The sequence below is a fragment of the Anarhichas minor genome, unplaced genomic scaffold, assembly GCF_050575085.1.
Source record: "Anarhichas minor isolate MPS153535 unplaced genomic scaffold, ASM5057508v1 ptg000042l, whole genome shotgun sequence".
NCBI classification, from domain to species: Eukaryota; Metazoa; Chordata; class Actinopteri; order Perciformes; family Anarhichadidae; genus Anarhichas; species Anarhichas minor.
The window spans coordinates 5,116,619-5,167,500 of NW_027466488.1; the positions used below are offsets into that span (position 1 = coordinate 5,116,619).

Sequence of the window (50,882 nt, forward strand, 5' to 3'; positions counted from 1 at the left end):
TTGACCACTTCTTGCATTTTAATGCTCTATGTAGAGGATTTAAAACATAATTGATGTTGATGCCTAATGTGAAGAAGCAGTTTTTAAACAAATTTGCAATAATCAATTAGCTTTTTGTGGTAAATGTCTACCTCAGCATGGCCAAACTTTGCACCTCACAAACTGGATGATTCCAGGGTGCATTAGTGCTCCACACTGTGTTCACACTGAACAATGACAAGTACTGTACTGTACAATGAGTCGACGCTTAGGCAGACATTCACAATGTTACACAATGGTTTGTGCACTTAAAACTTCTTAGAACAGGAGTACTGATGAAAGACCTCTCATTAGGTCAGTAGTTTACATGAACTTTGTCTTCATTCATGAAATGCACCCATTGAGACCATTAAGATGTCGTAAGGCCAGTAAACAAGCAATGCTAACCTTGTTTATAGTTTAACTTAACAAGAGCAAAGAGAATTGTTTTGTGACAAAGGTTTTGGAGTAGAATGTGCATTGAATCCTCTGTGCATCCTCACACCACTGGGCTACTTATAAAACTGCTACTCTGTGCAAATATGAAATAACTCAACTGTTTCATTTGGGTTTCTGAAAGTTCATGTTTTGAAGTATTCACGCCATGTCAATCAAGTCAGTGTACCTTGTGCACACCCAAACTAATATATGAGAGATAAAGATATATAAATGCAAAAATCTCCATCTTTTTATTACGTCATCACAGATGCAACTTAAGATTTCACGTTTCAATTGGGTTCAACTAAAAAGGCAGATCCACATATACTCAGTTGAATGCATTTGTTAATTAACAGGACTGTTATGGTGTTGGTATCTGATATGAAAATAAAGTGGAGGATTTGTGGTAGATTGATGTGGTACGGCTGCCAGTGATGAGGCCTTGTTGAGGCAGAACGGTCTATAAAAGGAGATAAGATAGATGATGTCCGAATACTGTACATGCTCATATATACTGTGGTTTGTACTTAAACCATCTGACAAGAAGTATTTGGTCTTCTCAGTACAGACAATAATGCTTTTTCCCTCTTTTCAATTGATTCTGATTCACAAAGAAATGTCTGAACCTGGAAATAATTATATTCTCCATATTAAGTGTATCCTATTGACATATCTACAAAGAAGAGATGCATGTAGTTACTTGGGACATCATCAATAGAGGATGGCATTTTTTTCGAAAAAGAAAAAAAAGAAATTCAGGAGCTGGAATACACCAAGGGTGTGTGGACAAAAATCAATCAGTGGTTCATTTTACAGTACAAACATCAAAAAACTGAAGGAGCACCGCCTTTGTGTACCTCTGTTGAAGACCAATGCACAGTTAACCATCTCCTGCATACAAGAGGGGAGAATTAAAACCAAAATTAAAACTCAAACACGTCGTTCTGCTTCTTCGCCAGCTTTGCCACCTCCAGCCGGATAGCCTGCACGAGTGCAGAGGTGGAGAGGCTGCTCAGGGGCATGCTGTCCATGTCCTTCACCACCTGAGTCAGCCTTTGCTGGGATACTGGGCTCGGGGAAGTGGGTGGCTGCTCCAGTGCCTGGTTGTACTGCAGGGGCAACCTGGTGGGGCTCCCCTGTGGGTAGCGAGGATGAGGAAAAGCCAAAGCCTCTACATACCCAGGCAGGGGAACCTGGAAGACAGGGAAGACGTGAAGTCAGTAATAAAGCCACTTCGTAACGTTACTACCCACCAAAATGAAGGCTTCCAAGTAGATAATTAGAAGGATACAGTATATGCGACCAATTTTTTATTTTGCTGAGTGAACTTTTTTTCTTGCACCACTATTTTAGAAAGATTTAAATGTGTGATAAATGAAAATATAAACAATTGTATCTGGGAAAAATCCTGATGAATGAGAAAAATTACAGGGAAGTAATGAGCGTGGAGATCTACTGTGTGAGTGTATAATGCTGAAATGGACTTTGGTTCAAACAGTGTTTGAACTCCAAAATGGACTACTTGTGAATGTTGATACAAAATCTTCAAGTGTCAGATTTAAATTAAAAACAAAAACAAAAATGCAAAAGAGGTTTATTTTTTAGGAAATGAGCTCAACTACCCCGGTATTTTGTTGTGTCCACTCAACGCCAGCCTTAAATTCAGCAAATGGTTTCTGAATGACACTGTGTGAAGGCATCTGGTTGAAACATGCAAAACCGACAAACAAGGAGACTCCTGTGCATGGGAGGGGAGGGAGGGACACATGGATGTATAACAGATCTGACCTGAACCCGTCTTATTTTAAAATAATGAAAAACAGAGGAGACGGTAGGACTGTTATTTAATGAGGGCCAGTCCTGTTCGAGGGTGGATAGGAACATGAGCACAAACAGACTTGTGTCAGTGCCATGGTGGGATGGTCTGCAACTACTGCAATGTTTAAATACAGAAAGGCAATCTCACCTACCCATGACAGATATATTTCCCTACTGATTTTTCAGAGTAATTATTCCTTTTTAGCCCTGGCTGTTGCAGTGATGTAGCACGCTTTTTGGCTCCATGGGGTGACCAGAACTTATGAGAAATATATCCTGACAACCAGGAGGTAAGGGTGTGGTATTTCAATAACACCCTACGAGACTTTCTGTGAGTCTACAATAATAATTCTCACTGATTGAGTCTAATCTTACGACACTAACACGCGAGGGAGAGAAACAGAGAACATCTTTTCTGTTAAGAGCACTTTTTTTAACCTGTACATGCTCTTCTACTTTCTATTTCTGCAAGACATTTCACAATAGTGAGTAGTTTATTTTCTGAGGTTTAATTATTAGGACAAAGAGTTTTTGGTCCACGGGGACAAATACGAACCGTGCTAGTTTAATCAAGACATCTGGTCATGTTACTCTACCTCTATACATTTCTCCTCTTTCAGTTATTATATCTATTTATGGTTTAGTAGGATTGGCTGCTTCCTAAGCAAACAAAATAGGCTTCCTTACAGAGTCTGCCCACTGTGGCGGCACATCCTCAGGCTCAGGTGGGTAGGACATCCAGGAGGGACTGTGGTAGGAGGTGGTTGGTGTGGAGACAAAGTATTCTGAGTAGCCGGGCCTGGTGGCTGGGATGGCATAGACGGCTGTTATTGGGTTTCCTACAGAGAAAAGAAGAGAGGCTGTCACGTTCTTCCACTGGTGATTGTACTTCAGGGGATGTATTTATTACTATTCTTGAAAAATGTATGCTGGCATGGAAGCAAAGTACACTGTGGGTTTCTTTTGAATTGCAAAGTCTAGACCTCTAGTGAGTCCGTCGGGAAAAGTCATTTTTTTTGTGTTTATTCATAACTTCAGGGGCCTAGGTGCCAAATGGTAGGGAGTGAAGTTGAGGTTAAATACTTTCTGAGTTTTGTCCCTACAAAATAAAATCACCACCACTGATGTAGGAAAAGTAGAAGAAAACAGACCCTTTGATGCTGCTGAAGCGTTTATTGATGTATGTGAATGCTGCACATATGGGTACTAGTCTTCATATTATTATAACTATTCAGTGGGTTTTATTTTCCATTCCAATTTTCCATTATGGCATTTTATCCCTTCTTTTATGTTCATTCTGTGTCTTTTTGCTTTATTGTAAAGCACTTTGTGCTGCAGTTCCTGTATGAAAGGTGTTATACAAATAAAGTAAATTACTATTATTTTTTACTCATATGCTTACCTGAGTAGTTGGACACAGGCTGCTCTGCAGTGATAGATGGAAGTGCTGCTCTAGTTGTTGGCCCATATGGGTTGTCGTTATGTTGACTCTGCATTTCAGTGACAGATGTCGCTGAGCTCCTTGCCTTAGGCCCCAAGTCAGAAGTGGAACTAAGTTGGACAAAGATTGGACATAAACGTAGAGTTACTGAAATACTTGGCCAGTACCACTAGATGGCAGACACTCTATGTGGAAAACACAGTACCTCATTAACATTCTTGCCATCTCTCAATGCACTAGTTCAATATTCAAATTTAAACAAGGCCTTAAATGACCCTGGCCACAGCACAGTACCTGGTGAATATCTAGTCCCTAAACATGAATTTGAATGTGAAAATGTGGACTGTTTGATGGGCTTCGAGATGCTACAGACAGTGTGTGTATGCTTGTGTCTGCCGGAATCTGTGTGTGTATGTATGTGTGTGTGAGACCGACTCAGACATACCGTCTTAAGGAGGTCCCAGGAGGGGGTCCATTACGAGGCGGTAAAGGGGGAGGAGAGCCCATGGCCATCTCAGGAAGCTGGGTGAAGCGAAAGGCCTTAAACAGATAGTGGAAGGCATTTAAGGTTACAAAGACTCTAACACAGTTGTTAAGAGAGGGGAAATAATCTCATCCCACTTACCGGTTTGGGCAGGCTGCATTGATACATTTCTGCACCGTAGGATGGTACCCACTGCAAGCCTCCCCTTCCACAGTTCATTGTACCCGGGGCGCTGGTCACCACGTCGGTGTAGGGGAGGGGAGGCGGTGCGGGACTGTAGTGGTCAGGAGGTGGGTGGTGGTGATGGGAGTGCCTTCCGGATGTGGACTGCCCCCCTGAAGCCAGGCTGAATGCCTCCTCCAGCAGCAGGTGCATCTGCTGTCGCACTTCATCAATGGACGGCTGTGAGCTCAGAGTGGACGTCTCCGAGTGGCCTTTCAAGCCCTGACCATACAGAAATCCTCGTGGCCCCATTAGACGGTCAACATTCGTCTCCTCAATCAACTCAGGCTCAGTCTAAAACATATGCAAAGACATTGAGACTCAACACACACAATACATAGAAACAGTATAAGCCATTTTTTAGTATACAAGAAAAAAGGACATGAAACTTGGACAAAATGTTTAAGTAAAGCGCCCAAAGTCACTGGTGATGGCTTGTGTGTGTAAATCTGTAGCAGCTGCCGCCTGGGACGGCATGTTGTGATTTACACCTGGACCAATATTAGAAAATCAATCCTCTCCTCACTGATTAACAAGATACGTATCAACAGATGCACCTTGAGAATCCTGGAAAGTAACAAGTTCTATTATGTCTCCTGTCATTCTCTCAGTGGGTTGTTGACAAGGTGCTGACTGAGCGAAGAAGAAGAGGCTGTTTCATGTTGTTTCTGAGACAAGTCAGCTGGAGGAGTTTAATCCAGCTTGGTCACAGTAGGTTCAGCCAGAACCAGGCAGTTTTTATTTCAGTGAGTGCTAACCTGTACTTTACTTATAAGCAATCCAAGTAGTTGCTGGAGGTATATAATATGTGTGCTAATGCTATTTTCCCTTTTTATTTCTCTTTTCTTATCTACACTACAGTATATACGGTATAAACGTCATTCTGTCTCCCATGTATATTCATTGAATTTCCCTCATTATTTGCCTGCTATCTCACTCCATTTTTCCATCCTCTTTCTCACATTTTGTGAAAGTCTCCATCTTTCCATAACCTGTACTCTTTCTCCATCTCCCGGCGTCTGTTTCCATCTATTCAGTCCTTATATTCAGTGATAAATGAATACAAGTTGAGGCTGCCCTACTTCCTGTGCGAATAGAGGGCATCCACAGGAGACCTAGTGTAGTGCACCTCATAAATCAGCCCGCCCTGCAACACGGAACGGCAGAGGCTTGCATCTGCAGTGATGGGGCCTGCAGCCACACTAGTCCCATTCTAATCAACAGGGCCAGGAGTTCTGAAAAAGGACTTTGTAGCTTGTATTGTGCCGTATTTCAAACTGAGCTGAACAGTTGGCTTAATAGAGTCTGACCACACAGCAAATACAAACGGACCAAGAATCATGACAATGGGTGGTCACAATCAAGGAGCTACTATTTGTCTGGATGATGTCAATTTGTAGTGCTTGTCAAGAGTCTGCTGAAGTTTGTTATGCTTAACTTAAACATGTGGCATTTTGCTCATGGCACCACCCTGGTGTCCCAATAGTCTGATACATCGGTATCAAATGCACAAGATTTTCTCAGCAGACATTTGACTTGCAATAGTAGGAAAAGCACAGGTGCATATAATAACTTATCTATTTACCATGTAAGTGTCCCAGGAAGCCATGCCAATGAGCAGGCACAATACCTGAGCCAGTTAGACCAATGTTTGTCCTGCTGTGACTGGTCAAAATGGCCGGCAGGTCAGTGGCAGTTCAGTGAAATATTTTTACCTCTGCTCATATATTTTTTACAAAAGTACAGCTCAGAATGAAAACACTTTTTAGGAACGGTCTGCTCGATTACCCTCAGGCGCTCACATTAGGTATTGTGGCTTCATGACAGAAAGAGCCATGCACAGAGCCCTAATGGAACAATGACAGTGTGGAGGCATAAACCAGCCATCCTGAGACGCATTACATATCAAAACGACAGGACTTCATAAATCTTAACTCTTAATTATGAATGAACCACTTCACTTCTTGCTGTGGCATACTTTTTACCACACCCCAGTAGAATATGTTTGATTTCCAGCTCAGTGTCTGCACAGTGACTTAAATTGGGCAATAAGGCACATATTTCAACTGACAAGCTCTGATTGATAATGATCCTTTCTATTTTTACATTGCATCATGCTAGATTTAAAACAGTGGCATTAGGTTCTTTTTTTACTTTCATCTGAATTTGGTACCAAGCATATAAATAGTTGTATTTGAATAGTAATAATACATTTTATTTGTATAGCGCTTTAAAAGCAATTACAATATAAACAAAATAGATGACAAAACAGTAACAACAACAACACACATAACTAACTTCCCAGTACAGAATAGCTCATCCCCAGCACATCATTAATACTTGATAATAAGTTCAAAACCAATCTGATAGTACCTGATATTATTTAAAAAGTAGCAACAAGGTGTTCTGTCAATCACTTTGCTAGAGTAGGTGTTATGTTTTTAAAATGGTAAACTATTTTGGCCAGTTTAACTGCATCTTGTTGGGAGACAGGGTCAGTTGGTGACAACATGTGACTCACATCATAGCCGCTGTTGCGGATGCCTCTTCTGGGTCTCTCCCTCATAACAAGCAGGTCCATCTCTGTTCCTCCAGGACTGGGACTGCTCAGACTCTGTCTGCTGCGATAGGCCGGCTGCCCTACTTGGGAGTGCCTGTCAATTGGAGTATAGGGTAAGATTTAACACAAATCAGACCTGGGGTATAGTTATTAAAAAATGAAATCATTTAAATTCAGCTTTCTTACTTTTCAGCCATAGTTTCAGGGTGCCTGCCAGTGAAGGGCAAGTGGGAGAGGAGGGGTAGAGAACAGAGTGGGGGAATGTACTGTATATTTGACCAAAAAAAGGTACATAAAATTGCTTTGCAGACCAAATACAATCAATATGTTAGGATATCTCATAAGGACATCAAGTAAGAGAGCTGAATCAACAGTTTAAATAATAATGATGTATCATATGCCAGGTATGAGGATATGCTTGAGGTGTTGCAAAGCACATTCAATACTGATAAAGCATCTAGTAAAACACAACTACAATGTACAATCAATGACAAAGGACAAGGTGCATTTCAGCAAACCTGCTTTGAAATGATCACTTAGTTAGGCAAAGCATGTTGGTGTAAGTGATCAGCCACACACTACTCAACAGCAAAAGAGTTGCTCAAATCTTTATCTTGCTCACTATGGTGGGATATAAGAATAACCACTCAACCCTTTGCTACTCTGAGTCAACACACGAGCCGAAATTCAAATGTTGATTTCCGCTCTGATGGCAGCTATTGCAGCTACATGTTAATCTCATGCGTGATCTGAGTCTGTAATAACCAAAGACTCCTTCCATTTTTTCATGTGCATCTGTGAAGCAGAAGCAGGACAGAACCAGCATTTAGGAACACCATGCCAATCCTCTTATCTCCATTATGGAAGCTCAGAACTTGGATCAAATTAATCAGGATGGCCTGATGGGTCTCTCACTGCCAACTAAGACAGGATAATGAAAACATTAGAGGAGACAGATTTACATATCTATAAGCTAATTAGGCACAGCAAGGGGGCAGCAGGGATGGATAACTGGCCATGGTTAGAAACCCAACCCCCCAATATGAACTGTCATGTCACTTGCATCTCTTTGTGATTGCTCAAATTGCCAAACCCAGGTTCCACTTGCTTTTTTCCCCTCTCCCCTCACCTCCTGTGAGACTTGACATAAGTGGAACCTCGCTCATCATCAGGCTCCAGTGGTCTGCCATGCTCACCGGCTGCCCTCTCATGGCCGTGCCGCTGTCTCTGCACCATAGCTCGACCGCTGCTGCTGCCGTCCGTGGAGGGGAAGTCATAATAGCCCTTCCTCTTAGCCTTCAGTCTCAGCTTGTTTCTGTAGTGCTCAATGTCTGACTTCTGCTTCAGAGCCAAGTTCACCTGGAGAGAGAAAAAGCGCAGGACGCATTGAAACATGAGGAGATCGGAACACAAACAGGCACATGCGGTATTATTCTGCTTTGTCTTAAAAGGGACGTGAAAGATCAGAGGGTTCACGTGAAAAATAAGCTCTGAAAATGAAGCTGTTCACAGTTATCACAGGCAGAACAAGTGATAACAGTCACTTTACTGTACAGATTGTTTTATATATTTTTCTGGAGAATAACACTTGGATGAGTTTATAATATATAGAAAAAATTATATTTTAAATATTGAAATGGAAGGAATATGTTTATAATTTCAGTACGGCAAGGAAATGCCCCTTTCGAGACTTAAACATTGTACTTTTTAAACACCTGATTGGATTCTTATGTGGTCGTTAGAGCGTCATCAGATGAAATCATACAATGCCACAAGCCATGTAACTAAATTAAAAGGGCGGAAAGAAAATTATATTTTATTTTATATGTTTGATGAAAGCCCTGGAAACCTCTTTAGTTATGAATATTAAGAGGTTCACATTCAAAGTGTCTGTGTGGTTGTGGTTTAATCTGATCTGATCTGATCATTACATTTTGATTCAAATGTTGCTTAAATGTGATTGGTGCACAGACATATCACCTTTTTCCAAAAGAGCGCTGTTCACTTCAAACCAGTGAGAAAAACAAAAAACACAAATGAAGAAGTTTTGCACGTGAAATGATCAAAACTACTCTAACTTTTGCAACAAAATAGTGATCTCATCTTTGTCGCTCATTATGAGAAGTTGGTACAGAACATTTAGGGTCTTTAACACAAATGAATGTTCAAGCAAGTCTGTGTATCTCGCTAAATGGATTTGTGCGTGTGCATCACCTCTCCATTGACGAGGGCTGAGTCCTGGCTGCGGTCAGAGGATGCGGGGTGTGTGTAGTGGGGCTGAGACGCCATGGGCTTTATGGAGATGAGCTGCAGGGAGCCAGAGGAGGTGTCATATGGATCTGAAGAACAGAGAGGGAGTTCACTCACAAAGAGACTACAAATACCTCTAATCACTGCACTGTCAGTCAAAAGGGGAACAAACTGTCACACTCCCTCTTTGTCTCTCTGTCTGACCCCCCCCCCCCCCCCCTACCCTCTCATCACCTTGTCTCTCTGTGGCTGACAATGTGGGGTTATGTCAAACATCCGTCGTCTGTGTCAGCAAATGAAGTAGTGGACGGAGAGGATAGATCACAAAGATAGAGTTGGCTTCAAAAGGTTGTGGCAATGCATCTCTGTGATAGATGAAAGGAACAGACTTTGCACTTTCATTTCTTATCTGACATCAGACAAACTCGATTCAATTCTAGTTTCCCTTAACTCAGCTGATGAATTATTCAAATCCATTAAGAAAATCATAATCTGGCAAGCTCAATCTAATTTACAAGCACGGTATATAAATTGGTAACTCACACCCAACACATGTGGGATATTTAGTGACAGTGAACAATAGAACAGTTAATTGTTCAACGTCCGAACGGCTTTTACTTAAACTGCTTTTGCATCTCAGAAGAGCACAAGATGTTTGACTTCATATGGTCTTTCTGCATTTTTGCATGAGTCAATGTGTGAATGAGTGTCACAGCATCAAATAATCTGACACACTGTATCATGCCAGCAGAGTGTCTCTCTCTCATGCATATTCATCGGGTCCATCTCCGCTTACTGCTGAGTGGCTACCTTTCTGGCTGTAAAAAAAAAGAAATAGCTGCAGTGCATCTCTCTTAGGGTACCTGTGTGCATGAGAGACAAAGACTGGAAAAGGGCTTCACACACAAAGAGAATGGGAGAAGATTTTTTTGGCATCTGTGACACGCCTGACCTTGTCTGTAAAGGAGCTCGTAGAATACATTATTTGTTATTTTTCATCAGTGTGCGACTCTTACCGTCCCTTTTGCGCGTCTCCTCCTTTGTCGGTTTCTGCTGTGCTGTGACTTTCAGCACTGTCAAGCTCCTGCTGGAATTCAGCTTCTCCGATTCGTTGCTGATGACGGAACCGTCCTCACTCGGCAACTTGCTGCAAGTAACCATAGCAACAAGAAAAGGCGGTGAGCTCTCCGGAAGCTGGGCTCTCAGCCAGGTTATGTCATCCCTCCCTTAAACAACGTCACCTTTCCCTCTCCCTCCCTTTTATGTGTGTATTTTGTACATTTACCTCCATGCTCTTTAATAAACCATTATGTCTTTATTACATTACTGTATTCTTACTTATGTGCCATGCATGTTTCAAAACCAGTGTGCGTTCATGTCTAGCGTGAAGCAAGACTAGTTCTTCCGTTAACTGGACAAACCATTGCTTTATCCAATTCTTGTTTCACTAGCTTCAAAGAGCTGTACCGTAGTTGGAATTGGAGCTGATCAAGCAGCGGCTCAGAGGACCACGAGGCTGACAGTGACATCAAAGCACCGTGGTCTATCCCCTAATTGTCTGGTAAAAATGATAACAGCAAAGAGAGACAGAGGAACAGCGGCTGCCCTCCCTGCTCTCGTCGAGGCAGTGCTGCAGAGCGCTAGCTCCGTGCTCCAGTCAAAGACGTGTTGTGTGTAATAATTAATTGAGGTGTGCAGAATGCTACATTGGCTATGTATGTTTGATCCAGTGACGGTGTTTCGAGTCTAACAGATGTGTGACCTGTGTGTAAAACTGAAGGGATTGATGAAGAAGCAAATTAGACAAGATTGTGTACAGCATGCATGTTTTTAAATGTGTTTGTATCCAACATACATAACAGCCCTGTTTCTAGCCCTGAATTCATAAGTCATCTTATCTAAATCTTTTTGAAGGTAAATAAAACAGTAACCTATGAAAATGTAACCTCACAGCATCATCTGGCAAGACTCAACAGGCATTTTGGGACAGATGTCACTTCAAACCGGCTGTACGTCAACAAGTACTGTGATTAAATGATTTGCTCGTCTGCCAATGGTCTTGGATTCAAGTAAAGTGCTACAGTAAAATCAAGTTGCACTTGTTCCAGATTTCATCATCTCATAATGAGATCTGAGGTTTTGGAGATGGAGGCTACTTTTGTGCAGCTAGTTAAAGTCAACCAGGCTCAAGCTAATTTTTGAATAATGTATTACATACTATGTCACAGAATAACTAACTTCTAACTTCATTTATGATGTTACTATCTCTGTGTGCCTGAAAAATCAGACCTGTCCTGGGATAATAGCACATGGCTGGTTGAAAACCGGATAAACTATTGAATGATTACTTGAGACTCGGTCTCATAACAAGGAGAGAAACTTTAGGACCACCAGTTTGATGAATAACAAATTAAAAACTTTTGCTGCCTCAGGAGTCTGCAAAATCATTACTGCAGGACCTCCAGTCTATATATTTCCTATTCTGTCACAAACATTTCATTTGATCTCATTATCCAACATGGCTGTGAAAAATTACGCCCTTTTTCGTTCCTCGATTAAATAATTTAGCATGATTTAACATGGCAATTAATTTCCGAAACAGCCCTTCTGACTGTCAGATAAGGTAAATGGTCCATTTCACCTGCCCACATAGAGAACTCTGTTAATTACCGCCTATCAGCATCAGGGTGGAATGAGGACAAACAATAGGGCTGGAGGGATCTTTGTGTTTTATCGCCCTGCCTCTCTCTATGCGACCCAGGAGCTTTCTGACAGAGCAGTGGTGCAATTGTTAAGAATAACACACATACATATACTCTATACTACCATTTGGGATGATGCTTGCCTGAAGGATAAACCTTGAAATATGTTTGAATGAATTGAGATCTTTCAGCCGATCGGAAGAAACATGTTTCCTTCAAACATGCTGACGTGTTAATAAGACAAATACAGCTCAGACTAATGAAAACTGAGCATGAAAATCTAAATCTTAGCTGAGCCTGGTAGACTGAGATTGAGATATCCTAACCGCTGCTGTACAGAGAATAAATACATTTGATTGAGGTAAAAACATGGCTTTTCCTTTGTGCAACCCTCACGTAAAAGCATTTAAGTTTTTTTTTTTTTTTTTTCATTCATGCTCAATTAAAATTCATGAATCTCCTTGTGTTTTGTGTCCTTGATAGCATTATCCGTAACCACTTAGCCTGTTTAGGGTCTCTGGGGGGCCAGAGACAATCTCAGCTGACATTGGGGGAAGGCAGGGTACACCATGTACAGGTCGCCAGACTATCGCAGGGCTGACATACAGAGACAGACCACCATTCACACTCACATCCACAAGCAATTTAGAGTCATCAACTGACCTGCCTTTGGAAAGAGAATCCTTGCTGACATGGTCAGAACATGCAAACTTCAGCCCCGGAATCAAACTCGGGTCCATGTTGACGTGAGGCGACAGTGCTAGCCACACCACACCACCATGCAGCACTGAGTTATATTCATGCACAGTGTTTAATCTTACCACCAAAATAAAATGAATCACATTCTCTGTTTGACTGAATATCAAGATGTTATTGCTTCACCTACAGTACATCCAGATGCTCATATTTAAACTTTATTCTGAGGCCAACATCATCTAAATAATGTTACGATATTGTTTTACTTATAATACCACTATTGTAGTATTAAAGGTTTGGTGATACAAATTACAACATGAGGAGGTCAATGTGTGTAGATATAACGATACCTCTTGTGTTTGTCAGAGGTGAGGCTTTTCTTATTGGCAGTTCCGTCTTGCTGCAGGGCCTTTTCTAGTGAAAGCGGTGTGTCCCGAATTTGTAGAGACATTACTAAGGTATCCTGACTGGCAGGCAGGGTCTCCTCATCCCCTCCCTGTTGGCCCAGGTGCTGCTTGGCATAGTCAAAACCCTGGACCGGCTGATGGACAAGTGTTGAGTGAAAATAAAAAAAGACAAAAGAGACAGATTTAAGTAAGATTCATTTCTATTCACATACCTGCAGTGACATAACGTTGAGAGGAGAAACAAAGAGAAATGCATTAGCCAACCACGTAAACAGACACCTCAAATTAGGAGATGTCCAGAGGACTTAAGGAACTGAACTGGGATTACTGCTCTACTCTGCCTTCAAACAGATAAGCACAGAATCAGCGAAGGCTGTTTTTCATTTTCATCCAAATTCCTGTCGAATAAATGACTCGCAGTGGGCGGTGACAAGATGAGATCTGCAGACTGTCACAGAAATATTGTAGTGAAGTTAAATGTTTGAGGATAAGAGGGAGGAGGAAGAAGGTGGAAGAGGATTCATGGTGTTCTACCAAACACTAGATGTCAAAGTGTTTTATGGCGGGTGTACTGAAAGAACCAAAACAGTTCAAACCCCCAAACCAATACACACACCAACAATGAAATATTTAAGACTACCCTCATTGCAGTGTCATAAATTGTCCGACACACACCACGTCCTCAATGCAGCAAAGCTGTGGTGCAAAATCAATATGTGATCCTCCCCCGACTGAAGAACATGCATCCTCTCTCTTCCTACAGCACACACACACACACACACACACACACACACACACACACACACATAGTAAAGATTTTCTTTGGATCCAGTTTGCTCAGTAAGTAAAAGTGCTATTGTAGCTGGTCTCAAAAGTGGAAACTCTAACAAGGGTGTGTGATGAAAGCTTACAGTCAGTGAATGTAATATAGACGAGGCAATGCAAGAGCCTGATTTAAATGTTTCACTCCATCTTTGAGCATTTCAAGAGTTTTCCTTTAGCTTTTACATTACATTACTTAGAAGGAAGTGGCTAGATATTCACCAAGAATGTGAAGGTCTGTCTGAAGCAACCCAACCATATTTCATATGATGATTAAATTAGGCTTCTTGGTGTTTTTTCATATGATGAGACTTTGCATGACTTTAAATGTTGTGTAGTATTAACTGCTCTAAAAATCGCACTGAAGTTGCTTACTCAGCTTAATATAGAAGATTTGATTACTTTCTCTCAAACTAAATTCCATAAATAAAGGATGTGCTGAGTGTTATATTTTGCATTTGCCCTTATCTACATTGATGTATAACAGTGCAGAGAACAGCTGGGCAGAAAAACAACAGACATGAAGGCAGAGATAACATTGATTAGGACATTGTGATGAAATCCTTGATGCAACAATGGTGGAAACTGTTTTCAATCTTCAATCTACACATAACAGACAAGTGTCGGTACACACAAACTCATTCTGCTTGAAAAAACAATCTACATGATAGCCATTCTCTGTAAAGCTTAGTCAACTGGAGACCACTATAAGAAGAATAGGCCTTTCATCCAAGAAAATCTCATTGTGAAAGGTTTGTTACTCCTTAGTTTTCATCAGCACAGCAGGGTCTATTTAAATGTATCAGGTAGGTGATGTCTGCCCAGAATGCCGTTCAAATCCCGCTGTTGGCACAGTTAAGCCCTGAAGATGAAAACACAGATCGGTAATGAGAGGAGATACAGAAAGGGAGGTACCTGGTGATAATAGCCCACATCTCTCCGATAAGCCATCTGAAAACAAGAGAAAATGTTTTAAACAGTGTGTGTCTGTGGTTAATCTTGAAGTCTCACGATTAACCAGGATTCTACCAATGCGTTAATACGGGTCGTACAGACGGCATTATGCAGATAATACAGAATACAACACAACCATACAACAACAATTCTGTATACAAAGGTAATTTGCACATTCATCATTGCGGATCCTCATCGCTCACTGACACATACTGAACCACTGGAGCTATACCCTCACGATAAATACATTAAGGTCCTTGTAATAAGTGTTAAGCATAAGTTAATAGGTAATAAGACCCTTATAAGCCCTTACAAGATTCTTATTAACAACATATGTGTTAATAAGACTATATACATGTTAATAATAGCCTCATTAACACGTTTATTGTTGGATTATAAGACATCTTTAAGCATTTATGAGATACTTGTTAGCAGTTTATAGACTGCTTAGGATGGTTATTAAAAGCATTATGACTTTCTTATAAAAGTTTTTAAAATACCGTTATAAACTCATTAGTTGAGTTTAACGACCACTTACCAATTTTGTTATTTTTAAATCTTTACTAAGCTTTTTGGTTGATTTAGTAAGATTAATACATACTTTATTATGTATTAATCAGCAGTTATCTATGCACTTATCATCAGTTAACTGCTCTTTTCACATTCTGAACATGTGATATAAAACATCACTAATCACATCAACAAAACCAAGAAAAGCTTTAATCATCACAACTGAGAAGCTTGAAAAATGACTGATCATCAAATGTGTTCCAATTACAACGTCATTCGATACAGACAGATGTTTACACAGTATGCATAGAAAGAAAGAGAGATACCTTCGCTCTGGGATTCAGGTTGCCGATGGCATCGGCTTTAAAGTCATTTTTATTCTTCCTGCACAGCACAGCTGTGATGATGATGATGATGAGTGTGACTACGGCGATGGGGGCCAACACTGCAGCGATTATCCAAAGGTTATTAGGAGGGTTCTTGACCACAGCTGAAAAAAGAAATACTTTTTCACCATCATCACTTCATTACATGGCATCCAGTAAACACTACATGATAACAATTAATCCACTTGGAAGTATAATACAGCACACTTTTCCTGCTAATACATGCAGAAGCATCCGTTACACACACGCTAAGTGACACTGCGTACAGCTCAACCTGGGATACAGTGTGCCTGATTCAGCTATTGTAGGCAACAATCTATAAGAGAATGCAGCACAGCCTCTTTCTGTCTTCCCCTCTCTCCTGACCAGCTCTGTCTCCCCCTCGGCACCCTTTCTCCCTTTCTCTTAGCAGTGAGCAGACTGTAGCCCAAACAGACAGGGTCCTGCCTGGAGCATTTCAGAGAGATTAGAGCGCAAAGAGCTTTCTCAACCTTTTCTTCTTCTCCCCTCACCCCAGTCATGTGTTTTGGTTTGCATGTCTGTCAGTCATTGTTTCTGCCTATTTGCCTCCTTGTTAAATGCTGGAAAGATTCGGTGCTTACGTTCTGCTTGCAGCTGGACAAAGTAGCCAAGGGTGAGCGCCATAGTCTGAGAATCCACTGTGTTCAGGACCTTGGCAGCTGACGTGCCCGATAAAGGAACGCCATTGTGCTGGACATAGTAGGTCATCTCTGCTGGATTCTTCAACACTGACAACCTACGGATACTCACCATCTGATTAGATAAGAAGTCAATATCAGCTGTTATTGAATGACTGGCTTCATTGTTATGAAGAGGCTTGCATTTCAGAAAACAAAAGCAAAAAACATGCATTTAGGCGCAGAGTCTCGTGAGAGGAAAAACTACATGGACAGAAGAGAGTACTTGTTTAGTAAAACATTCACCCTCTAGCTTGTTTTGATGAGCAATTAGCAGATGATGAGCTTAGAAGCTCCCTAATTAACAAGGGCTGACCAAAAGTAATCATGCAAGCATGTGCAGATGAGGGCACATCAAAGTGTACACCTCATGCAATATTCATACTTTAAGAAATAAGCCAATTGGATTAATGTGTTCATTAGACTTCTGACTAACAAGCCAGGGCGCTCTGGTAAAACATCAGAATAAGAATGATTTACTGTTTTCACTCTTGAACCCTTAGCATTGCAGACTATTTGGTCTTAGACTTGGCATTCCTCATGGGCTGCCGTGCCAGTTTCTTACCTGGACAGTGTAGCTGCCTACAGCCGTGGCTCGTCTGAAACGAGTGCCCTGCTGACCTGCCAGCACAAACAGCTCTGCCAGCCGCTGCTCCATTAGATTGGCAAAGCTTTGGTACTGTCCCTCTAAACTGGCGTTATCCACATCCTGGATCACTGCAAATGTATACAAAAGAAAGAGGATAGCCATATGGTGGTTAAGAGTGAAATTAAATAGTTGGGAAGCAAAGAGAGTCACACCATGAAAGAAGAGCTGGGGGCAAAATTAGAAATGTACGTGTGTGAGATGAAAACACATTTGAGCATCCTCCGTTTTCATATTACAGTATATGTCCCATTTAATATAAAATAATAGTTACTGTGTACAATAACTATGCCATCCAACCGAGCAGTAGCACTACAACAGCCTTATGGGAAGCTCATGTTGTTCTGTGTCTGATGGCAAGTTGTTATACGCCAGAACAACTTCATAAACTAACGACAAATCCGGCCTGTGCTTCCTGAAAGCTTGTTTTGGAGTCTTCATGTCCCCTATTAGTCAAACATCCCCTAATGCAACTTTAATCTCTTCGGTTTTTGTAAACAGTTGAAAAGCTATAATCCTGGTTGTACATCTTGTTCAGTGTGAGTAAATCCCATTATATAGGGGATGACCTTGAAGTGACGCTGCCTCTCACTGCAGTAAGTGCAGGGTTAAGAGCCACACAGCCCGATCTCAAAAGCCCATCCATTATACAGTACAGCAGTGTGTGCGCCCTTGAAAACTGTGAAATGTATTCATGTTGCTGCGAATATATGGAAATACTGAATAATAAACAATCCAGGAGCATCTCATTGCTCCAGTGAAAGGAGACCGTTTACATTATAAACATAAGCAGATTACATTACATTACAGTCATTTAGCAGACGCTTTTATCCAAAGCGACTTAAAATTCAGATTCTATCACATTTCTACACCGTAGGCACAGCTACAGGAGCAATTTCTGGGGTTAAGTGTCTTGCTCAAGGACACATCGACATGCGACTAGCGGAGCCGGAGATCAAACCGCCGATCTTCTGATTGAAGGACGGCCCTGCTCTCCACTTAGCCACAGTCGCCCCACAGATGTGTTTAACTTTCCATAAATAGTGCCCTGAAGTCACAAATGTAAAAGTACATTTCTTTCACATACATCCTGTTCCGGTGTTTTTTGTGTCGTGAAGTAGTAAAGAAAGAAACATGGAGATGGAGATTCATGAGTAGACAGACAATTCACAGCAGCATTGCAATGTGTGCATCATACAACATAACACACATACTGTAAGTTGCCCCAGAAGAAGTTGTGTTTATTATTAGTTCGTAAAAAAACAAACAAGAAAGAATGATATACCTACCAGTAATAACCCAGAAGTCTCTCGTAGCAATGGAGGTGTTCAGATTGTGATACTCCAGTGCTGCAAGGACATGAAACATAATCATTTTGCCCTGATTATTAATCTCCATGAAATACAATTTTCAATTTACTCTCCAATCTTTTAGTTTTTGTTTTATTTCCTTGAATAATATTGTATGGGGAGATCTTCATTCAATATTCAATTGCAAATTGTTTGATTTTTATTGTAGCAAGAGCATATCATAAAAAAAAAAAAAGATTGTAACAAAGTGAAATTAGACAAAAAAGACATAAGGTGAAACTGCAAACTGAAAGCAAAGTTAAATCCAAATCCAGGATCCTCTTCTCACGCTGCAGTTTTGTTTACATATGCCTTTTCAAATTTTAAGAAGCATGTCAACAAAGAGCGGCAGCCTTTCTATCAGCGCAATCAGTCTGCAGTCTCACAAAATGCAAAAAAACATCAAGAACAATCATTTTATTTCCACTGCTGAAACTGTTATCAATGCCACAAGAGGTGGTCTTACTCGCCAGAAATGTGTTATTTGACAAAAAAGTGCTTATAAACCTGGAGAGGGGGAACAATTTTGTGTGGTTGAATTCTCAGTTGAAATCCTCATTACCACTATTTGTCAGACAAATAAACAAGGAGAGATTTCAGCTGTCTGAACTCTGGTTGTCTCAGTCTTCTTTTACATCTATTTCCTGCTTGATTACGCTCTTGTGCTGGAGGCTGGTGCAGTGTTTGGGGCAATGCTGTATTACTGGCCTGTGAAAGCAAGCTTGCTACATAAATGTACACTCAGGCATGACAAGAGAGAGGGGTGCTGGGCGAGCAGGGTGAGAAGAACAGTAAGGGCTTTGGCATTGCCTGTGGAGAGGGCTGCAGGGCTGTCAGCAAAATCAGTCCAACGTTGTCTGTACATAAGTGGCATATTAGTCGGCGAGGAGGTTTCACATGAGCCTGTGCTGTTGTGTGATGAGAACCTGGGAGATACATTTGTCCAGCATTCATAAGTCATTCCAAAAATGTAAAAAAAAAAGCTTACAATTCAAAGACAGAAAGCTATTATTGCATATTTTACATCAGCTGTTATAGTTAAAAATGATCATTATGGTCTAACGAGAAACATTTTGCAAACAGCTCCACTTATATTTCACCTGAGAGTAATTGTTAAAGAGCAGAGGGGGAGTAGAGCAGCTGAGTGCAGCCGTCCAGCCTACACAAGCGCCACAGGAACGACAGAATACTCGGTGCTACGAACAGACACTGCGGAGTGGTGTGAGATCCCTGGCCTTTTCTGTCAGCGCAAAGCCCAAGGTGGTGTGAGAATCCCCTACTATTAATTATTTACTGCGGTGATTGCCTTTGAAGTGAGGCGGCAGCCACTGCCAGCATATGCTCACACCTCCTGCGAACAGTGTCATATCACTAATGGCAAGTCTACTAAACAAAAAACAAAACAAAAAAAAGACTCTCACATACTCTTATTCATTTACTCTACTGTCTTCCTGGATTTGTATCTGTGTCAGTTTATGCTCTCTTAGAATCCCTTCTCGGTATTGGGTTGGCTACCTCTCTTTCTCTGTTCCTTAACTGAATCATCCTGCCCGTGGGTAACTTCACTTTCTAACTAAATTCAATCACAACACAAAGGGAGTTTTAATTGAATGCTCACTAGCAGATAACCTATTCATCTTGTTTTAAGCAGTGTGTACATCTAAACTGCCCCTCAGTGACACTGATGCTGCACCGCCTGCCCCAAAACCAGCCTGAAAATAAAGGAAATCTGTAACATTCTATGGAGCAGAACTGTATAGCCGATTCTAGGCTATGATTGGCCGGTCTGTGTTCGAGGGGCGGGACTTAGAGACGGGTAAATTCAGGGGCTGCGTCCTACGAAGACTGGATTTAAGGGATGCAAGCCCGGAAAGTTTTGTTTAAGAGGAAACAGCTTTCAAATTGTAAATCTTGTATCTGCATGTGGCCCTCAGTATCCCATAATCCATTGCAAGCTGGTTGATTGTGTGATAGGGTATTGATGCTGCCCACATAAACTCGTGAAGTGGTGAAATATTACATGACCGTGTTTTATCTACCAGGTATTCGGTTCAGCTGATCATCGGTCACATTTAAATGGATGACATTTGGACGAACGAACCAGTTCACAGGGTATAGGAGCGCACTAACACGCCATTAATGTTGGTCTCTGTGTGGTTAGACGTCTAATTGGGGAGGGAAGCACAGTCCAGCCCCTGGATTGGAAAACAGTGTGTGTCTTTCCAGATACAGACATTATCGAACATACTCCAATACCAACAGCACATGACTGAACATTACATTTTGGTTCTAAATTCTGCTAAATATGGCCCGGCCAGATACACTCTTGGAAGTCAGAGAAGATCTATAGCCCATTTACCCACTGGCCTCAGCAAAGTTGAACAAGAAAGTTAAAAAAAAAGAGCTTTGATCGGGCACAGCTAGATGGTAATACAGGCAAGCCCCTGACTTAATTCCTGAATCAAGCATCAGCTCTGCTATGATCCTGAGCATGATGTTGCATAGCAAAAGCTCTGTCTTGCTAAACTGACCAAAGTCTGGAGATATTTAGTCACTGCATCTGGTTAGAAACCATTAAAATGAAGCAAGTGAGACTTATTCCGGCTTGAAGAGAGGCATAACCAGAGGTGTAATTTCCAGTCATGGGCCAATTCAGAGCCTGCCCCTGGATTTCCAAAGTCTGCTTGAACCAATATGTCTTTATATAGATTTTCACCACACCTCCTTATGCTTGGTAAGGCAGAGATTACATAACGTAAGACACTGAGGCTCCTTTTGCACATAGTATATATGAGTCTGTGACGGTTATGGATTTACCTGAGATGTTTGTCTGGAGAACTAATGACATTCCCATCAGCCTCAGCTATAGTAACCTGAACTTTGGCTGACTTGCGATACCAACTGATGCATGTAGATGCGGTGGCTGGTAGCTCCCTCAAACTTGTAATTTGTTATATTTTCCTCTTTTAATACTGGAGCTTGTATGGCATATTACAGAGATACCTTGAACATTGGTAAAGGAAGCATGGGGATTGGATTTAGTGCAGCGGACCTTGAGCCAATCGCCTACGGCATCTTTCAACCACCCAGCCAGACCAGCCGGACCAAACGCCACCTAAAAAGGAGTCGTCCAAGGAGTAAAGGGAGTAGAGCCGGGATGGGAGCTAAGCTAACCCTTGGACCTAAGGCTATTCTACTACCCAGCCTACTTCTGGCTGATGTCTGGTCGCAGGAAAGTACGATGGATGAAATACAACTTCAGGCCAAACCAGCAACGAGAAACCGCTGTGCCCGCATCTTTACAGAGACCTGACGCCATCGTTGCGTACCAGATCAAGCTGCACTTGACGGGCAAGTCAGAGTGCAGGACTCTGGTGGGACGAGAGGAGGCAGACTCTGTGTTTACATCAATGATGCTTGGTGTTCAAGCATAGTCAAAGTTGATGGACAATGTTTCCCAGATGTCAAATGTTTAATGTTAAGATGCTGCTGTTGCTGATGTTGTTGTTGATGTTGGACAAACCTGTGTTGCAGAATAACAATAAATGATTTGATAACCTGTAACACCGTGTCTACACAGGAGGCGAAATGTGAGCAGCAGATCGGTCCTCTGTCAGTGTCTACACAGTATGTGTAGGTCATCTACATTTTGGCAGTCCAAAATAAAATCACTGTAGTTAGAAGTGTAAATCTGAAGAAAATAGACTTGAAGATAAAAACTGCGTTGCTGGGTTGCTGTGTACTCAAGTGTGAAATTGTGTGTGTTAAAGGAGCTCAAATGCCTAATTCAGCTGTAGGTGCCGTGTTATTTTGCTGAACCTATATTTCTGAATTTACTGTAAACGTAAGTCAAGCACAGGTTGAATCTCTTCTTTAGGGATCAATGAAGTACCATAAAAGTGATGTCTCAGTTATATCTCAGAGTTCTACATCTCTCTCTGTTGAGCAGTTTACATTAGAGACAAGCTACACATTGGGACTAAGATTGCTGTTTAGACTCCCGCTGTTTCCCTGTCACTCTTCATTTTCTCTGAGCACAACTCTAACAAAGATGGAGGGCTTGGCTGAGTATGCCCTCAAAGGAGGCTAAGATGAAAAGCATGGGCTTAGTTGTGTCCTTGCATCTAACTATCTTTAAGTGACTCAATCATTAAAAAACCACAGTGATCGTAAAAGCAGAAGATCAGTCCCTAACATCCAATTACTGAGGAACTGGATGTCAGTCAGGCTTAGCGATTGAATTCCTGAGTTATACCATTGTCTAGATAGATATCTGAGATAAACCGGCCCATGTAAATAAAAAACAATGCTCAGAAAACAACTACTTTCACTACATTATATCAACTGCAGTTCCTCAGGTTGGATTCAGTCTTGATTTCTATTAGTGCAATCAATCAATATATAGTATCAGTTCCTTTGCCCAAAGGTCTAAAACCAAAGATATGAAACCAGCATGCTTTGTGAGACACAGGCTGAAAAGTGTAGACCTCTTGAAGGTTTCAACATATAGAAAAACAAGTAAAAGCACAGCACTTGTTTTTTTAATGTTAAATCTAGTTTGTATTTGGAGAACAAATCATTCCCAAGAGAACACAAGAACTACTTCTGGTTATTGAATTACTCCTGACTAACAGACGTATTTTTGAACACAAATTGTAACTTACGCTCAGCAATCATAAGCGGTGGATAGAAGAGGAAGTAGCCCACCAGCTCAGCTGACAGCTGACCAAGGAGATTTGAGGCAGTGGTGCCATTAAGAAAGACAGTCCCATTCCTCACAGTGTAGACCAATGACACAGCAGGAGAACTGGCTGCCTGGGAGACACTCAGCATCTGGGAGGGAAGGAAGAGTACAGGCTCAGAGTCAGAAGAGGAGACAGAAAAACATAGGTACAAACATATAAAATGCTTGGGATTGCATTACATTACATTGGGATTAGCACAAATCCTGTAAAACAAAATGAAATAATAGAGATGACAAAAAACGGTTGTTGTCTTGGCTCAACAAATATGAAAATCATCAAGAAACACAATGGCTGAGAAATTGGCAAGGCATTAAAGAGTGCAAAAATATTGGAGTGTTAATTTTTTCAACCATGCATAATCATCAAATAAGCTTTAAAATATGGTGCACTTTAATGTTGCAGCTCATTAAAATGAATACAAACATTGACTCCTTAAACATAATTAATTTGCATCTCAGAAGCTGCTCCTTAAAAGGCAAAGCCTGAGGGGGACAACTTTGCATAAATTGCACACAATTTGCATGTGTTTGTAGCTGCCAAATCACCTAAACCACGTGGTAATATTGATGTGTAATAGAGGACAAAACTGTTGAACTTACATATATTCTAATATTATAAACACTAATTAGCAAAGTCTAGTATTCACCATCTAGTTTAACTTCTAGTTGTGTTGCTGGATGGTTCTGTATACACGTCATTGTCCAAAAAAGAGGTAACATCAGATCTATATCAAAGTCAGATTCGGATTGTTTTTATCCATTTAGGTACAATGAACACCAAAAACGCCACACACATGTCAACACTGGCCTTATGTTACAAATCACAGCTTTACCACTGTAACAGTAAGCAAACATATGCACAGTGCTACACGGCTATTACACAACAGTACCTGAACAGAGAGTCTGTTGTTGGTGTTGAGCACTTTGGCCTGTGCTTCAGAAAACACCCTCTCGAGCCTCTGTTCCATCATTTGAGAGAACCGACAGGACCGAGGATCATCGCCGGCTCCCACAAACTGTAGCACTAGAGCATAAAAACAAAATGAGCTCACAAAACTGTACACTGGCAAAACTATTAATGACATTTTTTAAAGAATTCTTCAGGATGCTAAAGCATTGTGTTTTTTTTTTGCTGCCTTTGGTAGTGTGTATTTATTGGGAAGACTGGGAATATGACACACATCATTTTAGGTCTTATGTACCTAAATTCTGAGTACACGTGCAATATTGTTATTTCCTCCTCCGTTGTAGTATCACAAGATTTATTTTATTGTCCTACTTCTCAAACCTAGTTTCCACTGAAATTGCCCCAGTGCACAATCACAGCAGGGACACATAACAGCATGTCTCAAGCTCATCTCTGACCGATTTCTTTCTTTCATCCTGACTGAACACTAGCTGACCTGTTTTCAGCTGGAAGCCAGTGGCTGGGCTGGATCTCCATAATGCAACTGGGAGGGGCAGGGCTGTTACCATCGGGAGGTACTGTCGCAGGTCTGAAATCAGCTTATCCCGGCCATAAGAGTCCAAGCCTTCAAGCACTACAGACGGAGGGTAAACCATGTCCCCTCCAGTCACGTGATAAGCCACCGTCATGTTGGGAGAACCAAATACTGTCTCCACCTGAGAGGGTAAAGTAGAGAAGAGAATTAGATGTCTTTAAAGAACCATATTGGTAGTTTGTACGATGTTAGCCCATTAATTGCACAATGCTTACACCCGAGTGGGTAATATTAAAGAGTAACTCGGCTGCCACTACCGTCCAGTCCACAGTATTGATTTATTCACAAGTTATGGTAGAACAAGCGTCAGGGTGAGCATGGCCCAAGACAATAAACAAAACAATCTTTAGGAATACAGCTATCTTACCTAGGGTACCAAAATTTAAAAAAATGTAAAGTTACCAGGACTGCTTTGTAGGCTACATTTTACATTTTTACACCAGATCAGTATACCCTAGGATCAACGACCCACTCAGCAGTGGAGCACAGACTGGTTGGGAGCCAGGGAGAAGAAAGAGTGAGTGCCGGACTCGGCAGGTCCCATTTTAAAGCAAGCACTAACAATCTCCAGTCCAATCAACTACAATGCAACACACTGAAGACACAGAAACAGGGCGAACTGCACCACCCTCAGGCAGGGAGGTAAAACAGCACAAACATCAGTCACACTCATAATTTGACAATAACAACAATATACCTTATATCATAACACCCCCACTGGTTGAAAGTTTCAAGCCTGTTTCACCTCCTACCACAGCCAGCTTCACTAAGGGAGGGGTATGTTCAGAAGTGTGATTTGTTGTGTTATATTGTTTGATTGATTGTGGTTATAACATGATAAATTCTCTGACGGTTGACAAATCCTGTCTCGTAGTATCTATCCGACTGCCAACCATTTTCCAAATATACAGGTATTCCATAACAGTAAACAGAGAGGAACTGTTACCTTCTTTACTTTACCTCCTTTGTCAAAGCCACTATTGTGTGGTAACATGTGGTCAAAAGCCTGGAATGATTCTTTATAATCTCTTAACACAGAAATAAAATGAGTGATGGCTAAATTTTATTCAGTTGCTTCGGTTTCAGGATCCAGGTAATTGTGCATGCTGGATCACTGTCACACTCTCACGGCTCACTGGGGCATTAATGTCATTAGTAATACCTGTGCTACGTCTGCTGTGATAAAGGAAAAATAATCCAAAATTGTACGCATTCTTTGGAAGAATGGCCGACCTTGATGTAAAATATTTAAAGTTAATCGCCAAAAACACATTCCTGTGATGGTCCTTTAAGCAGGATCAGAAGGTAGTGTCAATCAGTCATATTAGCAAATGAGCTGCATGACAGGATATTGAACTGTTTTAGATTGATGGAGCACTTAAAGTGTATTCTAACCACTCGCTAATGAAAGCAACAGGAGAGAGAGAGAGTGATTATGGAATACAGATATGTGGAGAGATAACCAGGAGGGGCCGAAGGGCTTCTGGGGGGAGAGAGAGAGAGAGAGAGAGAGGAGACTAAAGATGAGCGAGACATGGGAGGGACTGTTAAATAGGGAGTTTGGGACAAAGAAGCTTATGTTCCTTCACTTCTAACCAAGGCCAGGTATCACTGCAAAACACAAGTGAAACGTGTGTGTGTTTTGTAACTGTGTGTAATGCAAAACAAATGCACGTGTTTGTCAGTAAGAGGTTTTATTTTGGTGAAATCTACGTATCAGGAAACCGGAAAAGGGATGATGACAGATGTAGCGAAACTATGTGTGTGTGTGTGTGTGTGTGTGTGTGTGTGTGTGTGTAGGTGAGGTGAGACCATGCAGGTCTGTTATCTGAACCCATCTGAAAGCCTGCGCTGACAAGGAGATCCACTGGCTAAAACACTGAGGGCCTATCTTCTCTGTAGCTGAGAATCACCACTCTGCCTCCTCACAATTCAGCCTTGTTAAGAGCTCTGTGAAAAGAGCCCTTTATTATCACTTCATCCTCTCAGGCTTCACCCATGTGAAGGTGTTATTAAGAGATTGCATTTCCAGCAAAGCCAGAGATTGGTAACACTCCCACTTACTCTATCTCAAAGAGTGTGAAAGACTGCCAACAGATTAACCCGACAGATCGAGTCAGTTTTCTAAAAGTTTCAAGTCACTGGAGAGCCTTATACGTGCAAGACACAAAAATAGTTTACTTTTATATATTTATTGAAGGTTCAAAATGGTTTTAGCCTTGTGGTTCAATTCATTTGGTCTATTCCTCGTCATCTTTTTATCATCAGCACAGCACATCGCTCTCATCCCAACCATTTATAACCTATAATTAAACACAGAAGCAATTTCCCTTGCCGACAGCTTGCTTCCCATTGGATGAGAGAGCAGTGCTACTAAAAGGAACCCAAGCAATGTGGAAATGGGTGACAGGAGTGCATTGAAGCAAGACACCTTCAGAGACTACAAAAAGAGAGAGGAGAGAGAGAGAGAGAGAGAGAGAGAGAGAGAGAGAGAGAGAGAGAGAACATATGAGAGCATTGACCTTCACATGGGCAGGACGGATACACAGGCCTCACTCTCAATTATTTGATACTTCCACTTTGAGAAATACAACCGGCAGAGCCATTTCACCAGATTGCGGATATACAACACGCACACACACACAGAAACATGCACACACAGATGTACTCAACACTTGCTCAAAACAACACTCAGAAGGCGCTCCAAAATGCTACGGTTGGTTACTCTCTGATTTCTTGTTAAACCAAAATCTAGTGTGTCCACTGCTGTGGTAAGATTGCCTTTTGGTGAAATGTGACTTGATTCTGACGACTCTGGTTGTAAATAAATGAATGTGAGGAAATTGGAGCAACAGTTCTCATGTACAGCTCTGCTACAGTCCTAATCTACATCTTGTTTTAGTGTTGGTACAGTTACTCAAACATGTGACATCACCCAATACCTTCAGGGACACATTCAGTCAACCTAATTTCTATATTAGTCCTCATCTCTTCTCACATAGCCTACATGAGGGTCCTTGCTACAAGTGTCTAATTCACTCCACGCTAATAAACCAGATTTCTGGTGAGGGCACAATTAGGAACCATTCACTGTTCACCAGTGTTAGAAAACAGCTCGCTTATTCAGCCAGGATCCAGCAACAGTTTGTTCTGTTCATCGTATTCAGATTAGCAGCTATAAATTGCAGTCATTTGTATTCTAACTCCACCTATAAAGAACAGTGGTAGTTTTTTAGATCGTAGGCCACTGGTCAAACTGTTTTTGTGTATTGATGCTGTGGAGATAATGAAGAAATTATGACAAGTATGATAAGATTACAATATTTGTATGTAAACTAAGTGCTACTCGAAAACTGCCTTTACTTTAAGACACCTCCTTCATCTTAAAGTCACTTTAGTGACATTATCAGCATCAGAGAATTTGTGAGCACTTCTTACATGAGTTGCTACCGTTTCACAGCTATACTCATTTATATATTTGTGAAGTTTTTTGTAGAGGTTTTAACAGTGCCAGTTTTGTTGGTGTCTCGTGCATCCGCAAAGGGATGCACATGCATGAGCACATGGTTTCACAGTATTCCACTGTCAACAATTGGTAGCGTAAGATAATACATTCAACACATTCCTTAGGCCTTAAGTATACATACAATGTGCTTTGGTGAGAAACATTAAATGTACTGTGTATATCATTCTGTTTGTTCAGACTCCACAGTTTGAGTCTCTAGATATATGGATGTTAAGGGTATATCTATTACTTGCTGAAGCTGTATTTTTCTTGAGTGATCAACAGTAACTGACAACAGTCTGACCTGTGCTTGAGCAGACGTATCATTCAGAGCCTTCCGGAGGCCCTGACTTAGTCCCCTTCGCAGGTTCTGCCTCTGAATGCTGTCCAGCCTGTTTCTTCTCACATAAATGGAAACAACTACGAGGGATATAGAGACAGAGACAATAACGGGAGAAACCAAGACATACAGCAATAATACGATTTTATAATTCAAATCATTTAGCTAGGACTGTGTCAGAAGAATTGTTTACCTGTTTTCACCCACAATCTCTCTGTGATGTTACACTGCTGTGGTGGAGCCTCTGTGGTGGTGGTAAAAGGGGATATAAAGATGCCGCTGGTGTCCCTGGGAGGGTTCGTTCTGGGAAATGGTGGTGTGAACGTTCTCCTGCTGGTTTGAGTCCTAGTGGTTGTGGTGGTTGTCGTTCTCCTGGTCACAGGTGCAGGCTGTGGTGTTGTAGTGGTGATAGACTGTGTGGTTCCAGTGGTGACTCTTGGGGAAGGCGTGGTAGTGGTGGGGTGTTTAGTTTTGGTAGTTGGAGCTACAGTTGTGGTGTTAAGCTGGACAGAGTTTGTCGGGGTGTCCTGTCGAGGGTGCAGAGGTGATACCTGAGATGTCCTCTCGGTGGGCCCAGCAGAAATGGTGATTCTGACTGATTGAGAGGGGGCTAAACTGGTTGCTTTCTCTTTGGGGAAAGTGTGCGCAACAGCTCTGGATGTTCCAGCGGTTAACTCATCTGTCCCCACCTCTGTGTGGACAACAAACATCTCAGTCACTTCCTCTGAATGATCAGGATCTATTGATAAGGTCAGACTTGGTGAAGAGGATGGAAATGTAGCTTTTACAGACACGGATGATGATGATGCAGTGCCTGGGTGCATGGTTGGTTTTATTGACAATATTGATGCTGACAATGATGTCAATGAAGCTTTGTAAGACACTGAGGTGTGAGGATTCGTATGTAAGGAAGACGACTGAGAAGCTTTGTAACTACTACTGTATGATAGTGGTAAAGTCTCTGACAATGATGATAATGATGATGAAGTCTCTGATGATGATGAGTGAAATGAAAAGGATGGTGACCGCAGCTCTGTTGGAAGGGTTAACCCCTTCAGTATTGAATCAGTTCGGTTATTGATATTGTCAGTGCCAGAGAAATTGAGCGCAGGGTTGTTTGAAAGTGTGACAGCAGCATATTCAAGGGAGTCAACATCTGCCAGAGGGGAGCTGTGCTTGCTCGTATACACCGATGCAAGAGAAGAAGCTTTTGAAGACCTTACGGAGTCAGTAGTTGTATGAGAGAGGGGCAGAAAACCATCTGAACCCCATGCAGTGTTTACAGTGGCTCCTTGTTGTACATTGACAGTCACCGCAGATCTGAGATCAGCTGGGGACAAATTCAGTTTCTCTTTTTTATATTCTGATGTGCCTTTAACATGTGTAACAGATGAATGAACTGCAGGATTGAATGAATTTGGATCACTGGCAACTACAGTTTGATCAGTTGAATTCAATATATGCACATTACCCTCTTGTCCGTCTTCCAGCTTTGGATGTTCATACAACGGGCCATCTGCTTGGAAATTAGAACTTGCCCTATCAAAGCCAATAGATGTATTTTCTAATTCAAAGGCTGTGCTTTGAAAAGACACCGTCTTGGTGGTTTTCCACTTTGTATATGGTGCCATTAGTTTTGTGCCAAAGCTGAAAATAGCACCAAAAGATCCACTGCTGTTTTGTCCATCACTGAAGGAAGTAGATGCAACAGAGGAAGCAGTGGAGGGAATGGTTCTTTGTCTGCCTGAATAAAAATTTGATCCATCACTTCTCACAGTGGTGATTGGTCCCTGAGAGCGATAAGCGGAGTTTGTCCTCGGTGTCAGGGTAATTTCAGACCACGAGGAAAGAGGAGGCCGCTCAAAACTGCTTGTGTGTGTCAAATCGTCTTTACGAGAAAGACTTTTAAGAGGTTCTAATGCAGCATCAGATGTTACACGAAAAATAGCTATTTCAGTGGGAGATCCTTTGTCAAAACCCTCAGAGCTTTTATTCAACATGACAATGTCTTTTGTAGTTATGAAAGATGCAACCTTTGTTGTGAACGGCCTTGATGGAATACCCTTCTTGTAAAACAAAGTGTCTCTGATTACAGCAGACTCTTCATCTCCATTCAATAAAGGAGAAACTGAACTATTTGCAGCATTTCTGTGGAAGCTCTTAGTAGGCTTCTCTGCATGTGTCATGTGAACATCGAAGGCTGGTGACGGTTTACTCTTCCCTGCAGTTGTTTCCACCTCAAAAGTCGAAGATGTCCCGCGACTAGCTCTCTCGGATTTTATAATATGAGCAAATATTTCAGCCGAAAACGCTGTCTGATGAGATTTGTTGGGAGGTCGAGTTGTATAAAACTTGTGGAAAAACGTAAGTAAAGACCTTGTTTGAAAAGGTCTTTGGGAAGGGGTAATTTGGGATGATAATGAGGCTTTGGGTTGGTCTGCAAAATGAACGTCACTATTGGCAGACAGACCAGTGCTATCATCAGTGTTGCTTGGGCTGCCGCTGAGGAACAACGGCAATAAGTACGTAAGCCGGGTGGGGTGTGAGAGACTTTCGTACATGGTTTTATAAGTCATATCTTTTGTGAAACTAACTGGCAACGCTGAACCAGAAAGAGGCACTGTCCTACTGTTGGAGGCAAATATAATTCTTGCCGTTGTCCGTCCTCTCGGCTCCTGAGTTATGAACTTGGGAGATTCTGTTTGTGTTGAAAATTCTTGAACGCTTATGACTATATTACTTGGCAACGGAAGTGAATCTGACTCCGATGGGAAAGAAGTTGTTCCCGTTCTGGTGATTGAACTGTGGATGGAACCAGTTTTGGACTCCGGCCTCGACCCTATGAGTGAAAGTGAGTTATTTGGGAAAGCTTGAGTGGACATGGATTTGAGCTCTGCTGCTGCTATCTCTCCCTGGTTGAAATATATATTGATGGCAGGAACTCTGGGGCTGCCGTGACCCTCTGCCATCAGTAAATCACCGGGATTAGATAAATGCTCTGAGGAAACCATGCCAGAGTGGATTGGTGTTAGCTCAGTGATTGCAGTTTCAGAGGGAGACGTTTTACCTGCTGGAGTCTCAGCGGGTCTGAGTGTCATTGCCGGTGATACGGTTGGATTTACAACACGCGAACTCAGACGCGACATGACTGTATCTCCAACGCTTTTGTGAACAAAAGTCTGAATGTCTTCCGCTGTCTTGTTTTCCTTTTCCTCATATGCTGTTGGATTTAACATCTGCTGTGTGACATGATTAGAAACTGAATAGCCTTTAGGATGGGCAGACAGCAGTGCTGATGTGGGATTTTGTAAAGCTCCCTGCTGCCTTTGAACAGCTTGTTTCTCTTGATTGGAGGGAAATGAGGTGCTAATTTCAATATTACTGGCAGATACAGAGTTTAATCCTGGGTTCTGGGTCTGAGTAGTTTTGCGTAAAATCTTTAAAAGATTTTCTCCATGGTTATGAGTAGAGTATGATGTGTATGTGCTGGTTGCTGGTGTCTTGATCCCTTTTGTGCTTGCACTCCTTATGTATGCTTCACTCACTCCATAGATTTTATCTTCTGATGAGTATAATGACTCATGAGTCACTTCAGTTCTCTTTTCAATGCTAGTTTCACTTGGGAACTGTGATGGTTTGGTTGTTGTGCTTTGTTGTCCCTGTGTAACAGTTAGTGGGTCAACACCTGAATGAGTAGTGGAGTGTGTGGTTGTTAGACTGTGTGTCCAACCCAGAGAGTCTGCTGGTGATGATGTCTGAGGGGCAGGGCTGGACACAATCCTTTGACCATGAGATGAAGCACCTTTGTTTATCCACCCAACAGAAGACGATAGAGAAAATAGAGACGCTACGTATGACAATACAGAGGAAGTGGATGGAGCTGATGAAGACATTGAGGATGACAATGAAGAAGATACTACTGTCAATGATGAGCCATTCCTGTTTCCATCCATAAAGGACACATGTGATGGCACAGAGACAGTCGATGCCATGGTAACAGCTGGAGGGGGTGTGGTGTGTTGGTGAGACATGCTGGAAGTCAGACCTGAGCTGGCGAGGCTGATCCTGTCCTCCACAGACAACGATGAGGAGGACATCTCTGAGCCGTGGCTGGAACTATGTGAAGGCCATTGGGTGGTGTGGGTCTCGTCCCTGGTGATGGTTGGCGAGGTTCTACTTTGATCAAGGCTCACTGGATGTTTGACAGTACCTGCCATGACGGTTAAGACAGAAGAAAATGCAGGCTGCCCTGATAAACCTCCCCCCTCAGGCTCTGAGTCACCATCTGAATGGACGACTGAGAAAGGCACCTCCTCCGCCACCGACAGGTCAGCCAATGGATGAGCAGGAGCAGCTGTGACAGCGGGGTCACTTGATAAAGACGAGGAGCCGGAAGCATCATAGGTGGATTTTTCTGTTAACAGAAAATAAAGTGAAAAGACAGGTTAATACTTATAATTATACCAACAAAGGCCTACTTTTAAAGCTGAACCAAGGCATCCCCCACGCTCTGTGCTCAGACCCCTCCTCTTTACATGCATTTTATGTTTGTGTGTTATCTGTTCCACCTTCACATATGTAAAGCGTCCTTGGGTCACTTGAAAGGTGCTAGAAAAAATCAAGCTATTATTATAATTATTATTATTTCTTATTAGTAATTCATCAATAAAGGATGGTATATAATCCATCCAGTCTGCAGCTGTGAATGTTAATAAATGGATTTTGGTTGAGAAAAGTAGTCAAAGAGCCTTTGGAGTTTCTTCCTAAAAGCTATTCATAAACAAAAAGCAGATGTTATTCTAGAGAAGGATAAACACCAGCCAAAGGATTTCTCTACAACCCGACAAGCCAAAAGCTATTCTTATCAATGGCTCAGAATGGATCTAGAAAGCATTAGTGAATGATTTATTAAAGCCATTACTTACATTTCATAAACCCATTACACAGTTTGCTTTGTTAGAAAGTGGTACCACGTTCCCGCCTACCATAAGCCAAAAACTGTATAAAGTGACAGTGATGCTCTGCTCTATTAACTGGCAGCTTGTAAAATCTGACAGCCTATTTGCCTATTGCCTGTCAGCACAGAATTACCTTCTCTAAACATGACAGATGAAGCCAGGACGAATAGCCATGTATGTCACACCACCATGTAAGACACCACATTCAAACAGTACACATTCCCCAGATGGCTGGAGTTGTAGGGATCCATTCTGATGGTGTTGATGGTGTCAGATAAATATATTGACCTTTGAGTAGACTATTTTAATTGACGGTTGAATAGTAATCATTTTAATGTGACAAGGTGAAAGAAAATCACTCGCCAGGTATGGAGGTACACACACATCTTTCTAATAGCCACAAAGAGTTCTGTACCCCAAGGGCAGACATTTATTCCCAAAAGAGAGAAAAAGAGACACAGTGGAACAAATAGAATAAGCCTATTCAAGAGAGATGGCAGCTGTGCTCAAGTATAACTAAGATAACACACAGACTCGTGTTACAGTGTTATGTGCCTTTGCAGAAATTATGCCTCAATAAAAGGAAGAAAGAGAGATGAGAAGTGTATATTAAAGTAACTATCACGAAGATGCTGGAGGTGATTAATTCGCCAAGACGACAGAATGGAGTTGTCTCATCTGACCCTGTCCTCTTCTCTCCTTTTATTCTCAGCACATCCTCGACACATCCACAGAGGGGTTCTTTTATCCATTTGTAAAGCTTTGCAGTCCTGTCACACCTTCCACCCCCTCAGCATGTTTCTCCTGTTGAAGTGCACCCAGCTAGCAATCCGTACAAGTGCTTCAGTGTTGGAGGGAACCTTTATGATGACAAACATGTACCTGGATTGCCAAAGGGATAAAAGATACTCACATCTCAGTCATTTATACTCATACTGTTGTTCAAGTTTGATTGAATATTGAATGAAAACACCATGAACATGAACTGTACATTTCTGAGAACTGTCCAGCACATTCTGTGGAAATCAGGCCATTGAGTCCATGTTTTCTGAATTGCACACAATGATTCGCCTCAGGCAGTGTGTACTCACACGCTGGCACTGTAAAGCTATCTGAAAACATTTTTTTTGTCTTTATATGTTTCCTAACCATTAAATGTAAACTATAATAGGATCTAATACTTGCACATTCTGTAAATATCCCAGGTCACGAACTCTGAATGTATTGTTAAATGTCACCAATATCCCAGAGAAGTGGCACAATGCTTTTCATCATTTGTTTTCAGAGGAATAAATCTCTAAATTTCATTTAACCGACACCATTCACTTCTTAAAGACAGCCCTTTCATGCTGTATTTGTGATCCCACTTAATTCCTTTTATTCAATAAATCACTAATGTGCTCAAATGTGATTAGTGAAATTGCTATACCACAAAATGTAATCCATTCTTTAAAAAAACACTGATATTAAAGAGTGGGAAGAGGGGACAAAAGCTAGATAACAAAAGGATATGTGTCCTTCTTCAAGGCCACTAAAGAGCCAAACCACTTGGTCATCGAACTGAGTGAGAACTTCCTGGCCACCCACCCTCCCTCCCCTGCCTAGTGGGCCCAGTGGCAACATGAATTTGGGTGCGCGAATGGAGGCCAGTCCGAGCGGAGGTGTGGGGTCCACCTGTGGTTTGCCACCTGCTCTGACAGAGCTTAGCATATGGGAGGATTTTAACAATGGACAAGAGAGGGGAAGATATGCAGATAAAAGGAGATGGTGAGAGAGGCTGGGAGGGATGAGAAAATAGTGGGCAGTGGAAAAAGAAAGTCCCACCAACACCAGAAATCAGTGCAGCAGTTGGTTAAAAGGGAATGAGTCAAAGAATGAGAAAATGATTGAAATCTACAAGCAGGTCCTTTACTAAAGTAATTTACCTTTGTGGTTCCTCATTCTGTCAAGCTTCATTCAGCCTTGAAAGAAAAGGAACAGAAGATGTCACATCATCTGTTACAAGTATTACTAGGCTTTGTGATACGTTGTATTATTAAGTTAACTTACTAAAAGTACGCGGATTACATTTCTATAGGAGTGGCACGAACAACATTTTTTGTAATCAATTCATTGTTTTAGTCATTCGTGAAGCAAATATGTCACAGGCTGGTTAAGATGTCACCATGGGTTATGGAAAATTGTGTTTGTTTTACTTTTTCTTCCGACATTTTACGAAGGTTAATGGATCATGAAAATAATGATCAGTTACTGCCGTGCAAGCCACACAAGCTTTACAAACCAATATATTCTTTAACGTCTTAAACCCCACTGAGTCACCGGTGGGTCAGTCTTTATTACAAACTTGTGCTGTGCAGCCAAACATTGATTCTTCACACCCATAGAACTTTATCTGCCATTTTAGTCTCAAACTCAATGTTTCCAACGATGCAAAATATGTCAGGCTGAAATTTGGGAAATGTGTATAAAAGTTAGAATATTTCACTCAGTGTAGACATCATATAGCGTGGACAAAGAGTTGGATTATGCTGATACAGAGACGCTTTAGGCCGATATGATATCAGGCAGTATGGAATCAGATGATTATCTCCAACTTTGAAGCCAATTCTTGAGAAATAAAAGGGGGAAACTGATTGCTGATGGAATTAAATAACCATGTGACGATAACCTCCTGTAAGAAATTGATACTTCAAGCATCTATGATTACTATTACTTCTTTAGTCAGCTGCACGATCCTGACTTGTCTCTAAAACCTTCTGCAACCAGCACACACAAACCACAGACCTCATTTCCACACTCGTTCTTTCCCCTCTGCAGCCAGCACAATCTCTGAGCTACCAGGACACAGACATGACACTGCCGGGGCTCCCGCTGCTCCACTCTTATTATACGCTGCTTCTCCTTTTGCTTTGAGCTGTTTTTGTTCTCTTGTGTGAGGAAAATGGTAAACAAGGGTATAATTCACTAGTGAGGTGGATGGAACCCTAGGAGCAGAGAAACAAATTTAGGAAGCCTTTTCAACTGCCTCCGAGGAAGTGGCTCAGAAGTCCCTCCTATGTTCTGGCTGGTTATGGAAGTCGGCAGCATATATACGACTGCTTTGAGCTGTTGTTGTTCTAGCGAAATTAGAATTAAGAATTTCAGTATTGAGGTGGAGGAAAGTCTGGGAGGAGAGAATTTTAATTGAAAGTATCCTAACATATGTGTTGCAGATACCTTCTGTGTCTTTTGTCTGTGTGTGGAGGGATTGTGTCTGTGCGGTGCTGGAGGAGGATGGTGGTAGCGATGCCAAGCACTGCTGAGGTGACAGTATGGATGGGAGGGAGGATGTCACACACACACACCCAGCACCATGCTTCTTTTTTTTTTTTTTTTTTTTTCAGAGGGTGCAAACAGCTCAGCAGGCTGAGACACGCATCAGCTGTCTGGACCACAGCCCAGCAAACACTTAACCCTGCAACCATGCAGAGAAGTGTACATGGTATTATAAGAGATTCATTCATTCGTTACTGCTGACAAGAAGCACACAGTATGTTTTTGGTCCAGCTTGACTGTTTGTCTGTGGCCAAGGAGACCATATAATCAGTGTGTGGTGTGATTCCAAGAATAGTTTGAAGCCAGACTGTAACTTTTGAAAGAAGAAACAACAAACTTTTCTCCTTACAAATTAAAAAAGAAGAATGAATTTACTTATGAGCAAATAAAACATCCTATTCAACAGCCATACTTGGTCTGGTACGACCAGTAGCTCATGGTGGCTAGTATTAGCTAATACTAGCTAACTTTAGATAGATATTGTTGTATTATTGATAATACTGAGGCAGTCTGCTAACGGTGACTTTGCTATACGTATACACTACATTTCAGCATGTACTATTATCTGGTAAATGTCACTTGTTTGCACATAGGGCGCTGCTCTACAAATGTTACACAGACTCACTTTTAAGTATTTCTTAAGATTGCAATATAGGGCATTCCTTTGCAACATTTCAACTAGGAACATTTTGGGTGCATGTACCAAATTGAGTTGATTGTCTTTAACTATATATATTAGCAGATTTTTAAAGACGTTTTATTACCTAAAATAACAAATTCTACAGATTGTGTATAGCCTTGGTCGAGGAATGCAGTGCTTAAATCTGGGTGTTGTGCACTATCATTGAAAGCGCACATCTAACAACTCCCATGTCAAAGCTTGTTTTTGTTTCTAACGTTTCTGTCAAAAACAATGTTAAGACTGCCCTCGGATTGACACCAGTGGTCTCACCCTTTTCCTTGATAAAATGACAGGAAACAAACACTGAAGGAAAAAAACCAACTGTGGACAATCCACTGACACAGGGAAATGAGTTTTCTTCCACCGCCAAATTTTCTCTGTCCTCTCTGTCTCTCTGTCTCTCTCTCTCGCTCCAAATAAAAGTCAGCCTATCCACTGACGCTGAGGCTCTTGGTCTTTTTCAGCTCGATGTGTCGACACGCTGACTTCTGTCCTGATGCAGCCCAGGACACTGTAGTCATGGCTTATGTTGTTGCACTCTGTCCACTCGTATTACTGCTCACCAAGGCTGTTCTCTACTGTCCTTGCTCCTGTGTTTGAGCTAGCCTCATTTAAGATTTGGTGATATGATGATATATGCAGTTACATTATAGTCATTTGTTTAAGAAAAGCTAGTGTACATTGAACTTTCTAAATAGCCCAACACTGGACATTACATTTAATCTTTCCTGTATCTTCCTATATAAAGCAATAGTGATAATGTTCCGATCGAGGGTCTCTTTGTTTTCCAGTGCAGGCACATCAGAGAGCCATTATTTAGGGCTTTTTGCAAGCTTTTTAGAAGGTGACAGGGGACACATTCCCCCGCTCTCATGTGACGGCTCATATATCTACTGGCTCAAACCCTTTTTTGCCGAAAATGGACAAACAGCTGACAAACTTAACTGATTTTTGAGCAAACAATTCAGTGAATAAATGATATAGGCACAGTGCTGCTGACATCTTTTGATATGATGTGAACATATTTAACACTGTATTGTTGCTGTGTTATGTAAATGATCGGTACAAAAGGGTTCCAAAATACACTAACAAGTATATTTGATATGTGCAGACGTCAAGTGATGAAGTTCCTAAATGTGGAACCAAATGTGCTGAACTAATAGCTCTGGGCCCTTTCTGTCTAAATGAGAAAAGAATAACAATTATGCTACTAAATAAATGACAATATGTTTCAAATATCATTCAGAAATATGCTTATCGCCAAGCCACATTTGTTAATTGTTGTCCTCTAACTGGCCGAAACTGACTGAGTTTCTTCAAACTTCTATACTTAATTACTTTTAAAGTGCTGACTGTGTTATACTGCATGCCCCACTAGAAAATGCACTCAAAAACAGTCTTAATGAACTATTATCTATTGTGGTTTCACAATGAAACGTATACTGAGACGGGGCATAGCAACTTATAAACATTTATGGGGATGTTTTAATGATAACACTATATGATTCAGAAGCATTTCAGTCTGTGTTTTTTTTGTGACAGCGAGGTCCCTAAAATAAACTATCACATCAACAACTACTGTGTCAGCAGTAAAGCATCTATGGTTGAAAACAGACAATGTAAAAGCATGAATGACCTTTAGTCAGTCAAATGCATTGTTTTTTTTATTGATATGATTCATCTGACAGAAACAAGGGGGCACTCATCCGCTACACTTTATACTAAAAAGTCAGACCAATGAAAGAGAATGATGAAAGCAACACTCTCAGGCAGTTTCAAATAACATCTCTAGAAGTGAACAGACCAAATAAATTCAGCATGTATTCGTAGCTTTGATGAAAGAAATTCTGAAGAAGCTCAGACTTTTAGGGAATGTAATGGCTGGGTGGCCTATTTAATATTAATATTAGATAGCATCATCAGCAGAGCTGTGGAATAAAAATATGGTGCTGTTTTACACTTCCAGCTGAGGATGATGAATTACCAATAGTTACTGTGCTGATGGCTGAAAAGAAGTTCAATACACTTAACCCTTTGCATTGCAATGTAGTATGTAGTGTTGAGAGTAAATTGCAAGAGAAAAAAACTCTTTACAGAAAACATTCAACACAAGATTCAGTTGAAAAGCCAGACCGAGATTTCTCAGTAATGTTAGTTAGAATGCATTCTAATAACTTCATAGATCAGTCAGTAATTATTAAAGGTACTATTTTCAAAATTCATTTTCCAGGACATTTTCAGTGATGATCTAGCTGGTATGACAGACAAGGATCGCACAAAAAATGATTTTTGCGATTTTTGATACAGAGAAAAGCACAGGTGCAATTAATAACATTAACGATGGCTCAACTCCATTAAATGACCCAGTAGCCAGCATGAACGATAGCAAGCTCGCGTTATTTATGTTATTAATTACACCTGTGTGTTTCCTGCAATCATTTAAAAATGTATCACGATAGAGTTACTCTATAACCTGTGACGAATTATTTCCTGGATTAGACGTAAACAGGATAAATTGAGGGAAACTGGGTACATTTCATCACAAAATAGCATTCCGAATGCACTCATCGTTACAGATTAATGGTACATAAGAATGTAAGAATATTTTGATGGTGAAATATTCCTTTGATGCGTGGAGAACTTGTACGGGCCAGACCGGGTGACTGAAAGTCAGAGAGCTCAGTTAGGGCTCTGCAGGCAATCGCAGACCCATTAAAAAGTCCACAAAGTAAGTCATCTTTCACTGCAGCACCGAGCCCAGAGGCAAAACAGCGGACTGTCAACTGTCAGGTTGAAAGCACAAAGAGCATGTGCCCGTGGAAGAGACAAAAGCAACAGTAAATACATGTACCGTCTTGCCATGGAGGGATCATATAAGCAAAATATAATGATTCAATTTGTTTCTTTACAAAAATGTTTTATCACTCAGGTTGTACAATTACAGAAAAAAACACATGATTTCTGATTTTGTTGCACAACACATATTTCAGTGACTCATACATTTAATCATTTCCTCTTCAAATAAGGCCCTCTTGTGCTGGTATGACCTCATACACACACACACAGAGAGGAAAGAGACCGTATCAAAGTGGAGCTCCTGGTCGTCTCCTGGGGCCGTGCGTATGAGAGCAGGCAGGGGACGACTGTAGGAGTTTAGCTGCATGCTGGAGCTCTGATGGGCTTGGGGATTACAAGAGCCATTTGACTTGGCAGGCTGTGGGTGTGAAATGACAGGTAGTGCTCAACGGTGGGAATCAGATAGTGACGTGGCAGCTGTGCACTGGGTTAACATGAAGGTCTCGTCCTGAGTTATGTATTTGCTCTGCTTAAACATAAAGCTCAAATGAAGAGGGCATTTTGTTCACATAAATGTTGAATGACAAACGGAAGCAACGGTTCCCTGTGGAGTTCTTGACCTCTAGTATAGCATAATGGAGGTGTTTTTCTATGAGTGGGTCCCTGTTGTGTGTCGCAAGGACACACATGCACGTGCACGCATGCGACATTATACACAGCCCTGCCATGGGTTTCACACTATTCACCTGATATACAGGTGGCAGTAATACTGCAAGCAGCAAAGGGAAAGACTGTAACCTAAACATGGACGTAAACATTACAGGATTTAAAACGCTTTGCAAATGTTTTATGAGAAAGGAAATTCATTCAACACATTTTTTTTAGATCTCAAGGATACCCACAATGAGATTTGGTGACTAACAGAAAACTCAAAAGGGCACCTTTAAAAGTGACAAATGTTGACACATCTCCTCTAGTTTTGTAAGAAAAAAAAAAATAGTATCTGTGCATTTACCACAATGAAGTTGAATGCTGTTTGATACTGCTCAGTGATCAAGCCTAATATGGATGTTATATGCTGCAGCTGTTTCAGTATGGGCTCATGATGTATGATTATACTCAACCTAAATTAGAAAAGTATAGGAATAGAAAGTCGAGGGCCTATTTTCACAAATTGGGGCCTGATCAGTAGCCAGCTTGTCTCATGAACAAGCATTGCTGATCTTGTTTAGATGTATTCTGGGTCTTTAGGTAGAGTGGAATAGTCAGTGTGGAAAATAATTGGAGAAATGCTGAAAAAGGGATAGGGACAAGATGGGATGTCCAGATTTAACTTCATGCAAGCCTCACATAATACAGGACTACAAACTAAAGACCACGAGTCAAGAATAGAAATGTGTTTTTCCTGTAGAGTGACCTCGAAGGGTTGAGCCCAGCAGTCTGCTTTTCAAAGACCGATACTGTGCATCACAGGTCGGTCAGGTGAAGGAACGGTTTGGGTCACCTGTGACAGTCTGAAAAAAATAGACTCCACAAAAGCACTTAAAATCACATGGCTTTGCCTCTGACTTTCTAAATTGGGCCCTCAGAGAGACTTTAAAGGATGCCAAAGCTCATCTAGACAGGACGTTGAATGGGCCTGCTGTGTCTTATCTGTCCATCGCTAACCTCCAGCACAAATCTGAGGTCTTACTATTCCCAAAGTGATATACTTAAATCTACAATATGTAGCATTTTTCAATTTTCTATATTATTGTCAAAATAATTTTAGTACTTTAATATAATTCAACTGCTATTTATCATAAATTCAATCATATTTTCCATAAATTAGTTTCAACCTGTTGCTTTTTTGTTTTGTTTTTTGTTAGAGGTACTATTAACACACAAACAGTATGAATAGCATCAACAGCTTATGAGCTTTTGCTCTGTGTGTGCTGAAGGCATAATAGTTTTCTTGTTCAGATTTCTTGCAAAAGTCCAATCCTAAAGAACATGCAGCCAAAAACCTCATAATAGTCTCATTTCTTTACAGTAATAATACTAACTAACCAAACATATTCTACTTATTGGTCATTCATGTTTAACTTATTGCACCTCTAGTTTTTGATAGCAATGCTATCAAGGCAACAATTCTCTGCATTTACTATAAAGTGACTCTGATTCTGTCACAGCGTTACATAATTCATGCCTTCCATGTCAAACCAAATTGCTATTCGAGTGTATTAACATAAACATGATGCAAAAAAAAAAGGCTCTTAAGTGACCTAACAAAGACATATTGCTGCAGTTGCAATGAAACCATCACTTGATCGTACATGCAGAGGGGTGAGGAGCTCAACCAACCAGAAACAGATGCACTAAGTCTGACCGTATACTGGCTCCAGATCAGCAGAGGTTAGCAGAGGCATGAGCAGGGCAGAGAGAGGAGGACAATGAGGGATAACAAGGTGGGATAAGCCTGTTAAGCTTCCAGGATCCCCTCTGAAATCCACACTTCAGTCAAGCACAAGAATGTCAAAATGTATGTAATACAATCACAACGCTCTATAATCTGGGTCACCACAAGCAGCAGGCCACAAGTGAAGTTGCTCGTGTTCTAACAGGTGACACTTTTTGAAAAGGATTTTTAGAATGACTATTATTTTGTACTGTATCATAAATAAGCAGTGTGACGTTAATGGACAACGTAGGACTCCATATACCTACTGAAATGCAATTTTATGCTATTCACTTTTTAGACCTCTACTGCTATAGCATAAATAAAACAATAATAGGGCTAGTCGGCGGAATAAAATGTGTAGATTTGCTGATTTTCTTTGGCTTCTGCTGTTGTAAACTGAATGTCTTTGACAAAATAAACTATTAGTCTACTTGGGCACTCGGAAATAGTGATCGGCATTCCACACAGTTGTATGATATTTTTTAGACCGAACAACAATTATTCTGGAAAACAATTGGCCGATCATGAAGATAATCGTACGGTGCAGCTCTAGCTCATACAGCTCTGTCCACACTAAGCCACTAACCAATAATATGGCCACTGGTTCATTTTTGTATCAGTGAGAAATATTATACTGTCAATAACCAAAAACATCACTGAATTATATCCAGGACTTAAAAAATACAGCTGCTTCTCTTGTGAACAATAAATAAACGCCATATAACAAGTTTAACAATACATTTGGAGACACAGAGAAGAAGGGAGAAGTCGTACAGATAGAGCTGCAGCAAGATTTTTGAGCAGCTACAACACTGTTGTTCATGCTTCTCATCACAGCAATCATACCTCTGACCTTGACACTCCACAGCGTCAAAGCAAACACAGAGATCACCACCAACTCCGACATGATTGATGAGCTCTCAAACAAAGGCCTCGCCTATATCCTCAGCACCCCACAACAGCACCAGGCAGACGGCTGTGTCACACTGCAGCTACAGCTGTGACGTTTTCTGTGACATAAGAGCCTACGATCGTGTTTTTATTGAGTCTGTGCTCATTTGCATATATTGACAGCGGGGCAGGGATATGTGAGTAACTATACATGACCTGATAAGTTTCAAAGGCCATTAGTGCTAAGCAAACATAGCCTGGTTTCAAAAAAAGCGTATTAGTAATTAAAAAAAACTGTAATTCATGATTACTTTTTTTGCCTCCATGATTTGCTGTGTATATGTACTATATAATTAGAATATGCTCCGTTTGGATTTTTCAGGTCAAAATACAACCGAGGAAATGCATTGATTGATTTTACAATGTGGAGAATACTCATTTTCGTGTGTTGTGTTATGTATTCATGTACTTCACTCTAACAATATCGTCGAAACATCAAACACAGACTGTGTGACTAGAAAAGTATAAATGTTTTAGATTGGACACAGCAGTGTGTCACTGGTTCAAAGAGAATCAGATCACATGAACCATGTGTGTGCCGTACGGTGACACAATTGGAGTTTTATTAATTATTGTATAATTTAAAATGTTTCATTTTACAAGGGATCCCACTCTTTTCTAGAGATCCTTTTCCAGGAAACTTTTTAGTGATGATCTAGCTGGTGTGACAGACAGGGATGTGGAAGTCTGATTTAAATAACGTGCAGTCTATGGCTATAACTTATCTATGAAGTCATCTCTTACATGCTTAGACATTATGACAAATTGATCATGAAATAATATAACAATAATAACTACCACAGTAGTTATATTTGCATTTGAAGGATAATCAAACTTTCATTATTCAGAGTTTCAGTCACTTAACTTGGGAGTGTGTCCAAAATATAGCAGCCTATTCATAATGCTCTTGTCCATAAACTATCATTGGAACATTAATATTATCCTGAACATATTAGCCCTTTCATATGGCTATGTTATCCAGCTGGGGAGCTCTGATAGATAGACGTTTATACTCAGGCATTCGACTATTTCTCTCATTTTCCATGACAGGAAACTTGACAAATTGTTTTCCAGGTTTTCAGGTCGCGTGGGAACTCTGCAATTATGTAACCCTCTTTCAGCGGAGTAAAAAGACAAACATCTAATTTTAAGCAAGTTAATTATGACAGTTGAGAAAACAAAGAGTACTTAGAGGGCATATTCAAAGTTACCAGATATGTAGGATTTAAAACCATAAAACCTGGCTTTGCAAAGGCTGGTTTATATAAGAGAATTAAGAATTTAGATAAGAGAGAGGAGGTTTCGTTGGAAAGTAGCACCCGAGGTCACAATATCTTTTTACCAAATACTTCAACATCGATATTGCAACGTTATTGTAGGGTTATCTACTTTTACTAAATATTGAAACAATTCATTTTTATATAAATTATCATAATTGATGTGGATATAATGACTAAGTGTATATATAATGACAACTACTGCACTTCTTCTGTCCATATGACACATCCTGTGCATGTAGCGAGCGTCAATACTGACACAATGCTATGCAGCCGGTCAAATTGGTCAAACAGACGAAGCACAAGAGCGTCATTGGGCTGCATGGTCTCTTTAAAAGCCTTTTAAAAGATAGGAATACATATCTTGATTCAGACTAGTGCTTATCAGATGGAGGCCTCCCCACAGAAATACAGTCAAAGCTCCACTTCCTTTGAAGTCTGGGGTTGAAAAGGGAGTCCTCCCTTTTTGTACGAGGATTTATATGGACTGAAAACCTTTGTTGCAAGTGGAAAAGGTAAATCTTGTATTAGGTAAAGAGATAACTTCCCTATGAGCTAAGACACCTTCTCTGTGCTCCGCAGGTTGTGTGAGGTTAAGCAGAACTCCATGTCAACACTTGGGCTGAGTCTCAAAGTTCACAAGTACCTATAATGAATTAAATATATTATTTAATGATTTTTTTTCCTAACTTTGTCAGAAAATGGAGCTCTCAGAGACTATTACTGAAAGTGCTTATTGCAGAGAGCAGAGGACATTTTTCAAAATACAAAAAACGTGTCAAGGTACTTAACTGATTCTCCTGGACACCAGTCAAGATGTGGGCGAACAAACAAATAACGCAAACAGTTGGAAGAGTCAGAGTTCAGATTAATGCCATCTGCTGTGAGAATGCCTTCAAATTCAGATTTTCTTTGGCAGAAAATTCTAAATGAAATACAATTACCTCATCTAGATTTTTGATTTAGATTAAATATCCACTCACTATAGCTGACCGTAGTGCTGCAGATTTATTCCAGACAAGTTTAATGGCCAGCAGAAAGACACTATTAAGAGGACGGACGCCCACACGGGAGCCATCTTTTCAGGAATGGTTTACCCAGCAAGGCAAGAAAGCCTCCTTTGAGCGGGCTTCTTTCAGAATGAGAAATAGGACAGATCAGTACATATCAAAAATGGGGACATGTTTCTCATGTCTCATATGAATTAAAGTGTATGCATAAAAAGGTAAGATGCATTCTTCAGTGTTCCTGTTCTGGAAACTGACATAGAAAATGGAAATAACTATAAAGAATTAAACATTTTCCCTGTGCTCTCAATCTATTTTTTGTCTTGTGTGATTAATATTTATAAGATAAAAAACAAGCAAACAAGAAAGAGTGCCTTGATTTTTAGATTTTTGATGCACAGTTTTAGATATTAAAACTCTTCTTCATTTTTTACGAGTGAGTGGAAGTCTGCCTCTTACTCCAAAGAGTGTCTGCCTGTTTGTATCCACCCTAAGCTGCATACGCTGTCCTCTGTCCTCACAGATTTACTTCTTTAATTGGATATTCTGTTATTCTAGCAATTTAAACATCTGCATCTCCCTACCCCTGCTACGACAATGTTTAGCACACACAACTTAATGGGTGCCATCCATGACTCGGAATGATGACCACTGTCAAGCAGAGGCCCGTCTCCATAGGTGAATAATCAATTCATGAATGAGATGTATGAGTATACGACCATGAGGTGCCGTCATCCAATCCTACGGACACGCTGTTGACCTTCCCGGGACACATAGTGACACTGAGTCAGAAACAGTCTCTAAATTGCATTTCACTGATATTGTACAGAACAATTGTTAATTTGGTTTGCATGCTAGATGAGAAACATTCATTGTTATAATTTAACTATTGGTTTTTAGGGCTCCTGTGCAATATATCGGGTCTTGTGCCGTGCTGTATTTCAACTTCAAATATATTGACGCAATGCACTCCATGTTAAAGGGTAACTTTAACCTGGACCCTATTTTCCCATGTGTCTATGTGAGTAATCGGGACAACTATTTTTAAAATTGGACGGTATTGAGGGAGAGCGGCTGCCTTCTGCAATGCACTCCCTCAATACTGGACCGATTTCAAAAATTGTTGTCCCCAATAGTCACTTAGACACAAGAACATGGGAAAATGTGGTCCAGGTTGGGAAATGCAGAAGTTATCCTTTAAGAGACAAATTGTAGCGCAATCATTTAAAACTGTTTAATATTACAACAAACGTTAGGCTCCCTCTCTGCAGCAGTTTATAAAGGGACAAAGTGTGACACAAATCCTACAAACGTACACATGAATTTGCACTTGCGGGGACAGTCTCTGAGGACAGATAAGGTATCCAAACTCAAAGGCTTTTATAGACATTTGCTACAAATGGCTACGAGCAGGAGCATGTGTAAAGGACTTGTTCTTGTGAATGCAAAGGGTTGGCTCTCCAGCGGTAGTGGAACCACAAACTTGGATTATGCCAGTAATGAATTAGCCTGTGGGGAACAGCCAGTCTTATTTTAAGAGGGGTGACTTCAGTGCACTAAAGGACATAAATCAACCAAATGCTTCATGGTATAGATTTATAAATGTGCAGAAAGGTGAGTGCATTAATGAGTGTGTGTGTGTGTGTGTGTGTGTGTGTAGCTGCATGAACATTTTCCTCTTACTTATCATCATCCTCTTAAAAACTATTTTGAAAAAAAAGTACAGAGTACTGTGCGTGATTGAAAATGTAAGACACATTATAAGGAATTATCTGTATTAAAATATCAGTTTGACAACATACCCTTAATTAGTTTGTGCAAGTCATTCAAATTACCTCCAAATGTGATAAAAGTAAGTATAAGCACTAAAACCACTTCTATCCTCTGTCAGTACAGTAGACCATCTTTAAATTCCTAAGACAGCTCGATTACTGATTAATAAGATAGGCTTCTAAAACGGTTGATCATTTCCTTTAATGCTCTCCGAGTTCAGCTTAGCCCTCCCCAGTATACTCTTGACGCTTCACTGACGTTGTCATCTTTGCCTCCACTCTAAACTTGCTTCACTAAAGCTAGAAATCACAGAGCGAGTCCCTGAATCTGTGATGTCCCTGGGATTTAAAATCAGAGGCTTCTCTCTAGACTGTGGGTGGAACGCTGATGTTTCAGAGACATAAGATACTACACACACTACCTCTCTCTGCCTGGAGCTGGGGGACACTACATGGGGTCTGCTGAATAAGTTGTGTCTAAGACTGATGTTGTTGGTTGTTATGAATACTTTCTGAAACTAATTTTACAATATTGAACATTTATCTGATATTGATAATTTGGTATAACTACATGGCAGGAAATTGCATGTAATATTGCATACAAACTGTAATGATAAAGTGGATGGTCGATGCAATGAACAGATGCATTAAATCAGAAGACAACGACTTCACATGTTACACACAAACTCAACATATCATCACGGTGCGATTCTATTGTAAGTCGATAGATAATGAATTTGGCCGACAAGTCCCTATTTCTATACAATCCAATTAGAGCCCACAAAAGAGGGGCATACTCACATCTACATGACAATGTAAAAAATGCTCTGATAGTTGTGGTCATGAGAATTCCCACACTGAAAAAAGAGGTCACAGACTAACAATGTACCATCCATTGGTATGTTCTACATTATCAATGACTCAGAGGACTACATGTCATGTGAAAGAGGTTGCTGCAGTGAAAAACCTACAAACTCTGACACTCTAAACAGCCTTTTAGCTCATTTTATCTAAAGGTATTTCTTTTTTTACAGCCAAAGATTTAGTGTGTAGAGACAAAAGCTGGTTATAGGCATTAATAAGACGCAACTTACTTGTAAACCCACATGTTACACTGTAATGTAGGGAAAGGATTATATTTTGAAGTGCCTTTGCCAGGAACTATATCCTATAGAACCTCTTATAGGTTGAAAATATTAAAAATACCATTATTATAGAGGTTGCAATCTACAAAACACTTTCCCACTTTTTTCTAGAGATCATTTTCCAAAACCTTTCCAGAAAAAATCCAGTGAGGATTTAGCTGTTATGAGACTGGTATACAATTCTGCCTGTACTTACAAATCTACACTGAACTTTACATACCAAAATGCATGTTTCAAATTTAGAGTCCAGTTTGCTCGGATAATTAACTGCCACTGTCTTTTATTAGTTCATCACACAACACTTAAGCGCCCAACTTCCCAGTCATTATTATCTAACTTAACTCTCTCAACAATGCCAAACACGTATTTGAAACCATTGCTCCTAGCCAGAGTTCAATCACAAATCTTAAACCTTTGCAGGTAAAACAAGCTAGCAGGCACGTCAACTTTCGCACCAGTTTAACATTATCATTGCTTCTACGTGACGTGACTTGGGAGTGAGTTTACACCTGGACAATTGGTCAACAGTTTTCCAGGACACGCGGGAGGGAACCCTGTGACGTAATATGTAGGCTAATGTATGTAAAAAAACGGCTTGTCATTTTTGTCAATTTTACTTTCCTGAATCTTGATTATTCCTCGTGTTACGATTGCATTCAGAGCGACTTCCTGAACCTTAAGACCGAGCAATCGTTTTACACTGGGCCGACGGTGAGCGGCTGACGTCAACTAACGTTACTGCTTTTTATGGTCGAAATTCTTCATTTTAACATTTTAATCAGTGTTAAAAAAAGTCTCTAGAATGCTCCACTCAAGAAAGCCATGTTCCTGTACTGTAACATTACACCACTTGCTCAGACCCAAATGGCAGACATAGTTTAGCGTTAGCTAGTGAAGAAAGATGAAGAGCTAGCAACAACAGACCAGGCTACTTTCCCTTTAGCGCTAAGTAGGTGCAGCCCATAACAGGGAAAAAAGAAGAGTGAATGTTTGAGTTACATACAGAAACATGACTCCACTGCGAAAATTGTGTTGTTTCGTGTCAGCTAACGTTACATTTGTAAGTAGGCAACTGTTTGCTAGCACGTCAGCCATAGCGCTTTAGTAATACTCTCTCAGGAAACCGCGATCAGCTTGTTGTGGCATTTTTTCTGCCCTCTAGTGGTCAGAAATGATAACTGCAGCTTAACTGCAAGTGTGTTGCACATTGATTGTATTAGTCAAAATCAATAAATCAACAAAATTTACAGAGTAGCTAATCTTTATTGCTTGTATGTGTTGTGTGAGTCCTCGCGTGCACACGTTGCTGCTACGCATGTAACATTTTGCAGGCTCAGTTATAAATAATAAGTTAGTAATAAATGAGTTTGTATGTGTCAGTGATCTCAAATTCCCTCCTCCAGCGGTTCAAAGGGATTAGCTGAAATGCCACAGTCCACAGAGGCATCCGTGTGAAAATGCAAAGCCTACAGCTACATTACACTTAGCATTTCTGTCTGTAACAATAGTAAACAAAAACTAAATATGATACAATGACAGTCCACCATTAAATGTTATTGATAACACTGTTTGTGAAGAGGCGAATATCGCTCTCTCGCCATTCTTCTGTCACGCTCATCCATACACACCATAGACCTAATTCCTGGTCTGATCCTACCTCATCCACTTTTCATTAAAATGTGCTTCAATTTTTAACATCCACATCTTTCACTTTTCCCATGAAATCACTCAAAGTTACAGAGAATGACACTCGATCAAACATGACAAAAAACACCAGAGTCAAGGCCCATAAAGCTTATAAAGCCATGTCCTATAAATTACACTTTAAATACAATGTTAAAGAACTTTTAAATGCGCTACACATCCCTGTTCGAGCGTAACCCGAGCCTAAGGATGAGACATATAACACCCTTATCATCCTTACTGCTACATGAAGTCTGGTGACATCCAGTGTAGCTATGCCCACCTTCAACCTGAGCAGAAACATAGTCAGCCTGGATGACTGAAAACACCTGTCGGGGAAATGATCGCAGGACCTGCAAACACT

At 40.8% G+C, this 50,882-nt stretch overlaps 1 protein-coding gene across 1 annotated transcript; it reads right to left on the reverse strand.

Annotated features, from left to right (window-relative positions):
* Nucleotides 1-684: 684 nt before the first annotated feature.
* kiaa1549lb (KIAA1549-like b) lies at nt 685-29,362 on the reverse strand. The gene is made up of 20 exons (XM_076110256.1): nt 28,686-29,362; nt 28,457-28,572; nt 24,549-24,768; nt 24,036-24,169; nt 23,066-23,234; nt 18,342-18,401; nt 16,972-17,123; nt 16,311-16,482; nt 15,649-15,812; nt 14,774-14,809; nt 12,980-13,170; nt 10,248-10,378; nt 9,196-9,320; nt 8,111-8,340; nt 6,943-7,075; nt 4,341-4,715; nt 4,161-4,255; nt 3,677-3,825; nt 2,962-3,113; nt 685-1,649 (listed from the first exon to the last, which is right to left on the reverse strand). The coding sequence occupies exons 1-20, from the start codon at nt 29,314-29,316 to the stop codon at nt 1,380-1,382; spliced, it is 3,705 nt and encodes a 1,234-aa protein (XP_075966371.1). The 5' UTR covers nt 29,317-29,362; the 3' UTR covers nt 685-1,379.
* Nucleotides 29,363-50,882: the final 21,520 nt, after the last annotated feature.

Bases quoted from the DNA above. Each gene is read 5' to 3' on its own strand.
- kiaa1549lb (XM_076110256.1), bottom strand. From the start codon at position 29,316: ATGCACCCAGGCACTGCATCATCATCATCCGTGTCTGTAAAAGCTACA. The intron at 13,171-14,773 runs GTACCTCCCTTT...CTTGTCCATCAG, and splicing joins ATGTGGGCTATTATCACCAG to CCGGTCCAGGGTTTTGACTA. The intron at 4,256-4,340 runs GTAAGTGGGATG...TATCTGTTTAAG, and splicing joins AATGCAGCCTGCCCAAACCG to GCCTTTCGCTTCACCCAGCT.